The sequence below is a fragment of the Coptis chinensis genome, chromosome 5 (assembly GCF_015680905.1).
Source record: "Coptis chinensis isolate HL-2020 chromosome 5, ASM1568090v1, whole genome shotgun sequence".
Taxonomy (NCBI): domain Eukaryota; kingdom Viridiplantae; phylum Streptophyta; class Magnoliopsida; order Ranunculales; family Ranunculaceae; genus Coptis; species Coptis chinensis.
Window position 1 is genome coordinate 18,758,422 of NC_141460.1, and position 72,089 is coordinate 18,830,510.

Below are 72,089 nucleotides of genomic sequence, written 5' to 3' on the forward strand. Positions count from 1 at the left end.
ACTCTTGAAAATGCACCTATAGTTGGTTTTGATGGTACCGCTACTCATTGTGTTGGGAAAGTTTCTCTCACGGTCACTTTTATGAAGAAGGAAGTCAATATTGATTTCCTATTGGTGGATTATAAATCCCCTTACAATGTCATCCTTGGTCACGATTGGATTCATTATATGGAAGTTGTCGTCTCAACATATCATCAAGCAATCAAGTTCCCATTCAATGGTAAAGTTTGTAAAGTATGCGAATCAACTTGCATCTCTAATTTGCCATGACAATGTTCTCGATGATTATAAGAATTCTGAAGTTGTTGGACGAATTATTCTTAGTTCCAATGACGTCAAATAGCAATTACAACATTCGGGACCTTCAGTTTACTCTGCCAATAGAAATGTTGGAGGACCCCCGACCGTCGATCCACTTTTAGAAGTTCAAATTGGCCAACTCTCTGAAAAGACAACTTTTATTTCAGCCGAACTTCCAGAAGCGGAGAGACAATCAAGAACTTATTTTGTTATTGAGGAAGAATATTCATGTTTTTGCTTGGCGAATAGAGCAAATGCCTGGTATAGATCCTTTTATGGCTTGTCATAAACTCGACATTGATCCCAATGCAAAGCCGGTTAGACAAAAGCCTCGAAGGATGGGCCCCAATAGAAAGATGAAGGTGAAAGAAGAAATCGACCGTCTTTTGTCTGTTAATTTTATAAGGCCTGAGACTTATCCAACATGGCTGTCAAATGTAGTCGCAGTGCCTAAAAAGAACTGCAAATTACGTGTTTGTATCGATTTCACGAATCTCAATAAAGCATGTCTGATTCATCCTTATCCGTTGTCTCGTATATCTGAAATGGTCGATGCAACATATGGTTTTCAGCGTTTGTCTTTTTTGGATGCTTATTCTGGTTATCATCATATTCTGTTATTCATTGAGGACCAAGAGTTCATTGCATTCATTACAGACCAAGGAATTTACTGTTACCAGGTAATGCCTTTCGGTCTAAAAAATGCTGGAGCCACATATCAGAAGCTAGTCAACACCATTTTTTATGATCTACTTGGAAAGACATTCGAAACATACATCGATGACATGGTTGTAAAGTCTATAGAAGCACCTGATTATCTTACTGATTTGTAAGCTGTTTTTGACAGACTCTCCAATGTCAACATATGTTTGAATCCGGCGAAGTGTTCTTTCGGTTTGTCGTCTGATAAATTCTTTGGATACACGATGACTAGATGCGGAATTGAAGCAAATCCGGATCAGATTTGATCTATCCTTGAAATACCTTCTCCGACGTCAAAGAAAGAGATTCAACGACTTATAAGATGCTTGGCTACCCTAAATCGCTTTATCTCTCGGTATTCTGATCGATGTCTTCATTTTTTCCAAACATTAAAAGACGCATCAATTTGGACAGAGGACTGTGAACTTGCATTTTGTCACTTGAAAGCGTACTTAGTTAAACCTCCAGTTCTCGCCAGTCCAGCAACGGGGCAGCCTATTGGTCTGTATTTAGCCGCTACTGATCATGTTGTAAGCGCCGTCTTATTTGTCGACGGTGACGATGGTCGTCCTATATTATTTGTTAGCAAGACTCTTGCAATGGCTGAAACAAGGTATTCTCGAGTGGAGAAAATTACATTGGCCTTGGTTCATGCTGCCCAACGTCTTAAGCCTTATTTCCAGGGACGAGTTGTCAAAGTTTATACCGAATATCCACTGCGAAAGTTTTTTTATAATGCCCAGGAATCAAGTCACCTCGCAGAATGGGAAAGTTACCTTAGCGATTATATCATTGTTTTTGCAACTCGCACAGCTGAGAAAGGACAAGCTTTGGCTTCGCTAATGGTCGATTTTCCTATTGATGATAATCCTATGTCTGACGCATTACTGGACGAAGAAAATGTCATCGACAACACGCCATTACCTCTTGGGGGCGATGACTTGCCACACTTATCAGATGTATCTGCCGATTGCTGGATTGTTTATACTGATGGTTCGTATAATAAGTCTGGCTCCAATATTGGGTGTGTAATCTTGCAGCCGAATGGAGACAAAATTGAAAAGTCAGTGCGTTTGGGTTTTGACGCTTCAAATAATGAGGCCAAGTACAAAGCTGTCATTTGCGGCTTGTGCATTGCTTTTCACCTTGAGGCGACTAAGTTAAGATTATTCACAGATTTTAAGTTAGTCGCTAGCCAGTTTAGAGGATCGTATGCGGCTCGTGACGAGAGAATGGCGACTTATTTGGATTTAATTCATCGGATTGCTTGAAATTTTGAATTTATCAAGTATTGTGTAGCGTCCGCGTCATGATGTGCGACATGCTGATTGTCTCGCAGATTTATCCACGGTAGTTAAGTCGGATGAGCCTCGTCAGATTACCATTGAATTTCAAAAGGAGCTGAGTATCGATCTGTCCATCAAGGACTTGCGAGATATGTACATCACTCAGAGTTGTTTTTTCGTCCAAACATTTTCTGACGAATCATGTCATGCCAATTTGATATCTCCTATGCTGACTCGGAAGCGCAAGCGTGATCTTGATAATCAAGCTGTTGTTGCAGAGAAAACACTTGATCCACAACTTATGCTATCAGATGACCCAATGATCCTATCAATGATATTGTCTCGGTCCATACCGACGATGATCATGAAATTGACAATGCTCCGGAAGTTCATGATGTAAAGCTAAGTTTTCCACTTACGCCTTGTGACGAGGATGATTGGCGCCTTCCTGATATCACATATTTACTTGATCACATCTTTCCTCAAGATCATAAAGTTGGTGATCATGTCAAACACGATGCTTGGAAATATTGTATCATCTCGACTTCGGACGGTCTTTTGCAACTTTATCGCAAAGGCACAAGTCTTAACCCTATGCTTCATTGTCTCAGCAGAGCGGAAGATTTACTCATCCTCACGGAAATTCATTCAGGCCTATGTGGGAACCACTCCCGGGGGTGAAGTCTCGCTCATAGAGCGATGACATAAGGGTACGGCCATACATGCAAAAGGATGCTAAACGTTTGTCTGAGAAGTGTGTTCCTTGTCAGAAATATGATAATATAGGAACACTTCCAGCGATGGAACTTCATCCAATCTTGAGCCCTTGGCCATTTGAGAAGTGGGGTCTTGACATTGTCAGTCCACTTCCGAAAGCTCCTGGCAGTGTTCATTTCTTACTCGGTCGCAACTAATTATTTTACCAAGTGGGCTGAAGTTGTGCCCTTAGCCCAGATCCATGCTTCAGATGTTAAAAAGTTCTTACGGCGTGACCTTGTTTGTTGTTTCGGTATTCCAACATCATTGACTTTCGACAATGGCAAACAATTTGACGCTGAAGAAATTCGACAATTTTGTTCTGACTTGAAGATTAGTCACAATTTCTCGACACCGTACCATCATCAAGCTAATGGACAAGCTGAAGCTACTAACAAATCCATTCTTGCAATGCTCAAGCGGCGACTTCAACAGGCCAAAGGCAATTGGGTTAAGGAACTTCATGCGGTTATATGGGCTTATCGAACCACGCCTAAGCATTCAACAGGATTTTCTCCGTTTAATCTTGCTTACGGTACGGAAGCGTTCTTACCTACAGAATTGATGACTCCAGCCACACAAACTTCTGCCATGGAATTGGAGTCGAATGATCAAGCACTTGCTCAAGCCAAAGCCTTGATAGATGAGACGAGAGATGTTGGTCTTCAATAGTTAATTCGTTATCAGGCTGATATGAAACGAAAATATAATAAGAAAGTTCGACTTAAAGTGTTTGAGAAAGATGATTTCATAATTTTCCACAATTTGAGAAAGATGATTTCATAATTTTCCACATTGTCATCATTTTTTTAATGATTTCACATCCATATAGTATATATGTTATACAAAATAAATTTTCACGATCAACAATACTTTTCAGGCAATATTTCTTATAACACACTCTCAAGAGCGACAGTTTGCACAAGCTCAATCAATTACCATGTTTATATTCAAATAAACCAAGGTTACACTTTTTATGTAAATATACTAATTTCAGTCAGTAGCAAATCATGCACAATGATCATAAACAACAATTCATTCAATAGATTAACCATTTTCCATTCATTCACAACTTTATCCAAAATCAATAGTCTCGTATTTCAATGCCTCGACTGACATCCCACCGTCGGATTGCCCTACAATATTAATGGGTATGACTACTGTGTGTTATAAATATGAAGATCAAATTTGAGGAAGATCCAATATATGGTAATCCTTCATCTATGCCTAAACTTATGCCTGCGCAGTGCAGTTTTCTAGCGTAGTATATACTATGGCCAGTCACGCTTATGCGTGCCTCGACAAAAACTCCACCGTTGGATCTGTCTAAACTGTGTATATGTCAAAGTTCAATGTATCAGGTAACTAAGGATTAAAGTTAAGAGACATCCGAGTAAGAGAAGATCTCCATCTGAACAGAATTAAAAGACTGCGCAGACAAGTTTTCTGGAATGATGTTTACTGTTCATCTTCTTCACAAAACTCTATACATTTAATTAATGGCATTATACTCCCAATATACAATCCATATGATCACACATAACAAACAACATATCCTATTTTTATGGAAACAAAAAGAAATAAAGAAATATAACTCACCTTATTAAATCTACAAGATGTAAACAGCTATGAATATCAATAGTGCGGTGAGCCCAATACTTTGTATTCCCCTTTCTTTTTTCTTCTTCTCTTTTATTTTCATCTTCTTTTTCAATAGGGGGTTTCTTTTGTTTTGAAAACGTGGGAGAGAAAGAAAAAGTTAGTTATGTGAGTTATCCTTGATAACTATCCCACGTTTCTCTCCTAATTTTGCTAAACCAAAATTTATATTTTCTATATTTTTGAAATTTTCAAAAAATTATATCAATAAATAATAATACCACAATTAATTAGATAAATAAAAATGGGGTTTTACAGTTCTTATCTTTGCAATTTTCAAGACTCGGTAATCAATAAAGAAGTAGTTCTTTCACTAATTCAGTTCCAATGATATTATTATGGTTCTAGCGAACCTTATTATCGCTACGACAAAATCTGACAAAGTTACCACGTTTAGCTTCGTCAATCTAAGTTTGAATGATTTTACACTCGTTTAGTTTATTACTATTGCTACGACACAATCTGACGAAGTTACCACGTTTAATTTCGTCAGTCTAAATTTGAACGCTTTTACGCTTGCTTAGTTCGTTACTATCACTATGACAAAATCTGACGAAGTTACCATGTTTAGCTTCTCCAGTCTAAGTTTGAACACTTTTACGCTCGCTTAATTCGTTACTATCGCTACGATACAATCTGACAAAGTTACCACGTTTAGCTTCGTCAGTCTAAGTTTGAACGTTTTTTCATCTTTAGTTCTTTACATTCATTTTTTATGTCATTACTTTCATCCCAACACCACGCTAATTTTTCATTTCACACCATTGTTTGTCCACCGCTTTACAAATCATTCTGTTTATCTATTGCTTTGCAAATCATTGTGTTCGTTCTTTTTTCTTACGATTTTTCTTTACATTTTTATTTTCTTAGCCATATGGACTTCGTTCACATGCCAAAGAGGGGGCGGTGTTTCGACCCCTACCTACGTGGCAAACGTCCATTGGTAGGGGTCTCCACTTTATTCGTTTAATCGACAGAACTAAAACCCAATTTGCAATATCATGAATCAATGTACATACCCATTAACTCATGTGTCTAGGGCTAAACCCTAGCCACATGGCTTGCTACTTACGTACATTAATTTATGTCCAGATTCATTTATTATCATTAATTAAGAGTCATGTTCAATTACAATTACTTGTGTTTCTACATATATAAATACTAAATTATTTTTCATAAAGAACTACGTTCTTCAGACTTGATCTCATCGATAATTTGGGTACATAGGCAACCGAAAGGTACAATCTCATTATTTTCTCAATCACCATAACTTTTCTCACTACTTTTCTACGTTATTCATCTCATTCGTCACTACTTAGTATTTTGATCATATTTGGTCAAAACAATAATCATAACTAACAATGACTTTTAAAATCTTTTAATAAGTATTTATTATAATATTCAAAGTACCAATTATGAAATTTTGTGTATTTTGAATGCTAAAATTCAGCATTTATAACTTTTCTATCTGGTGTAAAATTCATTATAACTTAAAATTCATTTATGAAGTTGTAGCTTGTAGGGGACTCCCTAGATTTCTATTTATATATACCACGTGGTATCTAGTGTTAAGAGATCCTTATTTCATCTATTGTTTGATCTGTACGTATTACATCTTGACTAATATACAGCACAGTTCTAGAGACTGAATGTCATTAAGATTGAAGAAGAGAAACCTGATAAGGAGTTCTCAAAGACAAACTTCTTCCTATAATTAGGGCTGGTTATCGAGCTACTCGTGTCGAGTTCAAGTACTAGGGTGCTCAAGCTCGGCTCGTGTATCTCTCGAGTCGAGCACGAGTTGAGCTCAAATTTTGTTCGAGTTTTATTTCGTGCTCAAACTCGACTCATCGAGTATTCAAGTAGCTTAATGAGTTTATATTCCTATTCTTCTAGACTACAAATTTGAATTTGATCATAAACTCTAGAGTTTGATTTGACTTGTATTATGTATAGGCTCGACTTCAACTATAAACTAGAGATAATTGAGCATAAATAGACTCTAAATTTTACCTCAAGACCAAACTAACTTGCTAAATTCATCTAAATAAAATATTAAAATGCAACTACAATTCACTAATACCATAATAACCACTATCAAACAACTATTGCAAGGTGTGCACATTATAAATACAATTAATATGTGTTGAGTAATTATAATCCAACACACTAACATAAATAATTATCCCAAATAATTGTTAACATAACTATATAAAGTACGAACTGTGAGTAGCTTGCGAGCGTCTCAAGTTCGAGCTCGAGTTTTAAAATGTGCTCAAATTCGACTCATATTATTGAATGAGCGAGTTTGAGTTGAGCCTTCGACGAGCCGAGCTCGAGTTACTCACGAACAACTCGACTCGATGACCAGCCTACCTATAATGGGTTTTTTAAAGTTTATTGTGACTTCTCCATCAGAAGTCAAAATTATTTGTTCTAAGTCATTATTAATGATTGGTTGTGGTTGAACAACATTCATTACTGTCCATGATTTTGGGAATTGAATTTCATCCTAAGAAATCATCCATAGGCAATTGTGCCTTCCCAATGACCAATATGAATTGGGCAGGGACTTGGATGTACCGTGAATTGGCATAGCTTAGGCATTGCCAGTCTTCATCTGACTTGCTTCTTTGAGTTGCAGTTTAAGACCAATGCATCTTGCCTCTGGCTCGGCAATAAAGTTGTGTGAAACACCAGTTTCAAATTTCAATCATGACTTTAGTAGTAGTCCCTTGAATAACCATGTCTACATACATGAGTCCTTTGTTCAAATAGGCACTCTGTTCCTTTGGGCTATCACTAAGATGTTGAGAAACTGCATCGTGATCTTGTCTTGCTCAATTTCGGGCTTGACTACCCCCGGAAGTATTGTTCAATGTCAAAGATGAAGTTATCCAATTAATTGGCATCACGGGCACCTTTGTATGCTCAAGGTTAATTCTGTTTTGGGTGAGGCAGTAATCGTTTACAATCGTTCACATTTGTACGTTGTAAGCAGAATTTTTTTTTTTGAATAAAGTTTTTTGGGTTTTGGCTGACCCTAACCTGTATTAAGATCGACAATATACTTTTCCACTTCTGTCCTCCTCAACATAACATGATAGTGTTGAACTCAAAGGAGGTACAAAATAAAAACATCCATTACAAGATTCCAACCCTGCTAGATGGTCTGCTACTCTATTAGTTTCCCGGAACACATGAGAGAAGACGACACTAGTAAAACTAGTAGTTAGATGAAGGATAGATTTGGCCACGCGTTCCTACAAAGCATACCAAGGAGCTCTCTCTTTTCCTTGTAGGATCCGTGATAGCACTCGAGAGAGTCCGGCTACTATGACCCGCAAGTCGAAAGCATCACGGCATCCTTCTAAACCTTGTAATATCGCCCGTCGGTTCGAAAAGGACTGATTTCAAACCTCCGAGAACCTAAGTATCCAAAAATCACTTCTCCATATGCATCTCGAACCACTCCTCCAGGTTCCCCATCTTATCTCTCAAACCGCTGCTCCATCTCGTATTGGGTTTAAAGACTCCTCTTTCAGGTTTTGCCCAAATGCAATTGAATTCTCTCCTTCCTTTTGTAATTGACTTCCAACCCAAGTCCGTCCACCAAGACTCTATCTTGAATGATTTGCCCCTCATAATGTAACTTTTACATCATTGATCAATCTGTTCTTCACATTTTCCCAAGGTTGTGTGGTGTTTTTAAATCTTCGATTGTTCCTTTCCCGCCATATATAACTCATCGATGCACAAAGGAAAACTTTGGTGATCTCTTTGTCAACGCGTTTTGTTTCGACACATCCTCATGAGTTCCAACCACTCACTATTCGAATCCGATGATCTTGTGTGTAGGCCCAAAACCCGCTTCACGCTTTTTCCATATTGCTTGACTGCACGAGCATTCAAAGAACAAATGCGGTGAGTATTTCAGGAGGATTGTTGAAGCACCTTCTTTCCGGACCCGCCTATCTTGCGTTGGTATATTGTTGGACAAGAATTGCCATGTTGTGAAAGAGTGTTTGGGTAGCACATACTTCCCCAAACCGACTATACCATCTTACCCTTTTCGTGGAACTCGAGGGCATCATAAGTCGCCTTGGGCGTAAATCGCCGAAGTGGGTGGGTGTCCAAACCACATCATCTTTTGATAAGTAACAGTTGATCTCAGTTTGAAGGATAGCACTTTTCAGTGGAGATATAGGTAGATCATGTACCATGTGGTTCCATTCGCCATTAGTGATCAAGGCACTAACCTTTGCGGTGAGGGGTATTTGGAGATTAGCTTTCGCAAAACTGTCTTCTATTAGAGGAATCTCACCACACCACAGGTCATACCATAAAAAGGTGTCATCCCCTGTAGCAATAGTGTATCGAATAAACCTCCTTGCTGTTTTCCTTGCGTCCAACAAATTTCGCCACACCCACGAGCAGTCTTTTGGAGTAACCATAACCCAGAAAAACTTGTCCTTGATGTGATGAATCCAAACCCACTTTACCCACAGGCTGTTTTCTCTTGCAACAATCTTGTACACTAGGCCACAGTATGATGCTTGGTTCCATAGCTTTAGATTCAAGATTCCCAGACCTCCCTCTTGCTTGAGGAGTGCAGTGCGACCCCTACTAGCATGATGCATTTTATCTCCCATGTTTGACCCATTCCAGAGGAATTTGTTACATATTTTTGTCACTTGTTCCAACACAGTGAGTGGAAGCACAAAAGTTCTAGCCCAATATACATGAAAAGAAGATTTGAATGGATGAGTCAGTAGAGTTCCCGCATGTGACAAGCATCTATTTTTCCAATTCTGGATCCTTGCAGTAATTTTTTCTATTAGAGGTTGACAATCTCTAATCCCAAGTCTTGTGGACGTAAGTGGCAGTCCCAAATAGGTTATAGGAAGAATAGCCAGTTGAACTGCTAATGTATCTGCTATAAGAATACTTTCATCTTCACTCAGTCCTCCTGTAATGAGGGTAGACTTTTGAGTATTGATCTTCAGCCCAGTACCTTCAGAGAATTTGTCTAGGACCTTCATGATCTCTATGGCTGATTGCATTTCACCTTTGAAGAAGAGCATAAGGTCATCAGCAAAACATAGATTGATAACTTTAGATTTCTTGCACTTTGGGTGAGCTTTGATGGTGTTGTTATTCAATTCCTTTCTGAACAGACAACTCAAGGCTTCCATGACCAGGACAAACAAGTATGGTGATAGGGGTCCCCTTGCTCGAGGCCCTTTGAGCATGAAAGTAACTCTCGGGCTTACCATTTATCAGAATAGAGAATAGAGTAGTTGAGTAACATAGCTTAATCCATCTCATTGCATCTTGGGGAAACTTCCGGTTTGCTCAAAGATAGCTTCCACTGCCAACCAACTGATGGTATCATAAGCTTTACTTATATCCACCTTTAGGGTACACCTAGGGGAGATATACTTCCTATTGTAGCACCTGAGAAGTTCATGGGACAAGAGTAGATTATCTTGAATAGACCTTCCTTTAATGAAAGCAGATTGGTTTATGTCCACCAGTGATGGCATGATAGGCTGTAATCTATTCGAGATGATCTTAGCAACACACTTGTAAGTGGTGTTACACAAGGCGATAGATGGAAATCTGAAATCTTTGTCGGATTTTGGATTTTGGGGATTAAGCAGATAAAGGTGGAGTTGAATCCGGGTGGTAAAGTGTTTGTGGAGAACACATGGCTTATCGCCTTTACAAAATCAGCCCCAACTATCGACCAGCATGACTTAAAGAAGAATGGGTTAAACCCATCTGGTCGGGGGCTTTCAAGTTATCCATGGCTTAACAAGGCTTCTTTAATTTCTTCGTGGTTACATCATCATCCGGAAGAGTTGCATTGGGCTGTTTTCGATAGTTCCTCCGGCTTGCACTTCCTCAAAGATGTCTATGTTTACATCGGTCCATTTGTCCCACTGCTTTTCTTTGTAGTGGGTAACGATGAACTCTACCACTACGCACCAGGTGATTTTATCACCATTGCTATCATTAATGGACCATATCTTATTCTTCATTCTTCTTTCCTTTATGAATCCGCTTGTAAAGCCCATTGGCAACTTGCTCTTTGCTTTATGTCCTCATACTCCATTCTCAACAGATCTGAATAATCCTTTTCGGCTAGTTTTTCTTGCGTAAAACAGATTAGAATCCCTTGATTTGCATTCAATTCTTTTTGTATTGCAAAGAGTTTGATTCTTGCCGCCTCTCGTTCTCGCCAATATCGAAAAGTTCTCGCTTAGACCAACTCTTCAACGCCCCTTTTAAGTTCTTCATCTTCGGCTAAGATGTAAAGAGGGTTGCCCGCTATCAAAATATCCCAAAATGCTTTCGTATCGTAAAAGTTGGATGTAGAACCCAAGCATTGCGAGAATCTAAAAGGATGACCATACCGCACTGGAGTGTACCACGTCACTATCATGGGGGTGTGGTCTGACACTCCTTGAGGCAAGAACTCAGCTTCAGATGCGGGAAACAGTGATCCCCAATGCACATTTACTAAGCATCTATCGATTTTTGAGCATTTCCTTCCTGTTCCCTCCGAATTATTTGTCCATGTGAAAAAGCTCCCTGTAAAAGTCAAGTCCACTAGCCCAATGGAGTTTGCACAGTCAGAGAAGTCCCTCAGTTCTCTAGGATGCGCTGGTTCACTTCCAATTCTTTCATGTGAAAATAGGATGCTATTGAAATCTCCACTCACACTCCATGGAGTATTAATACTGTTACTCAGAGAGATCAAATCATACCACAGAGTCTGCCTTTCCCTGGGAGAATTACTGCCATATACCACAGTCAAAAGAAAACTATGGTTCGTAGGGAGGATTGTAACCTCACAATGGATCATCTGGGATGATTCTTTAATAGGAGTCACTTGTATGAATCCTGGATCCCAGCAAAACCAAATCCTTCCAAAGCCAGATCCTTATTATAGTTGTTCGAGAGAAGACCAAAAGGGCAAGTATCTCTAATCGTCGTATTTGTCACTCGACTTTTGTCTCCAAGAACCCCATCATACCCAACTTATTCTCAAGCCTAACTTTATTAATTTCCCTTGCTTTTTGCTATATCATTGATGCCTCTAACATTCCATATTCCTAACTTCGACATTGTTAAAGAAAAAAAAAACCCTACTTATTTCCCCTCAACCCCTTTGTAAGAGAGAGGTTACTTCCTTCCGTGGCCTTTTGATTTCCCTCTCCCCTTCCCTTGTTGAACTTTGAAGGATTTCTTTCGCTCACTCGCTTACCCTTTTGTCCCGATTAATGCGGCCTTATCCGCTTGTTGTTTCGTTGGTTTCTAGTAATGGGTGATGCTATAGCTCTTGGGTGGTTCGTATGCTTTTTTCAAGAATGTGATCATTGAACACTTGCTTAGGAGCATTGTTGAGTTCTTCATTGAACCGGGGTTCCATGTCTTTGTAAACCGCACATTCCTCGACAAAGCGAATTCACTTGTTAGATGGGTTGTCAAGAGCATCAAATTTTGCAATTTGGTTCTACATAGGGAACCGGTTCAAGATTTGTACTCATTATATGAATGTCCTGCTCCTCCCTTTATATCTCCGCTTTGGAACATTATCGAGAGGTTGTTTTCGGTTTCTTGATTGTCCGCCTCATCCAACACCGAGAATGGGTTGTGCACCACTACATTACTCGTGGTAGTATTCCAAGTTTATGACCCCATTATTGTTTTCCCCCTCCGGTGCATCCACCGATTGCTCCACAATATTTTCCTTCTCTTGTAGTATATTCTTGCTCCATCCTCATTTCTCATACAACTAGTTCTGTCCACAAATTTGTTTGGGTGGTTGTGTTTTGGAACCCACGCTAGAGCTTACTCTATTTGGGCATTTGTTGGTGTTATGCCCAAATCTCTTGCATATCGCGGCACGTGGGAGGGGTCCAAGGATACTCAACTCCTACAAGAGCAATTCTATCTTCACCCAAAATTTTAAATCGTAAAGATTTTGGGTACTTGCGGTGTACATTTACCTCAACGCGATAGAAAGTTGAGTCTTTGCCTATTCTTAGTTCTTTGCATCCCGGCTCAAAGGTTTCCCAATTCTGCTCGCTATCATACTAATAAGGTCCACAGCTTGCTTAGGCAACTAGAGAATTTAACCCATATAGGGATAGTATTAATGAGGCTTCTTTGATATTCCAATTCCTCAGACCATTGTCTGATCATGAAAATTCTGCCCGCCACAAAGACTGGTCCCCCTTCAAGCACTCTCTTCCTATCCTCATCATTTGAGAACTTGAAATAAAAGAGGTCATCATCTGTTGAGATCTCATATGATGCTGTTGTTTTCCAGGTTTTCTCCAAAATTCTTTTCACTAGAGGAAAAGGTAGTCTTTTATCAATGAAAAACCCCACCACATAATCATACCAAATATTACAACCCTCTTGCATTATTGAGTTTGGAACTTCAACAACTCCATCTTCTTCAGAGGTCTCTAACCATTCTAAAGTATCCTCCATAGCATTATTACCTTGGTTTGCAAACAGGGAGCTCCAGCTCAAAGGTGCCTCACCTCGAGAAATGGTTGGGGTTCCTGGATGATTAGCCATTTCTCACAGACCTTTCTTCGTCTACTTCCTGTGGCTTGTTTTGAAACGTTGAAGGAAACCAAGATTGTTGGTTGTCTTGAGTGAACTCGCACTGTAGCTCAGTGTAGGATTTTACCACTACTGCACGGATGATAATGAATTAGTCTTTCCCGAACTCACACTCTTCAGGCAGTGTAGGATTTCACCGGGAAAGACCAAAAGAAACGTAATCTAAGGGAGAAGAGCTTGATTTCCTTGACAAGCTCAACACTGATGACAATGGAGTTTTTGCCTGAAATGGAAGGAAATCAAGATGTTGATAGGATAAGTTCTGTTCACCAACTAAAATTTGCTAAAGGCGGTAAAAAAATGGAGCACTGGATCACCAAAATAGGTTAAGTTATCTCACTCCCGTTCACCCCTATTTTGGTCCCCATTAGATCCGGACTCTGTTGTAAGCAGAATTAATACATAAAATGTGATTGTATTTTATTAAGAACGCAACAATACCAAGTGTGGCCTGTAGAGACAGACAATAGGAGAATAGAAGATGTTTGGTATTCCCTACATATTTTTTCCACTATATAAAACATTATTTTTCTCATTTTTCTTTTATACAAGAAAACAATAAGTAAAAGAATCCAGTTTTGGTTCTCCGTCTCTCTTTCTCTTTCTCTTTCTCTTTCTCTACCTAGTACCTTCCTTCCCAGCCGAGCCCACGAGAGAGAGAGAGGAACAAACAAAGCCGAACCCAATCTGACACAAACAACAGCCCGAAAAAGAAGAGCCGTCGATGATTGTTAATTACAATTCTACCCCTTGATTGAGAAAAAAAAATGAAATTTGACGAGGCATCTCTTACTAAATACCTCGTCGAGAATCTCCAACCTTTGTAAGTCTTCTCCTTTTTATTGCTTACGTGTTGAATCTTATTTTAACTTCATTGATGGAAATGGGGTACCAGAACTTAGGTACTTTGTAGTAATGGATTTATATTAGGACGAGGAATGAACACAGATTGTATTGATCAAAACAAAATTATAAACTGATAAGCCGGTCATAGATAGTGAGTATTGTGGGTTGCATCTTTATCACAATCCTTTTTTCTTTTAAGTTTTTCTTTTGAGAGCTCAGTTGCCAGGGTGCCTGTTGTTAATTGATAGTTGCACTACTTACATAATGAAGTTGTACGAAGATGGTGAGCTATTAGAAAACAGTGAATCAACACAGGGTGATTTTAGTGTTCCCATGGAAACTGTTTAGGTGTTTTTGCCTAAGAAATTCGGAGTGTGATGGGAATAATGGTTTTGACTCGTCATTATTTGGTTTTATTGTAATACATTGTTATGGAGAAGGTTTCTTGTTCATTACTTGTACTAGGTTAGTACAGACTACAGACTGCCTTTGCCGCAGTGATTGTTAGTGGACTTATATGTATCAGTATTAGTGTGATGAAAGTTTTTAACATTTTGCAGGACAGAGGCTGACCCCGTGATTCTTGCAGAATATGTGGCAGCCTTGTTAAAGAAGGACAAACCAGTTAAAGAGTTACAGAATCTGTGTTCAGAGAAATTAGTTGAGTTTCTGGGTCAAGGTAACTGTTGTCTTCCTAGATGACAAGTTTTCGTATTTGTTATTCTTTCTTATTTACTACTCCGAATTAGTTTCTTTTGGTCATAAGTACCAAGCATCTCATATATCCAGAAGACACTAGTTTCAAAAGGTAAATTTCAATTCTTGTTTATCTTGTCATGACTTACAAGTATACAAACCGTGCTACATAGCGGTTTTTCTAAATCTTAAAACCCGTCCCTTGAGATCGATAGGTAGCCTGGTTTTTTTGGATTCTTATTCAAGAAGTGATATAAAAATGTTAGGGAGGCTAATTATATAATTTCAGTGACATAAGGGAGGTTCTAAATTTTGTAAAAATGAGGGATAATTATATAATTTTAGTGACCTGAGGGAGGTTCTTCTAAATTATTAAAAAAAGAGGGAGCTCATTCTAATTTCAGTGATGTGTTGGAGGAGCTTCTAAATTGTACAAATTGGGAAATCAAAAAATGCCTATTCGATAGTTAGGTGTGTGTGTGTGTGTGTTCCGGGAAGTCCGGCTTTCATATAGTGTAGAGATGACTATGGGAAGTACTAATTTGCTTTACTGGAAATGCTAGGACATGAAAGTTTATAGACATTTTGTGTTTGATTGATGGGAAAATGGTTTATAATTGTTATATTGTACACAGGGAAAACTATCACCAAATGCACTTTTCTGCAGAAAATTTGCTAGAGATAGTTTACTCCACTCAAACACACCACATCATTTTGCTTCTTTTTCTTTTAAGCTTTGAGGAGTTGGAGTTTCTGTGCTTAAGGGCTAACAGTCTGGGTTTCATTTTTCCTTTTGCAATTCTTATATTGGTTGTGTTGGAAAAATAGTTTTTGGAAAGTTATTACTGTTGGCTGTTAATTAGTTTCTGTATATATATATTCTCAGTGCTGCTTCAAACCATTTTATTTTTTGCAGGTACAAAGTCCTTCATCAAAAAGTTGTTCCAGGCTTTGGAGGATGGTACTGTTGTGGCACCTGCCAAGACTTTAGATTCTACTGGGAAAGTTGAACCATCTTCATCTCTCATTACAGAGGATCAAATTGAACCAAAAAGTTCAGCTTTGAATCAGGGGGCGCTTTCTCCTGTTGGTGGGAGTGATCCAGATGAGAAGGAAGTCAGTGATGATGACGATGATGATCGCAATCATAAGCATAGGAGGCGGGAGACACGGTCCCAGTCTTTTGACAAAGATGCACCAGGACAACCTTTTAGGCAGACAAACAGGAAGCGGAACAAACCTTCTGAAAATGGGCAGGGGTTCTTTAGGAATGATCCACAGACAAGTGAAATTCAGAGAGAGGGTAATCCTACTTCTTTGGGGCGAGACCTTTCTGCTAGGGTTGGTAAGAAGCGTGCTGGTTTGGGCCCATTTGTGCGGACCGGATTTGATTTAGGTCTGAGGGCTGGGTTAAATCAAGCATTTCACGGTGATCCTGTTACTCATTTTGATGTTTCCACAGCATTGGGTCGTCTCCCTACAGGCAGAGGAAGAGGAAGGGCTTCTGGCCCCTGGAACCAACATGATTTGAAGTTTAGTTCCGCTGAAACACTTGATTTTGCATCACAAATGCCTCTACTGTGTCCTCCACCTTCTAGCCTTTTTACTGGAAGGGGGTTACACCCTTTTGGGATGATTCCAGGAATGCCTAATGGGGTTCTAGATTCCCTCCATCCACTTGGATCGCAGATGAACCATTCAGTTGGTATTTGCATCCCCCACCAACGCTGTAGAGATTTTGAGGAGCGTGGATTTTGCCTGAGAGGAGATATGTGTCCAATGGAGCATGGAGTAAATCGAATTGTTGTTGAAGATGTCCAGGTTTGTTGTATTATGTATTTTTTTATAAGTTCTTTTCATGGTTGTGTGTAGATGTGACTCTTTGATAAGCAATGTGTAGTGTTGCGTGTTTTGTTGTTTTCATTGGTTTCTTCTTTCTTGCATTATTTTTCTCTCGACCCTTTTGTTTCTGTCTCGTAGTAAGATATTTCGTCGCACAACTTTTTGCCCTTTGGGCTGAATAATATATCTCTACTTTACCGACAAAAGAAGAATAAATAATTCTTTTATTGTTTCACGAACATTATTCTCGATATGGACACTGCGTTAATAGAAGTTGCATAGAAAGTTTGACAGTTTGAAAAGAAGACTCAGCATGGTGTCTCTGAGTCTCTGTGCATGTAAGCCGATGGAAAGTAGTTGGGGTTGATGGTTCTTATCTAGGGAATCTACTATGCTTATAGCTGATTGAATCAGTTAACCTTTACATGTAACCAACCAGTCCTGAGAACTCCTCTCATCAGTTGGATTTTGAATTTAGACTCCTGCATTTTGAACTGCTTCGCTAGTGGCTTTCTAGTTTCTTCCGTTCGATTCCTGATCAGAGGCATACATGAATAGTATCAGACATTAATCCATATATACATATACAATAATTCTCAAAAAAGTAGCTACTTAAGTTAACTTAAAATAAGTATGTAAGTAAAACTTCACTTAGAAAATGAATTCAACCCTAATTTTTTGTGGATATGATATATTCAACATTAAGATCATCTCTACAAAATTTCAGCTCATTTGGAAACATTTAATATTGACAAAAAATGATTGCAAAAACTCGACATTTCTGGACCATTATATTTCTTTTTAAAGATAACAAATTTTATCTATATTAGAGGTTTCCAAATGCATTGAAATTTTGTGGAGATAATCTTTATAATGAATGCTTCATAACCACAAAATATTAGGGTTGAATTCATTTTCTAGGTGAAGTTTTATTTATGTACTTATTTTAAGTTAACTTAAGTAGCTACTTTTTAGAGAAGGACTATATATATATATATATATATATATATATATATATACATATATTTTCCATATATTTTATTTTATTTTATATTGTATTATTTTTTTTTGGATTGCGTAGAAAGCTTGCGCCTCATCTAAATTTTTTGATTGGCTGTTATCTGGTGCTTTATTAATTAAATGTATAAAAATTCAATGCCACATTGGCACATATGGTGGTTCCAAATAATACTTTGTAAATGTCCTTATGATGTGCAAATCCCAACTAGCTGCTGCAATGGTTTGGTGCCATAATCTGACTGTTGCCCTTCCTCCCTGAGTTTGAAGGAATCTATCACGAGGCGGAATGGGATTTATCACTCGTGGTTATTAAAATACGTGTTCATGGATTATGATCCATCCGGTTAATAACTTGGTTGGTTGGTTACATTGAGAACTCATACAGTCTTCATATTCCATTTCAGCCTTTCAGTTACTTGAATGAACTTATTTTTCGTTATTTTTTTATGTAAATATAAGTTCACATACTTCCTAGAAGCAGCTTATTGTCTAAAGACACTGTTTTGGTGACTTATAAGTGTTTATGTGTGGCTACTCCAATTGGTTTACTGTTTGGCCATGCTGTGGTGTACCCAAACATACAGGAATTGAACAATAGCGTATGTTCGAGTTTGTTAAAGCTCTCAATAACTTGTTGTTGGTTTTGCAAATGCCAGAGTCTCTCGCAATTCAATCTCCCTGTTTCAATTCCAAGTTCACATCAAGGAGGAGCTGGAGCAGTTTCTGCACACACTGGGGGTGGTCCCTCAAGCCTCCAAGGGAACGGCAAGTTTTCTCTCAGTAAGAATAGCAAGCATGGAATAGGTGACGATGGTTTTTGCATAAACAGAGGGTCTTCTGCCTCTGCTGGTGCAGGTGAAGCCGACTTGTATGATCCTGATCAGCCTCTGTGGAATAATGACCATCCTGAAAGGTCGAGTGCACTATCAGGGCTCTCTTCAGCGAAGGTTGATGATGCTGAACCCATATGGAATGGCGATTTATCTGATCGTCACAGTTTTATATTATCTGATGGCTTTGATGTTGAACAATCTGGAAGGAGCATTGTATCAGCTGTTGTTTCACAGAATGCCAGTTCATCTGTTTGGGGAAGGATTAGGGATGGTGGAAGTAAGTTAAACGCAAAAGGAAACTTTGATACTAACATAGGTTCTATGGGATACCACAAAAATGAAACTAAGCAAGAGAAGGTATTGTCCAGTGTTCTTGGTGCTACCCGTCAAAAGAAACAGTTTGCTTCTGAAGAGAATGGTCCAAAAGCTATGAATTTGTCCAGCAACCACAGGCTGCGAACTGAACCTACACATAGTAATGGAAGAACCTCCCAGAAAGCTTTGCGCACTCTATTTGTTAATGGTATTCCCCTAAAAGAAAACAAGAGGGAGGCCTTACTCTCGCATTTTCAAAAATTTGGTGAGATTATCGACATTTATATACCACTGAACAGTGAAAAAGCTTTTGTCCAGTTCTCTAAAAGAGACGAGGCAGAGTCTGCTCTTAAGGCACCTGATGCTGTGATGGGTAACCGCTTTGTCAAGCTGTGGTGGGCTAACAGGGACAGCATTCCTGACAATGGTTTAAGCATTAATAATACCATCTCTGCAGCAACTCAGGTTGTAGCAGCATCCATTTTGCCTCAATCATCAGTTGTTGATAGGGAAAAAGAAAGTCGATTGGCAGCAGTTCCAAAGTTTAATGCTGCACCATTGTCTGATGTTCCTGCGTCCACAGCTGTTGCATCTCTGTTGGTGACAAATGCTCCGAAGGTTACACTTTCTCAGAAGAAGCTGGACAACTTGGAGTTGTTAAAGGAAGAGTTGCGTATAAAACAGGAAATGCTGGATAAGAAACGTAACGACTTCCGCCGTCAGTTGAATAGGCTTGAGAAGCAAGTGAGTCAGAAGTCCCTTATATTGCTTATTTATCTTTGCTTATCCTATAAGTATTACCTTGTTAGTTTTGAAATATCTCTTTTTGACTACGTTGATAGCACTAGCCTTTGGATAGGATGCAGTATCTGGAATTTTACAGACTCCAATGCATCCTTTTTGGCTCTTTAATCTTCTAGTGTCTCACACTGGGTGGAATTTGCAATTTATAAACAATGATTCATATTGTTTGGTTGGTGTGATCAGCTTTTTTTTTATTGACTGGGAGGGGTTGGGGGGAGTTTGTATAAAACGGCTGACATTGGCGAACTCCTACGTAAACCATCAGCACACTCTAATTGAAAACTGAAAGAACTAGAAGTAATACATGACATGAATGATTGCCGCAGTTTCCATTGTTAAACAATGAAAATGTAATTATAAACATGTCCCATTAGGAACTGCTTGGTCTTCTTCAACATTGTCCAGGTATAATGCTTATGTATAGGACTACTGAAACTTTTTACGAGTGGCACGCATTACCACACAGTCCAAATGATCAACCAACACCACTATGCTTAATTTTATTTGTTGGTTGTCCCAAAAAAGACATTCTTTTATCTTTTAATTTGTCATCTTTATTGTTTTTCTTCTATATTTTGGCAGGCTTTTACAGTTCAGAGTGAGCCAACAACTGAGCAAGCTGCCAAGAGACATAAAGTTGGAATGGGAACAGATATTGTGAAAACTGCAACCCCCAGCCCCATTAATTCTATTACTGCTGAGTGTCAGCCAGGTTCTGTAAAAACAGTTGAAAAAGAACTTTCTGAAGAGAGTATTGTGTCTCCCAGTTCAAAAACGGGCGCAACACTGGTACTACAGTCACCTAGTAGTTTGAAGCACCCCACTCGTCCATCAGTGCCAATAGGGACTGTTCCTGTGGTAAGTAGATTTAAGTTGGATAATCGTCCTACTACATTTAGAATTCTTCCTCCTTGACCAGCTGACTTTACAAATGTAAGTTGTAAGCCTTTCCTTTCCCTAATGACTGTATTTTATCATTTCTTTTTGTGTGAACAGAATTATTCAACTTGACTATACTTTGTACTGAATGCATACTGTGCGTAGGGCATAATGAATATCAAAATAAAATGTATGCGTATGTATTAAATTATCAATCTCTATGTTTAGGCGTCATTTTTGTAACCTGTAGTTAAATGCATTAATGAGCTTATAACGTTTACTCTGAATATGCTTAGCTGGCAGCATGTGGTGTAAGATGTGAATTTTCTTTTTCCGTTTTTCTTTAGATACTGCCAATAGTTGTAGTTGGTCACTTGCTGCATATGTAGATCTTTAATTCTCTATCTATGAAATTAAGCACTAATACCTACTCCGGGGTTCTTGTAGGGTGTATGTTGTTGAATGTGCTACACAGAAAATTATTTGTTTACTTTATACTTGATACTTAATACAATCAAAAGTATGACATAGAATGGGGAAAAGATTCCGGCGGATATATTTGTTGAGAATATTTTTCCTACTTACTACGATAATCCGTTTTATGTTAGCCGTATTCTATATGCATCTCTGCCCTACATCAAAATAAATCTTCGAGCCTGTGGATAATTTAGGGGTGTTTGGATCCTATTTATTTATTGCCAAAAAGTGTTTATTAGTGAAAAAATATTTTTTGAAAAATAAAGTTTCTATTTTAAAAAAAATAGTTTTTCATCCAAAAACACTTTTTGGTCCCAAAACTTATTTTATGTTGTATCCTGAACTCCTGGGATGTTTTGTCGCCAAAATATATCGAGAAACAATGGGGCTTTTAAGAAAAGTCACAACCAAAAATGTTTATTGAAAAACTGGGAAGAAAAATAATTTTTAAAAAATAATTTATTACTGTTGTATCCTTTATTCGACAGTTCCATTTATTCGTCCTTTATTATCCCTTATCCCTTATTTCAAGATTTAACCGGATTGACTTTGGGGGAATTTACGTCCAGATGGGTTCCTTGCTCGGCCATGCATCACCACATCATTTTCTTTTAGTTTTCTCACAGTTGTAACTTTTTCTAATATTGGTTTTGTATTTGCCTCTGTTTGTTGTATCTTAGTGGGATATCTCATCTTATGAAGTTTGACTTCTATATCTTAATATTAAAACTCCACAAGGAGTATTTTTGAGCTTTATTAAAATTTCACGTCATCTCCTATTAAAACGAAAATTTCTCTCCTATTTGAAAAATAAGAATTTTTTTTTATTATTATAATTTTAACACTTCTAATTAAAGCGGGAATCATTTTTCTATTAAAATGGGAAGTCCATTCCTATTGAAAAGAGAAAATATAGCATATCTAATTAAAACGAGAATTATTCTCCTATTAAAACAAGATTTCTCTCCCAATTGAAAAAATGGGTTTTTAAAATTTAATTAAAACTTCATTTAAAACAATTTGTTAGAAAATTAAAACGGGTTAGCGACTAAAACGGTAATCCCAATTTTTTTTTAAAAATCTAAATATTTTCAAAAGAGTCGGTGCGTATGCACGAGCCTACAAGCTAGTCTTAATATTAAAGCTCCCACAAAAGATATTTTTCGAGCTCTATTAAAATTCCATATCATCATCTCCTATTAAAACGGGAATTTCTTTCCTATTTATTAGACACTTCTAATTAAAACGGGAATCAATTTCCTATTAAAACAAAAATTCCTTTTCTATTAGAAAAAAGAAATTCTAACACTTCTAATTAAAACGGGATTTTTTTTCCTATTGAAAAGGAAAAATATAACATATCTAATTAAAACGAAAATCATATTTCTAAATTAAGTCAACTATTAAAACGGGGTTAAAAAATGGGTTTATAAAACTTAATTAAAACAATTTGTTAGAAAATTAAAACGGGTTTTTAAAACTTAATTAAAACGATTTGTTATGAAATTACAACAGGTTAGCGACTAAAACGGAAATCACGATTTGTTAGAAAATTTCTATATGTATATAGTTATGATTATTGAACATGTTTTCAAAAGAACCGGTGCGTATGCACGGGCCTACTTTCTAGTTATGATTATATATGTATGTATATAACATATTTTACCGATAAAAAAATGAAGAGAAAAAGATTTAACCAAATTAACTAGTGGAAAGAGGGGTTTTATAAAGATTGATAAGTTTCTAATAACGGTGTCATGAATATTCCACCAGCGTCCGTGTCAACTTATTTTCAATTGGATAATTAAGATTCGCAGTATTTTGGGTAGTGATCATCTGTACGCTATGTTTTTTTATTTTTTTGCGTACCACATGTGTATCGTGATCTATGTTCAACGTATGCTGCAATTTTATCACCTCATTGAAAGCTCAAGAAAATAGTCAAGCGGATCAATTTCGGGCCAAAATCACTCTCTAGGACAATTTTTTTTTCAAAATCACTAGCCAAGGACAATTTTCGGGTTAAAATAACCCGGAAAACCAATTTTTTGGGTGAAAATAACTCATAAGAACAAATAACCCGGATTTGAAATAAATATTTTTTGATTTTACCTTTTATGTCATTTTGGTATGAACAATGATTGTTCATATCTAAATAGGTGAACATATCTCGCACACTATGTTATGTATGAATAATGATTGTTCATAGTTCTTGTTGAGGTATGAACAATGATTATTCATACATCAACATAGTGTATGGATAATGATATGTATGAACAACGATTGCTCATACTCTAATAGGTGTTTTTATTGTTCATACATTATGTTGAGGTATGAACAGTGATCAATGATTGTTTATACGAGCAGTGATTGTTCATAGCTCATGTTGAGATAATGAACCGATGATACCTTTGCATTGTCAACTGATTATCACTTGAATTCCATCGACTAAGTTTGTTTGGATCTGGTCTAAAAAACCCATAAAAGAGCATCACCCACTTCCTTTGTTCTTTTCATAGTTCCACACTTCTACCATGGCTACAATGCAATACTTATTTTACTTGTTCAATGTATAGGACATATTCATGACATGTGGAGTCATAGGTGGCAAAGGGGTCGTATGCAGAGTAGCGAAGAGGAGACATGATGCAGCGGATCAGGTCCGCGGTAACCTAACTGCCGAGAACTGCCATATAGAGAGTGGGACAGGTGGGGAGATGAGGAGCGCGAGATGGGGGAGAGATGAACGAACCTGATGAAAAGAGAAGTTAGAAAAAAGAGATAGTATATAAAGAATAGAGAGAGAAAAAGAAGAGGGTGAAGAAAAAAGAGAGAGAGGGATACCCTAATACAAGTGAGTTCATAGGTTGTAATATTTGAGTATACATTTTGGCGCCGTCTGTGGGGAGAGCGAAATAAAATGGCCACCGTAACAAAAAAGGGAGTAGGATGACCTAGGAAAGAAGTTGTTCGAGAGGCAGTAGAGGAGGTTGTGAGCGAAGAAAGGGAGGTGGGCGGAGAGGAAGAGATATCTGATGTGGCGGCATATGCCACCAAACTTCTGCAAGAGGAAATAGTTAGGTTGAAGAACGAGAATGTCGAGTTGAGAAAGGAAAGGGAGACCACACAGGAGGAAATGGAGCGTGGGGATCATCGAGGCAGTGAGGTGGAAGGGGAAAATGAAGAGTACCAGCCCCGGGGAGTATATCCAGTAGAGGGCATCACGCTGGAGGTAGTACAGGCGATGATTGAGAAGTGAACCATGCGGCTGAAAAAGTGAACCAAAGTGCCGCTCAAAAGGAAGTTGCTAACCTCAATAAGAATCCGTTGGCAGATTCGATATGGAATTCGGAGGTGTCTAAGAGATTCAGTCAACCAAGATTTGAAAGGTATGATGGGAAGGGCGACCCAACAGATCATTTGCATCACTTTAGGCAACAGATGCCGTTGTGGCAGGAAAGTAAGTATGATGGACTGCGCTGCATGATGTTCCCTGCTAGCCTTAAGGGGGGAGCCTTGGATTGGTATTACCGCTTGTCTTCGCGGAGCATTAGTAGATTTGAAGAGCTAGAGCGCGCCTTTGTGGATCATTTCATCCACCAGAAAAAGAGGGTTGTGGATATTGCGGCCCTATTCAACATCAAGCAGAGGTCAGCGGAATCGTTAAGGGAATTTCTATGTAGATTCAAAGAAGAGACCCTAAGAGTGGAGAATCTGGATGAGCATACAGCGGTCATTGCCTTTCAGCACGGCTTGAGACAGGGAACTAGAGTCCACGAGTTAGTGTCTAAAATAGAAATCACCACTTTGCACGCTCTATACCCAAAGGTAGAAAAATATATTCGGTACGAGGACATAATGCAAAGAAATGCGAGGGAACAAAAGAGATCCGGGAAGGCAGTACAGGCTGTGGATAAGGATGATCAAAAAGATAAAGGCAAGAGAGAAGAAAGAGAAGGGGGATCCTACAGAGGGGAGAATCGTGGACCCGAAAGAACTGGAGATCGGGTTAGGAGAGATATTCGCGAAAGAAAGCCATACCGTGAGATAGAACATACACCTCTTAATAGGCCATTAGAGGAAATCTTGCCACTGATCAAGGGGTTGCAATATTATGAAGGACCGCGGAATACACCTGGAGAGATAGAGGGGAAACCCTTTTGTGCCTATCATCAGATTAGGAACCATGCCACTAATGAGTGTTATGCTTTGAAGTGGCTGGTGGAAAGAATGATTGAGAAGGGGATGCTCAAAGAATTTGTCGTGGAGGTTCGTCATGCTGAGAAAGTGCAGGCTCCTGCTAGGATCTTAGGAACTATAAATGTCATTTTCAGTGGAGAGACACTTGGAAGAAATGCACATCGAGACAAGATAAGAAAGACGGCGAGCTTACAGTAGGTAAATGAGGTGGCGAGCATGCCGTGGTTAGTTTTGGGAACCACGATGGGTGAGGGAAACATAATGTTCACCCCGAAAGACTTGGAATCAGTGATTTTGCCGCATGAGGATGCTTTGGTGATTACCATAACAATGGGTAATTATCTAGTGAAGCGGGTGTTAATAGACTGTGGAAGTTCGGTGGATCTGTTATTTAAAGGGGCCATGGAAGAGATGAACATCGATAGAGATCAGTCAAAGGCTCCTCAGACCAATTTGTATGGCTTCAATGGTAGCATGACAGAGCCCATGGGGGAGTTAACACTACCAGTAACAGCAGGTCCGACGACGGTATTCACAAGGTTTATGGTGGTAGATACTGGGTCCCAATATAATGCCATTCTGGGGAAAAGATGGATTCATGAAATGAAGGCCATTCTGTCGACATATTATCAGATGATCCGCTTCCCCACGAAGGGGGGGATGTACGAAATAAGGAGGGATCAAGTGGCCGCGCAGAACATATATCAGGTGACTGTAAAAAATATGGTCCGCGGAACAGGAGGGGAGAAGTTGACACGCGAGAGAGGAGAAGTATAGCAATTACAGGAGGTAGATTCGACTGAAGGATACAAACCTCCTCAGGGACCGAAAACTTTGGATGAGATTGAGGTCGTGAACCTGGGGGTGGGAGAGGAAGAGAAGTTTACATCGGTCAGGTCGGACTTGCCGGAGGAATGGAAAATCAAGCTAGTACAATTGTTAACAGAGAATGCAGATATATTTGCATGGGCGATTGAAGATATCACAGGGATAGACCCAGAGTTTACTTGTCATCACTTGCATATGAAGGAAGATGCGAAGCCTGTAAGACAAAAGATGAGAAGCGTAAGACCCAAATACGCAGAGGGGATTCGCGAGGAGGTTATACGGCTGAAGTGTGCGGGGATAATCAGGGATGTGGAATGCACGAAATGGCTGTCCAATGTTGTCGCTGTTCCAAAAAAGAACGACAAGGTCAGAATGTGTGTTGACTTCACAGACGTGAATAAAGAGTGTCCAAAAGACTGTTATCCTATGCCGCGAGTGGATGAGTTAGTAGACAGAACTGCTGGTTTCAAGGTGTTTTCTTTCATGGATGCGTCCATGGGATATAATCAGGTCGCGATGTTAGGCCCAGATCAGGAAAAGACAACCTTCGTGGTGGAAGGAGGTACTTACTGTTATACAAGAATGCCTTTTGGTTTAAAGAACGCGGGGGCTATATTTCAGCGGTTAGGGGAAAAAATGTTTGAAGACAAGATTATGAAGGGCATGGAGATATATATTGATGATATGGTGGAAAAAAGCATGTCAGAGGAGGAACACTTGAGGGGTCTCAAATAAACTTTTCACATACTATGGAGGCATAAACTGAAACTCAACCTTGAGAAATGCACCTTCGGGGTAACTTCAGGAAAGTTCTTGGGTTACATAGTCACTTACCGTGGAATAGAGGCAAATCTTGAGTAGATTAGATCATTGGTTGAGATGTCGTCGCCTCAGAGTGTGAAAGAGGTGCAGCGGTTGGCGGGAAGAGTCGCGGCATTGAACAGATTTATTTCTAAATCATCGGACAAATGTAGACCGATGTATCGTTTGTTGAGGAAAACGCCAGATTTCCAATGGACCGCCGAGTGTGAAGAAGCCTTTCAGGAGTTGAAGGTTTATTTAGGACAAGCACCTTTACTGTCGCGACCGGAACAGGGAGAGAAATTGTATCTGTATTTGGGGGTTTTAGATTATGCGATAAGCTCACTCCTGGTGCGAATTGTAGAAAAAGTAGAGAAGCCAGTTTACTTTCAGAGTAAAACCATGCTAGACGCGGGGACGCGATACAGTAGAATTGAGAAGTACGCATTGACTTTGATATTCTATGCGTTAAAGTTGAAGCCCTATTTCGAGGCTCATTCAGTGGTGGTGATAACAAATCTGCCCCTCAAGCAAGCGTTGAAGGCAAAAAGTCAGAATGCTAAAATGGGCAGTGTTGCTTAGTTGTTATGAAATCCAATATCGGATCGAACGGAGAAAAGCGCTGAAGCCATGGCGAAGTTCTGGCAGAATTCCCCGAGAGAATCCAACTTGGGGAGAGGAAATGGTCATGGACCAGGAGGGAGAACCTAACCATGATCCCTTGGATCCTTGGGATATGCGGAATGGATGGAGAGTATTTGCGGATGGATCTGCTACAGATACGGGGAATGGAATTGGCGTTGTTTTGGTGACTCCTGAGAACACAAGGCTGGATTTGTCAATGAAACTGGGGTTCGCGGCTTCTAATAATGAGTTTGAATATGAAGCAGTGATAGCAGGTTTAGATTTGGCACAAGATCTGGGAGTAAGCGAGTTATCGGTGTACTCTGACTCTAACTTGGTTATTTGTCAGATGAATGGGGGGTTCGTGGCGTGCTGTCCAAGGATGGCGTGATATCTGGAGGTCCTACAAAGAAAAGCAAGCAAGTTAAAAAAGATTTAGTTCGCCTATTTGGGCCACGGTGAAAATAGACATGCTGACGCTTTAACATATGTGGCTGCTGTGCTTCCAGGAACAGATGGTCGTTCGATTGAAGTGAGGGTGTTGACCAAACCAAGTACATCAGAAGAGGAAGGTGTATGGCTCACCATTGAGAGGGAGTCAGGTTGGATGACGCCTATAAAAACTTTTCTGATGGGAGTGGAGATAGAGAATAAATAGGAGAGACGAAGGATGGAGCAAGTAAGTCAGAGATACGTTCTATTAGATGGGGATTTGTACAGGAAAAGTTTCAGTGGACCACTGTTAAGGTGCATAGGGCCTCAGCAGGTGCAAGAAGTCCTAACCAAGGTACACGAAGGTGATTGCGAAAGTCACTCAGCTGGGCGAACAACAACCCACAGATTGATATATATCTCAGGGGTATTTTTGGCCCCATATGAAGAGGGATGCGACAGAGTATGCAACATCATGTGAGAAATGCCAGAGGTTTGCACAACTCATACATTCCCCAGTTGAGCCGCTGCATAATGTGTTTAGTTCGTGGCCATTCGCCATGTGGGCACTGGATATAGTTGGGCCCTTACCCATGGCAAGCGGCAAAAGAAGATTTATGTTGGCCACTACTGATTATTTTACCAAGTGGGTGGAGGGAGTGGCATTACAACAAGTCGAAGAAGAGAATGTGAAGAAGTTCCTTTGGGAGAACATCATATGTAGATTTGGATTGCCATACACAATCATCGCAGATAATGGAACAAAATTTACTGGGGGAAAGGTGCACCAATTCCTTCAAGCCTACAAAGTGAAACAAGGGTTCTCGGTGCCATACAATCCGGAGGGTAATGGTCAAGCGGAATCATCAAACAAAATCATCATGGACAATTTAAAGAGAAAGTTGGAGGACCGGAAGGGAGCGTGGGCCGATGAATTGAATCATGTTTTATGGGCTTATTGTACCACACTGCGAACCTCCACAAATGAATCGCCATTCGCAATGGCATATGGGGTAGAGGCAGTTATACCTGTGGAAATGATAGAGAAAACGACAAAAACCAGGGCTGTGGAAATGGGACTAAATGAGAAGATATTAGCCACTGAGTTGAATGTCATTGAGGAAAAAAGAGATATAACTCACATGCGACTGGAGGAGGACCATCGAAAGCTACAGAGATAGTATGATAGACGAGTAAAGCCGCGAGCATTCAGGGTTGGGGATTTGGTGTTGCGAAGAGTTACCCCAGCCACCAAGAAGGAGAATGACGACAAACTGGGACCCAACTGGGAAGGACCGTATGTCGTGACAGAGAAGGGAACTTCTGGAACATACAAGATTGAGATGCCAGCAGGGGCAAAGATTGAGAAACCATGGAACATCAGAATGCTGAAGAAATTCCATGAAAAAAGCATTGTTTAACTTTCCAGTAGGATAAGAAAAGTCTTTATATATATAGAGTGATCAAAAAATGTATTGCGTTTCGAATTCTAAATCAATGAAATAAAGAATGCATTTTTTCCAAACATGGCATGAATACTGGTTGATCAAAGACAGCGGGGGGGATGAGCCCTTCGCGGACTAATGGTCCAAATCAAAATGGGGGCAAAATGAGCTGCCCTATTAGGCTTCACAACTGATCAAAGACAGCTGGGTGAGCCCTTCGCGGACTAACGGTCCAAATCAAACTGGGGGCAAAATGAGCTGCCCTATCAGCTTCACGGTGATTAAAAGACAAAGGGGGGGATGAGCCCTTCGCGGACTAGCGGTCCAAATCAAACTGGGGGCAAAATGAGCTGCCCCCATCAAGCTTCACAGCTGATCAAAGACAGTGGGGGGGGATGAGCCTTCGCGGACTAAACGTCCAAATCAACTAGGAAGCAAAATTAGTTGAGACAGAAATAGGCTCCAAAGCTAAAGATGGATATCAGAAGTAGGGGTGTGCATGGGTACCCAATTGCCCGAATCGGAACCGGAACCGAAACCATTTATAGCGGTTATGGGTCCTAAAATGTTAGACCTATTTAAAGTGGGTCTTCAAGAACTGACCCGATAAAGAACCGAAACCGTTAGAACCGAATAGTAAAAAACCGATGGGTACCGGAACCGAAACCGAAACCAATTAGTTTGATTTTGATATATAGAATTTAGTATTATATTACAATAAATAAAGACAAACCCAAACATTATTATTATATATAGTCTATATTTGTTAGGTGTAAAATTATACTAACTATATATATAACATTTAGCATAATAGTGAATGTGTGTTATTAAATGCACTTTTTATAATATTGCATTAAATATGTGTATTATAAATATTAATAATAATGTCTATGTGTCTATGTCGTCGTATACTATGAATTAACTAATGCACTGTCTATATTAACTAATGCATGAACGTGTACGTGCTTGATATATTACATGTATATATATTAGATAATGAATACGTGCAATGCTAACTAACAATTGTGGTACATGTGGTATTTATTCTATATATGACGCATTATGTATAGTATAATATACATAAGTTCGATTTAAAATATACACATGCGTATAATGTATGAGAATGTATTTAAAATTTTTAGATAACTTTCAAATATTATTATTGAATTTAGGACCATTACTTCTTATGAGAGGACAAAAATATCGATGACAAGTGTTATAGTCGCCGTAAACCAACTTTTATATCGGTTATATAACTAAATAATTTTAGCAATAAAATGTATAACCCAATAAGGAACCGAAATCGGAACCGGAACTGACTTAATTAATGGGTATGGGTCTGGGTTTTCAAAATATAAGAAAAAACCTGAAAGAACCGAACCCGATAGGAACTGCTAAAAATAGACCCAGAACCGAAACCGATAAGAACTAACCCAGAACCGACCCATGAACACCCCTAATCAGAAGTACATTCAATGGGAATTATGCTTGCTAATAAAGAACTCTAGAATGCAAAACAATTGACATTGAAGACCTGCTGGGCATACCCAAAAAACCAGGCAAAAGATATAATACAAAAAGTCCAATCAGTCAAAGTATGTGAATTACAAACACACAAAAGTACAAAAACACAAGTTTCATTGAGACAAAGACACAAATTCCACTGAATTACTGCTGCCCTTCGGTCGCGTCCTTCTGAGAGGACGCCAACTCCCCTTCACCAGAGGAAGGAGGATCGTTATCCAAGTCAATGGGAGAGGCGACCGCATTGGGTATGGATAGAGGCATCACTTGAGTAGCAGCTTCAGTTGGGGAGGTGACCGGAGAGGGAGCGGAAATTGGAGCAGAGGTTGGAGTATCCGCTACTGGAGGGGGAACGGGAAGAAGGCAGACAGCCGCAGCAAGTTCTTCGAGCTGTTGTTTAAGTTCACGGCCAATCTTCTTCTCAGCTAGGCTACGAAAACGCTCCGTGGCCTCCTTCACGGCTTTATCTACAGCGGCTTAAGTGGCGATCTTACCTGCCTCTTTTTGGCCCTCCAGTTTGGATGTCACACCTGCAACATTATCGCGATGCTTGTCTTCAGCCAGCTGGAGCGCCTTTTGAGCCTTCACGGCTACAATTCGAAGATCATCACGGTCCTTCTCCACCTTGGCATATTTAGCTTTCCAGCCATCAGGACCTTCAATCTCTTGCTTCATGGTCTCCAACGATTCTAGCATGTTGGTTAAGCCGCGCACCACATAGCCGATGTCCAAACTCAGCTGAAAGGAATGATTGATTACCAAACTATCCAAAGAAAAAGATAGGATATAAAGGGAAAAATTTAAACCTTTTCCCAGCCGTGGTAAATGGATGCTCTATGTGAGGCGAACGTGCCAGAGTCTCCATACGCTTGATCTTTGGGAAGATGCGAGCTGAAGAAAAGAGAAGCCGCGACAGCGGTGTTATCTAGGGCCGAGTCGTGAATCGTTATATCATGATCTCTGGCCTTGAATTGAGGGCTCCATATGTCAATTGCACCAGAGGACAAGGGCCCAGATGGGTAAGGGTCTTTCCCAGGATGGCGCGTGGGAGCAATAGGCCGCGTCGGTAGTTCGGTACAGCAATGGTTTCAGTGGGGGGCTGGAGCTGCGGTCCTAGCCTTTTTGGTTGGGGGACTCTTGGCTGCAACTTCGGTGGGCTCATCCCCATCCGAGTCACTTTCCCAAAGTTTGAGCTTGTTAGTGGCCATGGCAGCTTCAGTTACAGTAAAGGAGGGTTGAGCAAAGTCATCTTCCCAATCCGCTACAGCAGAGTAGGAAGAGGGGGCGGTATCTGGAGTAGTGGTATGGGATTGGGCGGCAGCCCGTTGGGCAACGACTTTGGAGTGGTATATCTTGTTGGTGTACTTGAAGGACTTGTAGGCCTTTCTTTTAGGACGAGGGGAGGGTTTGGGGAGTCTTTCTTTGGGTGGTGCTGGGCGATAGAGTGGACCTTGATATTTACCAATGTATTTCAACGAAGGATCAAGGAGAAGAGGGTTGCCTTTTTCTGGATCTATGCCGAGAAATTCACACTGGGCACTTCCTAAATCGTGGAGTCTTTGAAAAGTTGCTAATAAGACGCCGGTGTAAATTTTAGATCGCGAATCAGGGATCCAACCTGTGTCACAAAAGAAAGACAAGTTAAAAGCAAGTTAGGAAGGAGCACTGCGAACCAAAAGATTTTACGTACCACTAGTAAGGAAACTGAGATGCCTTAGAGAAACTTTAGATGAAAGATCCGTGGATAGAAAACTACCGGACACATATAACGGATAATAATGCCACACTTTGTCAGAGGTAGTAATGTGGAGGACAAAGGACTTCTTCTGCGGACGTGTACAAAAGGACTGATATCCTACACTACCAAATTTGGTGCTCTTCTTTATATAATAATGAGCTATTATATCGCATAGTTGGATTTTGGGAGAATTGGTTTCGTTGTAATGATTCGCGACATATAGGATACGCCAAAAGTTACCAATGCCTTGGCATGGGGGGATGATGAAGTGGTTACATACCTCGACGTCAAGAGGAGTTAAAGGAAACCGCAAGCCTGCCGCTATCTGACCTACAGTAGCGATGAGACAACCGGGCCGCGATTTGACTAGATGTGGGAAATGGGTGACGCCAGGCACGTGCTCAAGGATCACATTGGTTGGGATGCCGTAAGCAGCTTTAACTGCATCTAAGTTGGATCTACAGTGGTATGAAAGGGGAGGAGGAAGAGTGGCTTTCCTTCCTGAAGCCGTTGAATCAAATTGTTTCGTGGTATGACCGCTAGATCTGGGAGTGGAGGACTCCGATCCATCGGATCGAGTAGCTGAGGTACTCATCGATTCGGACTCCAACATGACAGAATAAAACAAATTGGAGAGCCCCAACTGAGTTAACAAGGGGGAAAATAAACTACGAAGGGAAAGGAAGGGGAACAGTAACACGAATGAGAATAACCAGAAACAAATGACAGGAACAAAGGGGATGAAGACAACCCTGAGTTACAAAGCAGCAAAGAGCAACGAAAAGAAAAACTCGAACCTTGAGCGACCAAAGATCCACCGGAAACGAAGAACAGTGAGAAGGGTTGAAGAGGCTGGAAGAGAAAAGTGAGAAGGTTTAGATAAAGGAGTGGGGGTTTTGAAGAAAGAGAAATGTTTGAGCGGGATACTAAGCGATAGGGACAAAAATGTAATCTCAGAAGAAAACGACAACGGGACCGAGAGGGGCATCTGTATAGGACGTATTCATGACATGTGGAGTCATAGGTGGCAAAGGGGTCATATGCAGAGTAGTGAAGAGGAGACATGATGCAGCGGATCAGGTCCGCGGTAACCTAACTGCCTAGAACTGCCATATAGAGAGTGGGACAGGTGGGGAGATGAGGAGCGTGAGATGGGGGAGAGATGAACGAACCTGATGAAAAGAGAAGTTAGAAAAAAGAGATAGTATATAAAGAATAGAGAGAGAAAAAGAAGAGGGTGAAGAAAAAAGAGAGAGAGGGATACCCTAATACAAGTGAGTTCATAGGTTGTAATACAAGTCGAGCATGAGCCCTGTGTCTCTGGACCAAGCCCTTTTAAACAATGGCATATGGGAGATTACTTTAGCTTTGAGTTCTTCAGCCCAAACACAACCAAGTATGACCCTGGCTACAATTACAGATCCTTCATCGGGAAATGGCAAGATTATCTCCAATAATGAAGCACCTACCCGCTCCCAACCACCTCCTTCCTTTCCCAATGATAACCCCCCTTCACTTGAAACTCCCTTTGTCTCATGTTCTTTGATTCCACCACCATGCATCTGAACCCATTCAGGTTTATAGATTCCTTAGCCTACCTACACGTGGAAGAGGTTTTAAGACCTTGGCTTCTCGATGTCTAAAAAGAAATTTAAATAAATTTGGAGGAAGCTCATCTATTAGAAATCCAAACAAGGCTTTGATTCAAGTAGGGGAAAAATGGAAGACTTTTTCTGGAGAAGAAGAACATATGGCTAATAATGGCAACAATGGTTGGGTTCGCAGGAGTGTATGAGTGATTGAGCATAGATCAAAGAAAGCTAGACAGACACAAACGAGATGAGAGCTAGAGGGGAAGGAGATCTGCTGATTCCCCCTCATGCTACCATTATCCCATTATCTAGTGATTTAGTTGAGTCTGGAAATGCTATGGGTTTACATGGACCTATTAGTTCAAGTGAACCTTCGTCAACTGATTCAACAGTGCTAGATGAAACCTTTACGAAATCAAATGTCTCTGATGATCTGGAGGCTGATCTTGTTCTCCCTTTGGTGATTTTTAACCCTCCTGGACAAGAAGTTATACAAGCAAATCAAGAACTGGATATGATACCACAAGGCAACCAGGAATTAATAGGGTATGAATCGGATGTGGAAGAGTATGCTGCTCAACCTTTGGCCATTGATGCATCCTCAGTGGCTCACAAACTTCATTTTCATAGCTGTCAAGGTGAAACTGGGGAAAGCTCTGGCACTCAGCAAGGTGTTGTTTCTGGCTTTGGACAATTGGGTTATGGGAATGATGTGTTGAGTCTTGCAAACAGTGGAGGTATGTACTCTCCTCCAGGGTTCGCGGTGGCTGTCCCTAAACAGCCACCTCCAAAACAATGATACACGTATGGAATTGCTGGAAAATCAGTTCCTCCACAACAATTCAAGATCAAAAGGACCCTATAGGTAGATATGATCCAGTTATTGTTTGTCTCTTGGAAACAAAAGTTAGTAGTGAAAGGATTAGTAGTATTAGTAGGACAATTAAGTATGGGGGTTGCTTCAGTGTCCCAGCTGTAGTTCTGAGTGGTGGTCTTGCTGTGCTCTAGCAAGATGGTGTTGACTTAGAAATCTTGGGGGCTAGACACAACTAGGTGACAGGTAAACTTACAAATTTCAATAATAATGAACCATGTTTTTTTTAGTATGTGGTGAACCTTCAACATGCAATAGAAGTAAAGTTTGGGATGAATTAAAAGATGTGGCATTTCTGATAATGGGTCCTTGGTGTCCTTTTGGGGATTTTAATGCTATATCCTCCTTAGATGAGAAAATAGAAGGGGGAGAAGTGTGTTTAATAAAAACTTGCTTGAGTTCAATGAACTCATTGATGACTTAGGTCTTATTGACCTTGGGTTTAAGTTCACTTGGAGTAATAATAGGGCTCCTGATGATCATATTATTGAAAGGCTAGATAGAGCTATGGCTACAGATGCTTGGCTCCTGGCTTTTCCTAGAATGTAAGTTAAAACTTTGGTAAATGCTTCTTCTGACCATCTGTCAATTATGATTACTCTTGATAATTATATTAAGGATAATGTTGAGCTTCCTAAACCTTTTCGTTTCTATGACATGTGGTTTTTAGATAGTTCTTGTATTCCTGTTATTGACATTGCTTGGAAGTTTATTATGCATGATTTACCTGACTGGAATGTGTTACATAAGCTGAAGCTTATATAACAGCATCTCACTTTGTGGAATAAAAAATTTCTTGGAAACAGTTTTACATACAAACATAAAATAGGTTAAAAACAAGTTAGAAAATGTGTTAATACAACAATTTAATCCTACTAACTATGAAAAAGCAAAAGTTTTAAAATCTCAATTGTTTGATTGGTTAGAAAAAGAAGAATTTTTTTGGAAACAAAAGTCTACTAACCACTCGCTAAAGGATGGAGGTAGGAATACTAGATTTTTTCACCTCTCCACCATTTATAGAAGATAGAAGAACAAAATCGAGAACCTTAAAAAAAATGAGGGAAATTGGAGCATAGGTAGAGATGATGTAGGAGCTAATATCAATGCCTACTTCAAAGATATGATCAGCTACTCTTATAACCCTCAAGAAAATGAGAGTATATATTCTTGAACTCTTCCAACCTTGTATAACTGACAGAGAGAATGAGATCTTAATGCTATTCCTACTGAGGATATTATTTGGAAGGTGGTTCAGAAGATGGGTAATCTGAAGGCCCCTGTGTCACGGACACAGAGATGGACCCATGGTATAGTGAGGGTATTCAGTTGAATATACCATCAAGTTTCCTAAAAAAAACTACTACTTTTGCTTAACAGTTCATAACTTAACTTGCCCAGTAGTCTTTCTCACTCCACTACTTATATACATCAAACATGTTTGATAACTAGTCGACTAGTCCACCACACATCACTCCTTTAAAATTAAAACAAACTAAACACTAGGTCTTCAATTCTCTTCCTTTCTTCGATCAATTTCACGAGTTTCTTCATATATTTATACTTCATTTCTAATCTCCCCTCTTCTTTCAGCAGTTGATGTATTCATGTACGTGTATAATTACAGAAAACTTGTATGTTTATAGTGGTATCGTCTATCCTTATCTATCAATGAAGTTCAATATTTTGATGCGCTAGTTGTTGATTGTTTTTGTCTATGACATCATTTTACTAAACAACATTTAACTAGTTTGTCTGGTTATTGATTTCGACGTGAATACCCTAGTTGAAAACTTTGGGTCCATCCCTGCATGAACACGTGACCAGTCTTCAAATATGCGTTTTTATCATCTTATAATGTTTCAATTTAATCGAATTATATGATCAATAATGTAGAAAACTCATGTTCTTATTGCTTTTTCAGGATACAAGGCTATTCTGGACCAAATACCTCAAAAGACGTGTTTTAGAGCCAAAAGGAGCCTAAAAGGGACCTTATAGGACAATTGAGAAAAAGTGCCAAAAAGTCAACGGTTAAGGTCAAAGTCAACTTAAAGGGTTCAAAAACTCAAAAGCTCAGGAAACACTCCAAGGTTTCAAAGACCAAGGGCTCAACCTTTTGCAAGACAATGACTAAGCACCTAAAGCTTTAAAAAACCAAAGGCTAAAATTCCCAAAGACATGGGCTTAGGCCCAAAAGGGCTTGGTCCTATCCACTCAAATCTAGAAGGCCCAAGAAGGTTCTAGATTAGGTTGCTTGATGGATAAGATATGAGAGGGGAAAACTTGTACATCTCTACATATATATAAGTGTAGAGATGCCACAAAAGAAAGGAGCTAGTTAACTAATAGCTAGACTCTAGTAGGAGTAGGAGATAATAATTAGTTAATTGTTTTTATTTAGTTTTATTATTATTATTTTTCATTTTCATTGTTTTAAAGCTTCAAACTTTTTTGAATCAAGTTAGTTTTCTTCCATTCAAAGTGTTTAATCTTGTGTCTTTCATCAAAATAGTTTTTCAAAATATCTTCTTATTCATTCATTCAACACACCAAAGTTATTTATACTCATTTGAATCGATCAAATGAGTATAACTTGCTAACCAAGCTACCTTTACTTATCAATATCTACATGTTTTACACTTAAACAACTCAAGTATTCTTGTTTTAATCCTCAAAACCTTAATAACTAGTTGTTGTCTACATCTTCATACACCAAAAACTTACTAAGAACAAAAGAAAAGTTACAAAAATGTTTAGTTTTTCTCCATCATACTTCTATTCTTCAAAGATCTAAGATGAACAACTTTAAAACCCAATACCCAACCACTGCACTAATTATACTTCAAATGGTGCCGCTGTCATGGATCTGATGATATGAGAAGAAGGGTGAATCAAAAGGGGAGTAACTTTCTCTTTTCTTAATACTTTTCAACTTGTTTTTCTTATTTTCAAGTTTTATTTTCTGTTTGAATCTTACTAATCCAGTTTCTTGATGATTTAAGGTATCACTCTGGGTTAAAAACAACTTCATGAAGCGACAAAAGAAAGCCGGTCAAAAGCTACTTGAACGAGACGGGCGACCGCTGATCAACTCCCAAATGTGTATTTTATTACTTATACATTACTGCATTACAGCTCTTCATACGCATAATAAATAGACAACTCATAGCTTTTACTGCCTTTTGCAGGTTACAGGTCATTTCAGACCACTTATCATAAAAGCTGTATTTTAGTGCCGAAAGGAGCCTTATTAACGCTTATTATGAAGACTGAAGCTACTATGAAAAAGTGCTGAAAAAGTCAAAGTCAAAGGTTAAAGACTCAAAATCAGAGGACTGAAAGTCATGTCCTTAACTTAGAAGACTGGAGATGGATGGTCTTACTATAAAAGAAGACTTGCTCAAAACCTATCTTGCTCAAGAAGATAGAGGAAAAGCAAAATCATAAAGGAAAAACAAAAAACAACATTGTGAGGTATCTTGATTGTAGGGGGGAGAGAGCAAATCAGTCATTGGAAAAAAGGTGTAATATAAAAGCCAAAAAGTAGGAGGAGAGAAGGAACCTAGACTTAATATATGGTAATGTTGGAGTATAGTAGATTTTAATTTCAAGTCATTTACATTTTCAAGTTTTTATTGCTTTATTTATTTTTGTTCTTCAATACAATTTTTCAATTCAAGTTTGTTTTTCAAGTTTCAATCCAAGTTATTCTTCAATATAAGTTTCCATTCAAGTTGTTATTCAAGTTTCAATCCAAGTTTCCATTGTTCAATACAAGTATTTCCATTCAAGTTTTTAGTCAAGTTTCAATACAAGTTTGCATTCTTTCAAAAACAAGTTATGAGCTTTAAGAACTACTACCTTCCCACCTTCATAAATTTCCATCAATCCATCTCTAAAAATTTATGGTGAACCTCAACACAAACTTTCACAATACAACTACTTCAAATGGCACGATTGGAAGAAATGGATTCATGGTTGAGCTCTAAGGAGGGAAGCAACATTCTTTCATCTCCATTTCTTGTTTTTCAAATTTTTAGTCATTTTATTTCGTTTATTTTTAGTAATGATCTATTTTGCTTCAAATCCAGGTAAGTGGTTGAACAACTGGAGAGGAGCTGGAGCCATTAATGGAAATTGGGATAACTTCGCCGGAACCAGAGGGGCGACCGCTTGTTGACCGGCCAGCGACTGCCCACCCATCTCCAACAATAGTTCGATAGTTTTTTGACAGCTTGATCTACATTTTCTTGTGGTTTCGACTACGGATATGGATTTTGTAATAGAGTAGTATAAATCGGTGAACTTTTTTTTGATAAATATAAAAAGAAAAAAAAAGAACGAAAATATAAAAAAAAATTACTTAATATTAGTTATGTTATATTAGGATGAGTTGATCACTTGGTTGAAGTTGTGCAACTTACCAAGAATTAGAGTTTTCATTGCCTTGGGAAGTTCGAGTGTCTAAGGCGAGTCATGAATCATACGCTCACACACTTTGAACCAACTTGGTAATCAACACTCTAATTACGATTAACTCTAGTTAATCTATTAGTAGATTAGTATTAGTTTTACTTTTATGTTTTGGGCCTTTGAAGGCAAAGTTGTATAATTATTAAAACCCAGACTGTGGGCTTTTTAAATAGGTTTTTTTGTAACATAAAACAGAGAATGCTCAAACGGTTGGGCCCAATTCTCAGATCATGCGCCAACCAACGTCGCCTTCACCTCAAGCAGCGTGTAAGCACGGCTTGAGAGGTAAGCTCTAAACAACCTTGAAGCCCTGTAAGAGGAGACCTTGAGTGTTACGAGCATGCTTATATGATTGTTTGAGTTAAATTTTTGCACTGTAATTTCAATTAATGTATAAGGCTGAACCCGAGCCAAATAACAACCATTGGGAGGTCATTACCCAATGTAGATGGAGATAAACCGGACGTTGCTTGTTACTTGAGGCCTAGTCAAACAAACAAATTAAAATCAATCAACTAGAGCCTAAAGTAGTCACACTCCTCTAGAAAAGGACAAAAATATAGCCATGAGGATTTAGAGTAATCAATTACCAGATTCTGGTGGATCAACTACTTTCCTCACTCCCTTCCCCCAGATTCACCATGAGTGAGTTTCTTGGTAGCACGCCACTTGGTAAAGTGATTGCTTACTCTTCTGAGCCATGTAGTAGATACATTATACTTTCGTGCCCAACTGTTCGTTTCGAACAAGGCATAGTAATCTAAAGACCAAGCAAACATATTCAAAAATCCAAAAAAATGAATTTCTGCTGTTTGTGCATCATCCTTGTTTGAGCATTCATGGATTATCAATATGCATCGCAACCATCATGGAATTACAATACAAACGCTGAACTTTGTTCTTTTTATGGTAGTCCTTATCACTGGTTATCTCATTGTCCATCATATACTGAATTCGAGTATACTATAGGAAATCCTTACAAATATGATCCTCAATTTTCAAATTTCCCTAGTACCCCATACACTCAAGAGTTTTCTAGTCCTGCAAATAATTCATGGAGTTCCACCACAAATAGTCAACCACCATTCATGTATCCACCTGGTCAGTCAGTGTGCAGTTTCACCCAAAATCCATTACCATTCACATCACCATCCATGTCAAATTCATATCCCACTCAACCTTCTGTTGCAGACCAACTTTACCAGGAAATGACCAAGCAAATAATACTAACTCAACAAATAGCAACTACCTTATGTTTTCTCCAATCCTATTCAAAAGATTCCACATTTGAGACTAATATTCTTTCTACTAGTCTAGAACCCATCCAACAAGAGGAACAAGGTGTTACTATAACAAAACAAATTGCTAAAGCCCATCCTGATATTTATGACCAATTAAAACCACATCACCATCCACCTGACTATCGTATGAATCCCAGATCTTATGATGATGACTATATGCCTGAAGTCACAATTTCTCTTACATGCCTTAATGCATCATCCTCACCCATAAATGAGAAAACTATGGTAGAAGAAACTGAAGAACCTGTGTTGGAAATTAACTCGACAAACTTGGACAATGACATTGAGAAAGTTTATGAAAATATAGGAAGAGAGGAAAAAGAAAATCAAGTGCCCAAAAAAGAGGATATAAAATCTATGGTGGAACGAAGATCTCAATTTACTTTGGTCATTCAAGACTTAACAATGGAACAAATTTGTGACATCCTTATAATTTCTGAAATGAACCACAATTCTATGGATACGCCTGATAAACACCCAAAAGTGTAGTTTAAACTGCTTAATAGTACTCTATTTAGGCTAATTATATTTATAATAAATAAGAGTTAATAATGTTTACGTGTTTTTGTGCATTTTAGGACTTGAAGTTGATTAGGTGACTAAAATCACCACTTTTGCATGGAAAATGAGTCAAGATGATTGCCAAGGAAGTTATACATTTAAAGCCCAAGAATCATGGAGAAAAACCTTTTCCAAGCCTAGTCAAAGCTGGGAGGTCAAAGTCAATCCTGGTAGAAAAATGACAGAAAAGTTAGTAGAACTTCAACAGGCCGTATCATTGGACTTGGGCCTTGGAATTGGTCCTACTTTATGTTAAAACGACCAGCTTGGAATCAGCCTTCTAATGGACCCAGACTTGTCCCTATCAGAACTATAAAAGTAGACGAAAAGAGTACTGAAGTAATTTCCAGCAACTTTGACCCTTTTAGACTTAACCTAATGGACTTTGAGCTCACTTTAGAGGCACAAAGTCCCCATTTTTGGCCCATGCATGAAAATGTAAACCTAACCCTCTCATATATAAAAAGGTTTAAGGCTAAACATCATATATCTTCCTCTCTTTAGTTAATAAGTAGTTTAGTTTAATTTAGTTTTAATTTTTTATTTTTATTAGGGGCTTAAATACATAAATATGCAACATACTTAGGTCCTATTAACACTTGTATCAATATAGATTTTTTTTTTCACAAACGTATCAATGTATTATGCTTGATTTCACAAAAATAGCAATCTGTTAGCATCCGTAAGTTAAGTGATGATGTATCCGTTTTTTTCCAATTTCGTTTTATTTGTATTTTCCACTCGGCATACCACCTCAGCATTTCTACCACCTCAGCCGAAACTGACCCATATAACCCATTTTCATCATCTCTTTCACCCATTTTCAAACCCATTTACATATAGACCCATTTACCAAAAAAAAACTAAACCGTCATCTTTTATTTACAAATTAAAAACCTTGATTAAGGCTTAAATTAAATTCAAGATGGACATGCGACTGTTTTAGGCTGCTTTGACAGGAAATGTGGAGTACTTAGTTAAATTGCTCGAAGAAGACCCCCTTATGCTCCATTCTGTTGCACCGGAAACTACCGAAACTCCTTTAAATGACAAGTAGAATAAATGTAATATGCACAAGTTTAAATTATATTTAAGCTCAAGGAGGAAGAAATACCATACCTCCAAAGCAGCACACTTACGGAATCTAGCATCGACATACTCTTTAAAGCAATGTGCAAGGCTTGGAACTAATGACAAAACCCACATATGAAGTTTTTGTGCAGGGAGTTGAACATCCAAACCAGAAACACAACAATCCCATACATTCAATTCCTTGACATCATCAGTACAAGATGTAATAGCTGATAATGCAAGAGGGTTCATGTCTAGAATTTCTAGTTTTTCTTCCCACAAAGATAGCTTTTTCATTATAGCATTTTGTGACATAGCCCAACGGATCCACAGAAACATGACTACATCAATTGATGTGAAATATCCACTAACCTTATCAGTATCATCAGATTCAAATTCCAATTCCAATTTTGAAGCAAGGCCTGCTTTGGAACATGTAGCAACGTATAGCTTGTATAACTTATTAAGGGACATCAATGCTGGCATCCTTCCACAACACTTAATGTAGCCCCTCAAGAACTGAATCCAATCAACTCCTTCTTTATCACCCATAAAAAATACATCAACTATTGATGGACCTAGATGAGGCAATAATATAGAAAATGTTTCACTTATCGGGTCTCTCAAGTCTAAAGACAAGCATTCCTGAAACAATTGAGAAAAAAATATACATATATAAGAAACAAGTATGAATATATTAGAGGTAGAGTATTAAATAAGACATTACTACCCTGCTATTAGAGGTAGAGTAGATGTCGTAAGTGATTTGATTTCTAGTTATCGTGATTCTAGTTGTGGTGAAACTACTCTTCACCTTGATGTTAAGAACAACCAGTTCGAAGCATTTGAAGTCATGATCAAAAAGTTGAAGTAGCTCAACAAAGAATATATTATAAATTTGAAAGATGAAAGAGGAAACACAGTCTTACACCTTGCAACCTATATGAAGCAGTGACAGGCAAGTAACACTTTATACCAGACTCAAGTCGCCTCAAATTAGGTTATGAATTTGTGTATGATTATTCCTCACTTCATTGTGAACCATAAAGGAAAAGGTGGAAGGTTTATGCAAAAAGAAACGGTATAAGAATTTTTTTTGGTAAATGGGTTCGAAAATGGGTGAAAGAGATGATGAAAACGGGTTATATGGGCCAGTTTTGGCTGAGGTGGTAGAAATGGTGAGGTGGTATGCCGAGTGGAAAATACATATAAAACGAAATTGAAAAAAAATAGACACATCATCACTTAACTGACGGATGCTAATAGATTGCTATTTTTGTGAAATCGGGCAAAGTACATTGATACGTTTGTGAAAAAAAGTTCTATGTTGATACAAGTGTTAATCGGACCTAAGTACGTTGCATATTTATGTATTTAGCCCTTTATTAGGGTTAGCATTGTAGCCTCCATTAGAACCTATCAATAAAAAGTTTAGTTCTTTAATATTCAATTCAATTCTCCTTACATTATGTCTTCTTATTATTGCCTTTATGTAATGATTCATATGACACTAGGCTAAACCTCCATTAGAGGAGATTTTTGAAGCCATGTGAGGATGATTAATCTTTAGGATTTATTGTTTTGCAAATAAGAACTTCAAGTTCTTCGTTATGAGTAACTAGAGATAGAGTTCATAACGGAGAACTAGAGTATAGAGCCACCCCCAAAGAGATTTGTGGTGGAGCTATACTCTCTTGCTAATGAAACCTCGATCCAAGAGGACTTGGTATTCACTAGGGATTAACAAAACGATTCGATACTAACCAATAGTAAATCGAATCGCATGGCGGATTAAACCCCTTCTAATTCCTTTATTCATTCTCTAAATTTACTGTTTTCACATCATATGTACTGTTTTGACTTTTATTAGTGAAGCATAATTGCAATCTTGATTTGCATCCAAGTAGTATACGAATTAGAGTTTGGCGAACATGACTACTCTCCTCTTTATCACTTGATTTTGATGAGTTTTATCTACTATTTTTCCACCATAATTTACTGTTCATGACATCATATATACACCATGCAAGAATAAAATTTAAATTATTTCTTATCAATGGTGCCACTTGCCATTTAGTTTGTTTACATTATGTGTGTTTAAATTACAAAACACTATTTTCACTATTCACAAATCACACACTAAAACACTGTTCGTACTTTTCGCCAATTTTTCTTCTACTGTAAGAGAGGATACGAGTTGCTCAGCTAACTCCCTGCCCTCCTGTGACCTGACCCTAAAAAAAATCAAGTCACTGTTTTCACTCACGAGTGCGCGCGCCTCATTTTTGCCTGCACTAAGTGCGACCTGCCTTCTACATCTTAAGCGCGACACTCGCCCAAATTGTCCTACTCCTAAGCGCGCACGTGCCCTAGGTTAATTAGCTTAAATTAATTTTTAAATATTAATTGCAATCTTATCTCAAGAGTACAGTACAGTACTTGTATGCTAAAAATTACTAAATTTTAAAAATTATTTTTCTTCATTCTAAACGGTGTCTAGCAAACTAAAAGAATTTGGGGTTATTTAATTAAGGAACGTGCACGCATGGACAACCTCCCTCAAATTCCTAAGTGACTTGGCCGTTGGTTTAATTAAAAATACAAAAAAAATTAATTAATTAAATATTAATTAGAAAGCCCACCCACTACTAAAAGACCATTTTTAACAGGCCTAACATAAAGGCCCAACACGAAGCCCATAGTAAAAAGCCTTTTCCTAATTCTTAAATTTAAAAACTAATAAGGTTAAACTTTTTACAGGACTTCACAATCCACACCGTGTACTAGGACCAGTACTCGTATAATTGTTCAAGTAACGTAGACGTGCTTCAAGGCTATTGAAGACACTATTTATACGTGTAGCAATGATGCTCCAAGTACACCTCTATACATTCTCGAATTACTGTCAGAGGATTCTATTTCTAGTAATAATTAGGCTATTTTTGCATGTTCGTTAGGACTTGCCTATTAGACATAAAACTTGCATGAGATTAAGATCTGGTACGCATAAACCTGCTATATTTTATCATAGATGTAGAAATAATCGCCTATCTAGAAATTCACCAATCACAACACACACACCACATACACCCACCACAACTACATTTGTAGCAATGGGTGAAGAAATAGCAGAGAGACCTCTCTCTGATTTCTGTAAGACTTTAAACGATGAACCTAAGTTCTGCATAATTCTTGCATATACCACGGAGATTTTAGAATCCCCATAATATATTTAATATGCTACCTGTTTTCCATGGATTAGACCATGAGAAGCCTTATCAACACTTATGTAGGATACAACAAGTTCTTACTACATTCCATGATCCTAACGTAAGACCAGAACAAATAAAGCTCAGGGTGCTTTCTTTCACCCTAGCTGACAAAGCGGCTGCTTGGCTAACAGCACAAAAGCCAAACTCTATCGACACATGAGAAAAACTAGTATAATTATTTATGGAACAATTTTACCCGCCACAGAAGACTGATGAGATGCTATAAAATATTCATTTCTTTCGTCAAAAGCCTCAAGAATCCTTTTCTAAGGCTTGGAATCATTTCACTGATCTTCTAGTGGAATGTCCACATCATAATCTTAGTAAAGACACACTAGTTCGTGCCTTCTTTAAAGGCCTATCTCAACATCATAAAGAGACTTTAGAAAAAATGAATGGAGGTAATTTCTTAAGTAAAGGAGCCACAAATACTTATAACTTTCTAGATAATCAATCCAAGAAAAGTAACAACTGGGGAGGTAACGATTACTCCCGCTCCATTCCTTCTTCTACAGCTAAGGCAGCTAGTATGTTTGAGATTAAACAAGATCTTGAACTTAAAACTTTAATTGAATCCCTCACTAGTAAGGTATATACCCTTTCTGTTAAAAAACAAGAAGAAAAACCAACTCCCGTCATGAATATAAACTATCTTCGCTATAATTTCTGTTATAGTCTTGAGCATTCAGATCATTATTGTCCTCTTGCTTATGAACAATCACAATCACAGCCAGAAGATGTTTATGCTTTTAATTATATGCCTAACGCACCTTGGAAACAGAATCCTAATTTTAGTTGGGGTAATAATCACCAACAAGCAACACATCCAGGTTTTAATAATCAAAACGTTAGGCCCACCAATAACTATAATCAATATCAACTAAGGCAAGGACAAGGTCAAGGTAACTATAACAATAATAATAGAATTTTAGTCCCGGTAAATAACAACTATCAAAATCCACCCATTAATAATCAACGTGAGATAGTTCCTTTTACACAACCCGTGGCAACTCAACCTTCCCAGACTGATAGATTTGATGCATACATGCAAGCTCAACAATAGATATTACTAGCAATCCAACAATCCATCCAACAGTTAGCCTAAGAAAAACCACAACAGAAAGGCGTGTTTCCATGTCAACCTGTACCTAATCCAAAATCAACAACCATAGCCTTTGAATTAAATGGTAGTTCTAGTAATGAAAATATAATACAAGGAGAATTAAAGGCCGTAACTACTTCCCGTTAAGGGAAATTAAGTGGTTGACAACAAAGTAATAATGCCTGAGGATTCCTCACAACAAGATAAAAAAGACTTACTAGACACCATAGTTGAAACTGAAGATCCTACCACTATAGAAGTACCAGTTAAACCTCAACCTAAGGGAAAACCGACAACAATTAAAGATAAGGGAAATACTTATATTGACCCTTATGCTAAATATAGAGAAAAACCTCCATTTCCCCAGAGACTAGCTATGTTAAAGAAGGATGATAATTTTGACGAGATTAGGGAAGTTTTTAAAAATTTACCTATAAACCTACCTTTCCTCGAAGCTATAAAACGTCTTCCAACATATGCTAAGTTTCTTAAAGATTTGTGCACCACAAAGAGGAAAACAAACATACCTAAAGAAGCATTCTTAACAAAATAGTTTCCCTCTTTATCTGAGCACAGTGGAATCGTTAAGTACAAGGACTCTAGTTGATAAGCACCTAAAACTGTAATATGAAACCCCATTGAGACATATAAATTTGGTTAATTATGTATTTAATAATTATGACATAAATATATTTTCGTACTTTTGCAGGTATTCGCAGTAAACATGAAAATATTGGTTAAACCTGCGTTAAAGCACGGGGAATGACGTATATATGAATTCTTCCAAATCAGCCATGTAAAGCCTAACAAATCCGCACAGAAGCATCAAACTTCCGAAGCTCTTACCTCTTGAACTAGGATTCCGAATGCGACAAGTGAGCTGCTCAGACAATCAGGGTGATGAACTCTCTGCATAGGCCGGAAGTTGTAAAATTGCCAAAAGACCGGACCGCCACTGGACTGCACGTGCACCCACTATACGGGCCCGCAAGATTTGACGAGTCATCAATCATGGAGCATGTCAAGACAAAAATGCCAAATTCTTGGTGCAAAGTTGACACCTTGCATGTAATTAATTAGATTAGGTGTTAATAGTGAAAAAAAGGCAAGGTGTCACTTTGTTTTAATGTGATAGATAAAAAGGAAGTAAATGTGGTTTGATGTTTCACGTGGGAGGAAATGAGATTTCTCTCAAATGGAGAAGAAAACAAAACAAAGGGGGGACACTCCATTTACTCCCTTGACTTATTTTCCTTTACCATGTATTATTTTAGTTCCTTAGTTTTTATATAGTTTAAGTTTTTGGTTTTGGAAAAAAAAGCTTGTAATAGTTTTAATGGAGGAAACCTTGTGTTCCTCTTGAAAAATTCTCACTTCTTCATGCAAGTGAGTTTATAAATATATATTTTCTTCTTCTTTTAGTTCTCTCTCTTTTTACATTCCACACTTGTTTTAGTTTTAGCCCAAGGATCATGAGCTAAACCTTCTCTTTGTGGGGAGTTAATAACACTCATGTGAAGGAAAAGTCTTGTTATTTGGTTTAGTAAGTGTTAGGAAGAACAACTAGGCCTACATCCTATTCCAAAATGATAGTTGGTGTAGAGTCTAGTTAGGGATCAAGTGATGAGCTTAGAGATAAGTCATTGCTTGGTTCCACATGCTAGCATGTATGAGCTTAGAGATGAGTCATATTTGTTAGGGATCAAGTTTTCTTTTAGTAAAACTTGTCTATGAGTTCTAGGAAGATTTTAATGCACTTACTAAAATCAAATAACAAAAGTAATCTTCACATGAGGAGAATTAACTCTCCACTTTTGTTTTAGTAAAATTTTATTGTGTTTTAGTTGCATGATTTTGTAACTTAATGTTTTTTTAATTTTTGTGTAGTAAAGAAACCAAATATATAGTATTAATATAATCATATTTAAACTTACTCACTAGTTCCCTAAAAGAGTAAAAACCAAGTTGTAAGAGGTCCTAGAATTTAGGTTGGTTCGAATCCTTACTCCAAATTATATGAACACGAAGATCGTGAGTAAGGAAAATCTTTGAATTCGCATTTTTGCCAAAGAAAGATTCAAATCTCTAACGTAACAAAAGGTGAATATCACTGGTCATCCCACTATACAATGCACCTTAGGTGATTCTTTTACAATAACTACTTTTCTAGATCTAAGGACGAGTGTTAACTTACTCCCGTATTACCTTTAGAAACAACTAGGTATACACGATCTAGAACCGACTAAAATGACTTTGCAGTTATTGTTGTTAAAGTACAAGACTTCTATTATCCAGCCGATTTTGTCATTCTAGACACAAAAGTCGCCCATGACTCTATTCCTATCATCTTAGGGCATCCCTTCTTGGCAACTGCCAATGCCCTCATTAATTGCCGTGATGGTTCGATATCCATTTCCTTTGGAGATCTTGCTGTTGAGGTAAATGTTTTTAAAATAATGCAATAGACACCAGACACGACTATAGATGGCAAAATTAGCATGATAGAGAGCCTAGCTCAAGATTATTTTAACAAAACTTTTCTAGATAATAAGATGCACCAATTTCTTTCCTTTGGCAGTACTGAGGATTCTTACATCTAAGAAGTACATTACCTCTTAGAATCTACTCCTATCCACGATATAGCTCCTGATTTTGAAGAGCTCCTTTATGAACAAATCTACATTTTAGAGGAGGAAAACCCTCCTGATCCCCTCATTCCAACTCCTGCCATCCCTAAGCTTAAACCTCTTCCCGTTGAGTTAAAGTACATTCATCTTGATCCGGATGGTACTCATCCAATTATTATATCATCTCAGTTATCTGCTATTGAAGAGGTAAATTTGACTAGGGTTATTCGTGAACATCGTTCTGCGATTGGTTGGTCTTTAGACGATATTAAGGGTATTGACCCAAGTGTATGAAAACATCGCATATATTTGGAGGATAATGCGAAAACCTCCCATGGCCACAACATTTTTTGAACCCTACCATGAAAGAGGTAGTTAGAGTGGAAGTTTTGAGATTACTCATTGTTGGAATTATATACCCCATTTTAGATAGTGAATGGGTGAGCCCAGTTCATGTAGTCCCTAAGAAATTAGGTATTATGCTCATACGTAATGCCGATGGAGAGTTAGTTTCCACTCGAATTCCTATAACGTGGTAGATTTGTATTGATTATAGGAGCTTAATGCTATGACACGTAAGGCTCACTTTACTTTACCCTTTGTCAACCAAATGCTTGAACGTTTAGCCAGACATGCTTACTATTATTTTTTAGATGACTACTCTGGCTATTTCCAGATTATTATTGACCCTGATGACCAAGATAAGACTACATTCACATGTCCCTTCGGTACGTATGCATATAAAAGAATGCCCTTCGGCCTGTGTAATGCGCCTAGTACTTTCTAGCGTTGCATGCTGCATATTTTTAGTGACATGGTGGAGAAATTCATAGAAGTGTTTATGGATGATTTTTCCATTTATGGTCATTCTTTTGAAGATTGTCTTTCAAATCTTTCTAAAGTTTTGAAACGGTGTCAGGAAAAAAATTTAGTCTTAAACTGGAAAAAATGTCATTTTATGGTCACTAAAGGCATAGTTTTGGGTCATATTACTTCTAAAAATGGAATATAAGTATATAAAGCTAAAATAGATAAAATATTGTCTCTGCCTATACCATGGACTGTCCATGAGATTAGGGCCTTTATATGCCATGCAGGTTTCTATAAACATTTCATAATAGATTTTTCAAAAATAGCTAAGCTTTTAACACAATTGCTTTTAAAAGATGCCATTTTTGATTTTAATCATGACTGCAAACTGTCTTTTGAAATTTTAAAAGATGCTTTAACCTCTGCACCTATCATACAACCAACAGACTGATCAAAACTTTTTGAACTTATGTGTGATGTTAGTGATTATGCTGTTGGTGCTGTGTTAGGACAAAAGTTAGATAATAAATCTATTGTTATTTTTTATGCTAGTAAAACCTTAAATGATGCTCAATGTAATTAAACTACTACTGAAAAGGAATTTCTAGCCGTTATCTGTGCCTTAGATAAGTTCTGTCCCTACTTAGTTGGTTCCACGACCATCGTTTATACAGACCATGCCGCGCTTAGGTACCTTCTCGCAAAGAAGGATGCTAAGCAGAGATTGATCCGTTGGATTCTTCTCTTAACTGAATTTACCTTAGAAATTAAGGATAAAAAAGGAGCTAAAAACGTAGTTGCAGATCACTTATCTAGGTTAACTAATGAGGATGATAGTGATTTTGAATCGATATTTGACTCTTTTATATTAATATATTCACATTTTGCCTGCAAAAAAAAAAAAATCGATATTTGACTCTTTTCCGGATGAGCATCTTTATTTAATTTTTTCTGCACCTTGGTATGCAGACATAGTAAATTTCTTAGTGTCCAAGATCATTCCTGACATATGGACTAGGAATGAACGCAAGAGATTTTTGGCAAAAGTAAAATTTTAATACTCGGATGGCCCTACCTTTTGAAGTATTGTGCGGATCAGATAATACAATGTTGTATTCCCCATTGGGAGCATAATGAAGTCTTATCTTTCTACCATGAACAATCATGCGGGGGTCATTTTAGTGGAAAGAAAACTAGCGCCAAAGTTCTTCAATGCGGTTTTTATTGGCCGACCCTGTTTCAAGATGCCCATGCACACTGTAAAGTGTGTATTAGATGTCAACAACTTGCCCGTATTACTCAATGCAATATGATGCCCTTAAATCTCATCCTTATAATGGAGATTTTTGATGTCTGGGGTATAGATTTTATGGGCCCGTTTTCTATTTCGCATGGTTTTATTTATATTTTTGTAGCTGTCGACTATGATTCTAAATGGATTGAAGCCATGATTTGTCGTAATAATGATCATAAAACTGTAGTTTTGTTTATGAAGGAGTATATTTTCTCACGTTTCGGCTTACCTAAGGCCATCATTAGTGATGGAGGAAAATATTTTTGTAATAGAGTTATTGAAGCTTTAGTCAAGAAATATGGAGTTACCCATAAGGTGGTGACTCCGTATCACCCACAAACTAGTGGTCAAGTAGAGGTGTCCAATAGAGAATTTTTTTTTTTTTTAGAAACGATAGTTAATCCTGATAGGAAAGACTGGTCTAGACGCCTAACAAATACTTTATGGGCATATAGAACGACTTTTAAAACACCTATTGGTATGTCCCCTTACCGCTTAGGTTTTGGTAAACCTTGTCACTTGCCTGTTGAGTTGGAATACCATGCCCCATGGGCTATTAAAAGTCTTAATATCAACATTAACGCTGCTGGTGTCAAGCGTAAATTACAATTAAATGAGCTTGAATAAATCTATAGTAATTCTTATGATTTAGCGAAGAATTATAAAGCTAACATGAAACGTGTTCATGATAAACATATTTTGCGTAAAGAGTTTTGGTCAAAAAGTTTTGCTATATAACTCACGTTTGCATATTTTTCCTGGTAAATTAAAAACACGTTGGTTGGGACATTTTCTGGTTACTGATGTCACTCCTCAAGGGGTAATTACTTTGGTAAATCCCAAAGACAACAATACCTTTCAAATAAATAGCCAACGCTTAAAACATTTCCACAAATTATGTTCGCCAGCTGTAGAAGAAACCTTTCTACAAGCCCCTGTTTATGAGGATTGACCTCTATGCTTGGTGTACTTCCTATCTTAATTCTATATTTTGGGAGTACTCTATTAAGATAACCGGACCCTCCTTTTGGAGTGTGTTGTTGTAAGTGCCGGATCCTTAGTCCACATTCATGTAATTCATGCATTCCTTTCTTGCACTTTTTCTCAATTCTTTCGAGTAGTGTTTCTCTATAGAGTGTTTTACATTTTTACTTGCTTTATTCTTGTATTTTTCAAAAATTATTTTCATAAAAATTAGAAAATACAAAACCCATAAATATTAGATAGATTAGAAAGTCTAGGGTATCTGACTTTAAAAGACTTTCTTTTTCACCACAACATTTTTTTTTCATCCTATTCTAATTTTTTTTTGGGGTGGGTAATCACCCCACCTTGTTATCTCAACTTCTTATCTTTGTTTATGCTGCTTTACGCCTTATAGATTTGTGTGACACACTCTAATTTTCTAGATTTTCCTTCGCCTTCATAACTTATGTTGTTTACGCATTTCGAGGCGTTCTTCCACCATTTCATATGTCACCCACAGTTAGATTTGAGTTTTTCCTAGATTATTAGATAGTATTTTTCATGCTAATCATTTTCATAGCTCATTCGCAAAAATCGAATCGCTAACGAATCAGAAATCTTAGTTTTAAGTTTAAGAGGCAGCATGACAGAATGTGTATTATAGAAACGATTTGGGCTTGGGCCAAAATTCATTTTTCCACCCAACCCACGTTATTTACACCCCACCAACCACCCCATTTAAGATCTAACACCGGCTCATTCACTTCATCTTCTCAAACAAAATTCAACCTAACCTAAATCTATCCCAGCGCGCATCGCACCTACTCAACACTAAATTTAAGTGCGCCCTGCGCCTCCATTGAAACAGACCTTCTCCAAATTTTTATAGCACCTTTTCCTAATCATCCCCTATTTAAACCCTTACCCGTATTCAAAATCCAACCAAAAAATGGCCCGACCAGTAAAAATCTTACCGGAATTCGCATTTAACGCGGAGATATTCCAGCCATTATACGGTACGGAGATGCGTGCTAGAGGGTGGGATAGAATGTGGTATTCTACTAAGGAGTACTACCATGAGGATTTGGTGTTAAAGTTTTATCGGAATAAGAGGATACTTCCTTCAGGGAGGATGTTTGTGGATTTGGACGGAGTTCATCACGATGTGACTCATGATTTGCTTGCTACCATCACTGGGATACCCGCTAAACAGGTCACCTTGACTGTACAATGATCCCAATTTGATGGAGTGCATCAGCTGATGTTGGAGACGCTGCTTGAGGGTCGATACAATGATCGTTCTCACTGTGCTAGGCAGCAGTCGCTTACAATTAACCAGTTGGCTGTGTTGCAATGGCTAGGCAAGAACGTCTGTAGCACTTCAAAGCCGAGTGACATCAGCCTGTCTTTCTTCCACGTTCTTTGGGTTTTGTAGAATAGGAGGTATGGTTTTTGCCTCATTGATTTTCTGTATGATGAGCTTATGGCTGTAGGCCTTACTACTGCACCCCTCCCTGTTTTAATTACTAAGATTATGTTATTTTGGGGTTGCGTGTCTGAGTCACCTAGGACCCATCTTAAGATTCACTCAAACGCAAAGGCGTATAGTGACTGTGTCCAAAGGAATTGGACATTGCCTGAAGAGAGAGCTGATAGTCTAGATCAGGATGAGGATGAAGATGTATATCCTATTTGTTTTGCTGATAATGCTATGGATCGTGCTTCTTTTGATTTTGCACGTTTTTAACTACTCCATAGCGGGATGCATACGCTTTATGATCATCATCAAAACCTAACTATGCTCTGTGAATCGATACAGAGGCGTAAGGATTCCATTCAACGTGATCACCGCAGCCTAGATCATAACATTCGCACCATATAGCTCATAACCACGCCGACATGCTTAATTCTATAGAGAATATAGAAGGGTGTAGGCAGCTTTTTAGGCCGAGGTCTTGAGACATTTTCCATAGCCAGGAGGTTTGCCTTCTTCTTCTGACTCTAGACGTGAGCATTGTCGTCGTCGTCCGTCTGATGGTTCAGGACCATCTTCTTCCCAGGGATAGCTGCTTTATATTTGAATTGATGTGATGAATTTGATTTAGAATTATTCTTGTTTTGTAATAACTATTTAAATTCCATATTTATTTTAGTACTTTATTTTAATTAATTGTTAATTTCATTTTTAGTTAAGTAGTTAATATTTACTTGTTTATGTGATTATTTATATATGCAAGTATTGTTAAATTTAATGCATGATTAATCACATATTCTTTACCATATAGTTTTTCTGTCGATATTCAGCATGTTTATGAAATATAATTGATCAATGTCATGAAGCCCCCCTTTCAAATTATTTGGGGGTGGTATATTTTAATATCTGTGAATGTAAAAAATTACATGCCTTGACCACATTTATATAAGTTTTGGGCCAAAATATAACCACCCTTGGGCCTTGCTTAATCAATTGGGACCACAATGTAATTAGGTACCTGATATTTCGAGAAATTTCAAAGTTTTGCAGAATTTCAGAAGCTAATTGATAAGAGCCCAAAACTGTAGTTTTAGCCCCTTAATAATATTACATTTAGACCAATTATGTTTATAATAAATAAGAGTTAGTACTGTCTACGTACTTTTGTGTATTTCAGGTTTTGGAGTCAACTATGTGAAGAAATATGTAACTTTTACAAGAAAAATGAGCAAATGTTGGTTGCTAAGAAGTTCTATGGTTAAAGCTCAAGTTTCAAGGAGAAAAAACCTTTTTAAAGCCCAGTCAAAGCTGAAAAGTCAAAGTTAACGCGGGCAGAAATAAATCATAAAAGTTAATAGAATTTCCGCAGGCCGTATCTTTGAACTTAGACCTCGGAATTGGGCCTATTATATGTCAAAACGACCAGCTCGGAAAGTCATTTCTAATGGTCTAGACCTTGATCCAATCAGAAGAGAAAAAGTGGATGAAAAGGCTGTTACAGTAATTTCCAATAGAGAAACCCTTTTTAGACTTAAGTAATTAGGTTTTGGGCTTGATTTAGTGGCCCAAAACATAGCTCCAAAGCCCATGCACGAAATTGTGAACCTAGCCATCTCCTATACAAAGAGAACTAAGGCAAAACTCTAACTCTCACTCTCCCATTTAGTTTTAGTTTAATTATGGTTTAATATTAGCTTTTTACCTCTTCTCTTTAGTTTAAACATAGTTTATGTTTTACTAGCCTAGCCACCATTAATACAATTCAAGTTATTTTCAATACAAGTATTCCTTTAATTATGTTTTCTTCTTCTTATAATTTATTCCATGATAGTCTAATGAACCATAGCTAAATCTCCATTAGAGGGGTTTGATTGAAGCTTTGATGAAGACTTGATGTGTCAGTATAGAATAGTTGTATTTAAGAGCTTCAAGTCTAGAGGGTAGTTCATTCACCATGAGAATGGGTTTCAACTTCCTCTCATGCTAATTATTAGTTGGCTAGAGATACCATGAATAATTAGGGATAAAAAGACCTAACCTTTATGTTGAACCTTGTGTGAAAACATAAAGATAAGGGTTGCGACAAACTTTATACTAGCATATTAGGGATTAATCTAGGTGAATTTCAAATCTCCCTAAGTCTTTCTTCATATTCACATATTATTATTTAATTGTCATAGTTTAATTTAGAATATATTCAATAGTAATTTTCACCATATTAGAATCATTACTCTCATGCTGTTGATTGTTAATCATTAAGTGAATTAGTTATTTTCTAAGCAACTAGCTGGAGTGGAATCAATTCTTAATCTAGTCTTGTTGCATGATAATTGAGAGTAGAAATTTGATATCAAAAGAATGAAAGTATAGTTTACTTCCTCCTAGCTTTTTAAGCGTAAGTCGGATAAAAAAAAAAGTTAATTTCCATATTATCAAATGGCGCCGCTGCCATCTTAGTTGTCTTTAGAATTTAATTCTCTTAGTTTTTTCAATTCTACAAATAGCCCAATTCACCCACCCACCCTATTGTTCGAAAGTGCTGTGTTCTGACTGTGTTTTCTATTTCTTGAGAAAAGGATTTTGCTCCTGGAAGTCTACTGGAATTTTTCGAAGTTGTACTTGGAGCGCGCCCGCGCCCTTATTTACACTATACCTGAGCGCGCACACGCCCTTCCTTCCAGTAACCTTATTTTGTGTTTCTTTCTAATTTTCAGGCCCAACCAATTAAGAAACCGCTCGAAAGCCTGTTTCTAAATAAAATTCACAGAACGCGCATGCGCCGTTGTTGCTTTATAATTGAGCACACCCGCACCCCTCTGAAGTAAGCCCGATATACTCATGTTAGTTATAGAACATCGTTTTGTTGGAAATAATTATTGATTTAGTGTTCCAAGCTTCCACAGGATATTGAGGTTCGTATTAAAGACGCTATTCATAAGCGTAGCAAGGAGACATTCAGGTTCTCCTTCTTTCACTCCTCGTCTCTTCTGTTAGAGGAGTTTAAATTCTAGTATATCAAGTTGTTGTTTGCCTGCTATTATGTTTCTTTCATATTGGACTTAGCCTTGCATGAGATTAAGGTTTGGTAATAGAAAACCATCTAACATTATCTATCGTAAATATCAACGTACACGCCTATCTAGAATATCACGTACTACACCTGCATCAATGGCTGAAGAAGCAAAGACTCCTCTCTCTGATTTTTGCAAAGTCCTAAACGATGGCCCTAAGTCATGCATCATTCTTGCAGACCTAGTGGGGGATTTTCGAATTCCCCCTAATATTATTAATTTGTTACCCATTTTTCATGGTTTAGACCACGAAAAACCTTCTCAGCATATGTGTAGGATAGAACAAATTCTCACTACATTCCATCATCCTAACGTAGGTTCTGAACAAATTAAGCTGAGGGTGTTTCCTTTCACCCTAGTCGATAAGGCGGCGTCTTGGTGAACTGCGCAAACACCTAATTCTATGGACTCATGGGCCAAACTTGTTCAATTATTTATGGAACAGTTTTACCCACCACTGAAGACAGATGAAATGATTCAAAAGATTCATTTCTTCTGCCAGAACCCTTATGAATCCTTTTCAGAGGCCTGGAACCGGTACACTGATCTTCTTATAGAATGTCCAAATCATAACCTTGTGCAAGACATGCTTGTTCGTGCCTTTTTCAAGGGGCTTTCACATCATCATAAGGAGGTTCTTGATATAATGAATGGGGGTAGTTTCCTTAGTAAAGAGCCTTAGAGGCTTATAGGTTTTTAGAAGATCAATCCAAGCGTAATAATAACTAGGGGGTAATGAGATCCCCCGCTCCGCTACTTCTTCTTCCACAGCCAAGGCTGCCATTATGTTTGAGGTTAAACCTGATCCCGAGCTTAGAACTCCAATCGAATCCCTCACAAGAAAGGTAGAAGCCATTTCTATTCAACATAAGCCTACTCCTATCATGAACATCAACTCCCTTCCATGTAATTTCTATTTTAGTCTTGAGCATACCGACTCCTATTGTCCTTTGTCTATGAACAACCACCCGCACAGTTGGAAAATGTCTACTCCTTTAATAACATTCCTAACGCACCTTGGAGACAAAATCCCAACTTCAGTTGGCGTAATAATCAACCAGTTACGCCTCCAGGGTTTAATAATCAAAATGTTAGGCCAGCCAACAACTACAACCCAGCTCTACCAAGACAAGTACAAGGACTATGTAATAATAATAATAATAATAATAGTAGAGGTATCGTCCCGATTAATAACAACTATCACAACCCCCCGTTAATAATCAACGTGAGATAGTTCTTGTCACACCACCGATGGCCACTACACCTTCACAACCAGATCATTTCGATGCCTACATGCAAGCTCAACAACAGATTCTACAATCCTTATAACAATTAATCAAGATAAAGCCCAACCAAAAGGTGTGTTTCCAGGTTAAGCTATACCAAATCCTAAAACGCCAAACACAGCCTTTGAAGTAACCGGTAATACTAGTATACGTAACAAAAATTTAAACGTAGGTGAGTTAAATGCCATCACCACTCTCCGTTCTGACAGAGCGGTTGATAACGCTGTAACTATGCCCGTTGATACACCACCAGTGGGCATTGAAAATGAAACTTTACTAGATGCCGAAATAGAAACTGAAGATCCTATCCCTGTAGAGGTACCAGTTAAACCACAACCCAAGAAACAAATGGCCAAGGATAAACATCCTATTGACCCATGTGCTAATATATAGAGAAACCACCATTTCCCCAGAGACTAGCCATGTTAAAAAAGGATACAAATTTTGATGAGATTAGGGAAGTTGTTAAAAATCTAACGATAAACCTACCTTTTCTTGAAGTTATTAAAAATTTACCACAACATGCTAAGTTTCTAAAAGAGTTGTGCACTACTAGGCGGAAAACAAACATTCTAAAAGACGCCTTTTTAACTGAACAGTTTCCAACTCTATCTGAACATAATGAAATTGTTAAGTACAATGACCCTTGTTGTTCTACTGTATAATGCACCTTAGGGGATACCCACACACGACAACTGCTCTATTAGACCTGGGGGCAAGTGTTAATTTACTCTCTTATTATTTATATAAACAAATAGGTTTACAAGAGATGCAACCAACTAAAATGATGTTGCAATTAGCTGACCGTTCTATTAAGTATCCTAAGGGTGTTATTGAAAACATGCTTGTTAAAGTTCAAGATTTTTACTACCTAACCGACTTCGTTATCCTAGACACAAAAGTCGCTAACGACTCTATTCCTATCATCTTAAGGCGACCCTTCTTGGCAACTGCCAACGCACTCATAAACTGCCGCGATGGTTCGATGTCCATGTCCTTTGGACACTTTTTTGTTGAGGTGAATGTTTTTAAAATGATGCAACAGTTACCCGATACGACTATCGATGGAGAAGTTAGCATGATCGAGAGCTTAGCTCAAGATTATTTCAACAACACATTTCCTGAGAATCAAATGCACCAATTTTTTTCCTTTAGAAGTTCCAACTTTTACAATGACTCCCTGGACGTAGATGAAATCGAGGAAGATTTCCTTCTACTCGTTTGCAACTATTCTTTCCCACCTTGCGAGTCCCCCCTTATCAACATCAATTCATCCCTTGACGCTATGACAGAAGAATAACTTTTCACCCACTATTCTAGTGATTCTTCTAACCCACCTATTAAGGAATGTCTTGCATATCTAAAAGCTTCTGATGATCTAGAATTGAGAGCACTAGCTGAGCACCATTTACCCATCTCACATCATCCTGTCACTCATTCACCTTCCATCAATGTTCTCCGCCCTCCACCTGTTCAAAGGAACCTTGAGTTTGCACTTGATCCTCTTGCTTTTCCTGTGTTTTATGATTTTCTAAACTTTTCTAATAAGAAAATACTACCCTAGGACAAGCCACCCGACTCTTTCATTTTCAGATGTGTGATTATACCAGCTTGCGCCACCAATGAGTTTTGTGCTAAACCCACATTCTCATTTTTTCCATTCCTTCCTTCTAAAATTTATCCATATTCCACATATCTTCCACAACCATCCATTTTTTCAGGATCATTCACTTGGCCACCCTTTTGTTGGAGAAAAAAAGAAGAAATTGCATGCTAGGTTAGGTTCTAGATCTATCAGTATTCACTCTCATTCTGCTACGCCACGTCATAGGAAATCTTGGTGCCTAATTCTATTTGGGTTTGTAGTCTGTGTTAATTATTTAAGGACAGACCCGCAACTCTTTAGATTGTTGATATATGGTAAATTGCATGTTAATACATGTTTTAGATAAATTCTCGAGTATCTGACTATAAAAGACTCATTTTATTCTTCGGTGTACTTCATTCCAATCTTATATTATGGGAGTGCACCATTAAGCTAACCGGACCCTCCTTTTGGAGTGAGTGGTTGTAAGTGCCGGATCCTTAGTCCACGGTTCATGTAATTCATGTTTTATACTCTTGCATGTTTTCTCATTTTTGAGTCGTGTTTCTCTATGGAGTGAATTACGTCCTTATTGTTTTATTGTTTTCTGTTATATGAAACCTTATACATAAAAAGTACAAAAATATTTAAATCCGATAAACATTAGTCTAGTAAGTCTCGGGAATCTTTAAAACAAATTTTCTAAACCATGTTTTCAAAAATTTGTTTGGGGGTGGGGTGTTTGGTCTTTCCATTCTTGATCACTCAATTTCCTATTCTTATCCCTTTCTTCTCTCGTGGCTAGTTCATTTATATTATTTTTAAGAAAATTTCCTTATTTTAGTAGAATTATTATTTCCAGTTGTTAGTTTTAGTAGTTAATATTGGATTATGTAAGTGGTTGTTATTTGAATTTCAAGTTGGTTTAATTTTTGTCCACGAATGCCATCTATTTTTCATGAATCCCACCCTTCCGACTTGTTTGGGGGTGGCATTATTTGCTTAGAATTGTATTTTACCATATCCACATGTTTTTGGAATTAATATTAAATTGCAATGCTTAAGGAATATAGTTTATGTGAGCATCCTACTAATATAGTGTAGCTAGAATTAGCTACTGTTGTTTGGTACAACCTCAAGGGTTAGAAGCATTAAGTTTGCTGTTTTGATTCCATGCTTAAAACCGTATAGAATTGGTGCTGAGTATGCTTTTGGCTGTTTTTATTTTGGTTTTAGAAGCCCTTTTCTTATTCCATCTCTTTCCTTATCAATTTTGGAACCTTGGAAACCTTTGTTTAAAAAACTAGTGCTCTATAAATACATGGCACGCCATGTACTTCACTCTGCACCTCTCACATTCATAACACAGGTCTTGCTCAGAGCGCGCACACCCTTATATTACATTAACACAGAGCGCGCCCGTGCTGTAATTCCAGTATCGCAGAAATTTCTTTTGTCAGAAGAGAGCACGCTCACCCTCTGCCATATGCCATTCTGAGCACGGCCACGCCCTTACTTCAACATACCCCCAGTTTTTTTTTTTTTTTTTTCTGGGGGTTTTCTACAGTCACTTCCAGGAGTTCATTAGTGTGTTTGTTTGCTATGAAATATCCTCAAATCATACTGGAGCAGTCTTTTGAAGAATTGCTCGAGAGTGACACCTATAGGTTCTAGTTCCGCAACATGAAATTCTCCTGCACTTACTGTTTATTTCTATGATAATTGTAGGTTCTTTTATCGACCAGATGGGGAACAAGTGTTCTCTGTCACCATTGATGATGAAATAAGGGATTTAAGCAAGTTTTTGTTAGCCTTTGATATTGGACTTTCTATACCTACTGCCCAAAATTCATGGGGATATATGACTGATAGTATGTACATCTACAACTATGAGTATTTCCATGAGACCTATGGGGAGGGGATTTTTCATGTAGAGGACCAAGGGCAATATAACGTAGCCTTTGGTAGCCTGTCCCTTAACATAGGCACTATTATGTTTTTTATTATGCTAAATATCTTAGGGAAATGGCGTTTTTCTTATGCGAATAACGCCGCTTGTGACGTCTTCCTTGGTCTAGCTGAGGGACGTATGCTGTATGACCTTCCCCAGACCTTAGTGTCTAGTTTAGCACGAGCTCATAGTTTGAAGCATAAGTACCTTCTTATGTCTGTCTTGGTTTGCCGCACAATGCTATCTTTCTTTCCTGAGTTTTGTACCCGTTTTACGGATTGGGTTGGGGTTGACATTATGCGACCCACCAATTACATTGTACGCTCTTTCTGTGCTATGATTTGGCCAGGGTGGCGGCTACAACCTAATTGGGTTGCCCCTTACACCTCATCCGACCAAGTGGTGCTTAACAGGTTAGAAAAGGTAGATGATAAATGGTGTGAGGCCTGGCAGATTATCATGGCTTGGCAGGACGCAAATGAACCTCACTTCTTTATAGAAGGGGAGGACAACACTTAGTGCTCGATATAAGATAAGTTTTACTTCTGTTAGTGTCTGCTTATGTCCCAAGCAATTTAATTCTTGTTATTCCCATAAGGGGTGGAACTCATATAAGAGTTGCGTATGTTTTTCTTTACCTATATTAGTATGTTCTAAATTTGTTTTGCAGGTACTCTAAAATTTTCATGCGCTTCCAAGATATTTTCTATCCTTCTTATTTCTATACTTTGAGGACAAAGCATGTTTTTGTTTGGGGATGACATAGAAACACGTGTAATTTAAGGCACCTAGTAGGATGTATATATATGTATAATATGCACTTTGCTTTCTAGTAAAAAATTTAAAAAATAATAAAAATATAAATAAAAAGTATTTAAACTATCACTACACCATAACAACATTTTTGTAACACTGAGTTTTTTTGGTTTGTGACGCCAAATTGGCGTTAGGACTCTTGTGATGGCATATAGGCCTCACTAAAATGCTAAAACCGTCACCAATATTTTAGTTTGTTATAAAATGTAGGCATATAGGCATATAGGGTTATTCAGCTTTTGGTAAGTTTAGTTTGTTTTCTGACATATGCGTAGTTATATTTTCATAGCATATATCACCTCACATGATAAAAGAGAATATGCATTTGCATATGCATGTGTCAGATGTCAAATGTCATATGTTGGTAATATAATAACATGTCTGTTTTCGTATGTAATTTTGTTTTCACATATGCATAGTCATGTTTTCATAGTCTATATCACAACCTTATAGGGATGTTTTCTGGATTGGTCCTTCAAATTTGTAGATGAAATCTAAAATTTTTGTCACCTAACTGGGTCTGTATTCCTGAAAATCTAGTTTGTACAACTCCAGTTATAAACTTATCATTGATTAGTCAATCAGTGTTTTTGGTGGAGATCTAGTTTTACCTTTAGCATAACATTATTTCTGATAGAATTCATGTTAGTTGGGTAATTAGAGAGTTAGTAAGGGATGACCGACCACATTACTAGTTGCAATTAGGTGTATGAAAATATGAAAACATTTTTACATATGTCAGGTGTATGAAAATATATTTACATATGTCAGGTGTATGAAAATATATATATGAAACTATAATTTTACATATGAAAATAGAAATTTACATATGAAAATATATATTTGCATATGAAAATTGAAATTTACATATCCAATGCAGATGTCGTATGTCATATGTTGGAAAAAGAATTATATGAAAATGTTGCTAATACAAATTCACATGTTATGTGCAGTACTTTTTGTGTGAGCATGTGAAACTTTGTGAGCCAGTCCGCGAGACTTGCTTCCCATGGATTGCAAAGTGGTCGATGGAACGACTAGCGGATGAAGTACCAAAAACTTTCAAGCTAGAAAATGTTCCTAATTGCAACATCAAAGTAAAATTAGAACTGGCCGAGGAAGAGAAAGAGGCATTATACCCTGAACACCACAAAAGTGAAGCTGAAAGCTTGAGGAGGTAAAATGCTGAGTTGAAGAGGGAGAATGAAGAGTTGAGGAAACTTAGTAAAGATTTAAGGGGTGAAATTGGTAGACTGACGAGAATAGTTTGTGAAGAGAGTCTAGAAGATATGTTTGAAAATCACGAACATAGAGATGTAGATATGGTTGAAGGGGTAGAGAACAGAGATGTGGATTTGGCTGGAAAGGAAGAATCCGAGAAAGAGTTGGCTGAAAAGGAAGAGTTGTCTGAGAAAGAGACATGTGCAGAGTTGGCTGAAAAGGAAGAATCTGAGTTGTCCGAGAAAGAGTTGGCTGAAAAGGAAGAGTTGTCTGAGAAAGAGACATGTGGAAAGTTGGCTGAGTTGGCTGAAAGGAAAGAATCCGAGTTGGATGGAGAAGAGGAAAGCAGCGAGACAAAGTCAGATGAGGAGGAGGAGGAAAAAGGTGAGGGAAAACCTAACTCGATGGTTAAGAAAGTGAAAGAAAGGGAGCGGATGAAGAAAACATCAACAATATATGAGTTCGGAAATATTAAGAAGCAAAAAAGGAATACTAAAGTTGCTGAATTGGATGATGAACCAGTGATTGATGCAAATGATTTCAAGACTCCACCACCCCTGCCCGTAGGAAAGCTTATGTCAAAACCACATTCAACCAAGCTGTGGAGTCTACTTGGTAAAAAGAAGTTGTCGTTGGTGGAAAGTTTTTTCAGAAAAGCAAACCAGAAGTAAAATTTACTTTTCATAAATATTTGTAAGTTTTTCTTATCGTCTATGTAATTGCACAAATTGTTTTGATTGTGTATGCATATTGCAGTACAATTGCGTGGATGGACATTCAAATGCACTTGAAAATACCGGGGGAACACGTGAACCACCTGATGTTGAACTTCTTTATCAGTGACAAGGTAAATCTTTTGATTACTCAAATCTTTTGAAATGAAAAAATTTGCAATTTAGTAATTTTTCGTACTGTTTATGGTAGATCATTGATTGGTACGTGCACTTCCAACTCTCTAAGGAAGTGAAAAAGCTAATTAGATCTTCTCCACCAAAGTGTCTCCATTTCTCATCATTTGCATGGGTAAGCATCTTCCATGTAATTTAATTACTGAAGTTGAATATGTAAATTCAACTGAATATGCATACAAGGCATGAAGATGTTGTTGTTCTTATTTGTTGTAGTTGGCTTTAAGAGATAACTAGAAACAAGGCATGAAAGTCTATGTCACAGATGTCCTAAAACAGTTGGACAACAAGGTCGCTCATCTATTTTTCATCATAAATAGTCCCAAGTTAAGAAAAATTCAAAAAATGGTTATCACGGACTTTGCTTCATGTTGATACTTTGAATTGGGAATGGGCGCACTATGACTCTTTAAGGCCAAGGAACTACGAGAAGAAGAAATACATTCCATTAGAAGATGCTGAAATGTTGGTAAGTGAAATTTTATTTTAAGTTACTATGTAAATCTATATTTACATAGGTCAATTACTATATAAATCTATATTTACATAGGTCAGTTTACAATATATTTACAATGGGACTATTGTAATGCATTTAGCAATCTGCAGAAGCATTAACAACAGCAAAGTAAGTTTTTGGAACCATGCTTGATATAAATTACTGGTTAGGTGATTTTGGATTGTCGGTGAGAGGTGAGCCTTTGGGTTAATGATGTTTTTTGCAGGAAGCTTGTTCTTGTATAAAATCTAATTAGCAGTAATTTCTCTCCTGTTATATGCTTGACATTTGTATACCGGAGGAGTTTTGCATAGACATCGGGCAGACAAAGGAATAGCTTCACTCACTAGCGTCACTCACTCTTAGGTTCGATAAAATGAGTAGTTTTGAGATTATCTGGCCTAGGAATTTTGTTAGAAATTTTAGTAGTGGTCTCGTTTGTTTCAGATAGAGTGCTCTGTACGTTCCATATATAAAGTCACTACATACATGCATGATGTTTGACTTAGGTGCATGCCGCAAGTTGTTGTTGTTGACTCTTTCTAGTTTCTAGTATTAAGATCGAGTTTAAGAGCCTCTAATCACCGGAGGGCACGGACTGAAGAAGCAGCTGTTTACATATTTAACACGACAAGGGGGAAATTGACCCATCACAAATCACAATGTCAATTTTTCTATAGTACTGAAATAATACAAAAATGTTAGAAAAGATACTTTACTTGTCTGGCATATTTCGTACCTTAACTGTAGATACTCATTTTAGAAAATCTAAGCTTGAGAGAAAATATTGGTCTAGCTTTATGTCAAATGTTCAATGGATAATTTAAGTTTACATAGGTCAGTTACTATGTAAATATAGATTTGCATATATATATTTACATAGTTTTGGTAATTTTTTGTTCAATTTAATGCAGCAAGAGAGGGTGGTGGAAGCTATTAGATGTAGGCGTCAGGAGCCAAGGTTGCCAGATGTGGATTTGATGAAAGATATCACAGTTGGAGCATGCCCACAACAAGGAGAATCGTAAGAACTTAACTTCCCAAACTTAAATGTCTTTTTAATCTCTTATCTCTTATCTTAAATTTATTTTTTTTGCATTTTCAGTTCAGATTGTGGTTTCTTTGTCATTTTGTTTGTGAAGGCTATAATATGTGGAAAAGCTATCCAAGATATAACGCTAGAAGCCGCGAAACAATTGAGGGTTAACCTGACATATGAGATCGTATCAAGCCAACAAGAAAAATGGGATCCAAAAGAAGAATGCAAGAAATGAAGAACTGATTTTCCGTATTTCTAGTTGATTACGTTGTGTTTATTTGTGTTAAAACATTAGAACCATTCTAACTCGGGAGTGTTCGATTATGATGTAATGTTACTGTTAATGTGTTGGAGTTGTTTAGTAATGTTCTGCATATTCGCAACTAGCCGGATATGGCGTTTATATATAATGTGGTTCTTTATGCATTTATATTTCTTGTCAATTTCATTTTAATATGTTTTTCAACTCTTTAGGTCGTTATGCTCTTTTAAATGTAATATGTGCTTCTTGATCTTTTAATGTGCAACTGAAAGTAGGTTATGCATTTAGCAAACTGCACAAAGCATTAACAACAGCAAATTAAGTTTCTGGAACCATGCTTGCTATAAATTACTGGTTAGGTGATTTTGGATTGTAGGTGACAGGTGAGCCTTTAGGTTAATGATGTTTTTTGTAGAAAGCTTGTTCTTGTATGAAACTCATCCAGATCAGGCAACTGTTACAATGTAACATTTTTCAGTTTTTGACCCAACAAAGAAAATCTAATTACCAGTAAATTCTCTCCTGTTATATGCTTGACATTTGCATACCGGAGGAGTTTTGCATAGACATCGGGCAGACCCCAAAAGGAATAGCTTCACTCACTCTTGGGTTCGATAAAATGAGTAGTATAGCTTCAATCACTCTTCGCTCTTGTTCATAACCTCCCTTCGATATAACAGCCTCTTGTCCATTTCATTATTTATTACCTTTGTATATGTCCATTTTATGATAAAACCAAGAGTTATCATGCATGCACAAGTTTTGCTCTTTTGTTGTCGTCCAAGGTTGTGCAAATTGGGAAGATGACAAACTAAACTCCTGCAGTGGACAGATTTAGTATATATGAATCCAACTGATCACCATTTCATCTCAAATATTTACTAAATTGGATAGCAAAGCTAGCTCAAACATCTACTAAATTGCAAAGCAAAGCTTTAATGTCTATGTAAATATAGATTTACATATATAATGACTATGTAAATCTAGATTTACATATATTTGGTCTCTCTGGAACTTTTCAATCCCAAAAGGTATTATGTAAATATATATTTACATATATAATGACTATGTAAAAGTACATTTACATAAAGTTGTTAGGTGTCAGGTTAATTTCATCCCCAAAAGTTACTATGTAAAACTATCTTTTCATTCTCCAACTAAAAAACATAACATATAAAATCCAACAAGTTCATCGACATCTTGTTTTTCATATATGAGCAACATCAAAGAATAGATGAAAAATTCATTGAACCGGTACAGAGCATGTTATAGGAGTGGAGCCCACTCTTGGGTTGCGATGGCCATAACAAGGGCCCTTGTTCTTCTTCCTACCTCTTGTAGCACCCGTGCTGTGTTTCCGTTTCTTGTCTGGTCTCCCCATCTTCTTTTTCAGATCCGGAGGTAGTAAATCAGGCACACTTGGTATCTTAGCAGGCAATTTACTGTTCTCCACAGGTACTATAGCTCTTGAATAACTATCACAGAATGTCTGAGAATAGAAAAATTTATCACAGTAGGTATACACATTCAATCCATTAGCCAAAATGGAGCGTAGTGCGTGTGCACAAGGGAATCCTTCGATTCTCCACCAATTACAAGAGCAGTGACTTCTATTCAAGTCAACCAAGTGAGTATGAGTAGCACACACATCAAAAATACCCTCCCTTGACTTGAGAACCACCCAACTTCTCCCCACCTCAATCCTCTCAGCCAATAAAGTTTCCATAGATGGACATAAGATAGTAGTCCAGCTCCTAGCTAACTCCCGCCGATCAGACATCATTTTCATAATTTTTCCACGGATCTTGTCCACCATTGCAGTGATAGGCAAGTGCCGTTCTAGTAGGATCCAAGAGTTGAAGCTTTCCGCAATATTGGAACACATATCGCCATATCTATTTCCTTGAAAATAAGCATTACACCAATGCTCATAACCTATGGTGGACAAAAATGTTTTCACTTGACTGCCGCAAACATCTCGAAAAACAGCCATCACTTTCTCAAACTCATGGTGCATCCCAACATAGGCAAGGTCTGAAAAAGATCAAGGGTATGCAAGCGGAAGCAATGGTTGCTGGGCATAGCTGAATTAAGATTATTTTTAAGGTGCCACAAACAATAACCATGATGAGAATCAGGAAAAACGTGAGGGACACCCACGAGTAGACCATGGTTTCTGTCAGATATAAAAGTTAGCCTATGATCTTTGGAGACCACCAACCTAAGTTGCTTCAAGAACCAATCCCAATTATCATCAATTTAAGAAAGTACAACCGCCATAGCTACTGGAAAAATACATGGAACACAAATAAACATCAATTACTGATTTGGTTTTGCATACCATACTCATTATGAAAACTTAACTCATATATATATAAATAAATTTTCATATGCTAAATTATTATGTAAATATTAAAATGCATAGGCTAAACATCTGATGTGAACGTAAATTTTTATAGTTTATGCTTGTTCAGTTTTACAAACTACTATGAACTACTATGTAAAAATTCACAAACTCAAAAAGACATACCCCCATTTGCATTTTTGGCAGTAGCTGACAAGACACACCCCTTGTATTTTGTTTTCACGAAAGTTCCATCCAAACAAAGCATAGGACGACAGAAGTTAAAGCCGTGAATACAAGCACCAAATGCAACAAATAATCTCTTGAACTTTCCTGTTGTTGATTCCTTTTCCAAAACAACATGACTTCCTAGATTGGTTTCTTTCAGCTTTCCAACATACCAATGTAACTGATGATAAGATAAAGCATAGTCCCCATGTATCTCCTTCAATGCAAGATCTATGCCGGTATGCGCAAAGTAATAATTCAAGTTCACACCATATACCCTTAGAAAATAGTCAATGATTTCATCTGGCTTAATCAAAGGCTTGTCTCTCACCATATCTAAAACAATACTCTTTGCAAGTTTACTATTCAATGGGGGATTGTTAACGTCAGCAAATCCAGCTCCACATGTGTGCTTTGCTTCCATTATCTTTATTTCAAAGAACTTCGGCATCTTATACTTCTTGGATGCGTGAACTCTCCATAGACATCCGGTTTCAGTCTTCAAATAACACTCAGCCGTGACTCTATCAGGATCATTCTTCTTAATAAGAACTCTGTAATTATTAACAAGACAATGGCGTAAAAGCTCAACACGAAAATTGGCAGCATCGCCAGGAAATTTCTGTCCCACACCAGTCAAAATAGGCAACGAAGCGATATTAACATATTTTTCATCGTGTGTAGCAGAAGACATAGAATAACTAGAAGTACAAGAACTAGAAGCCTGAAGAGAGACTTTGGAACTAGAACCAGCGTCACACAAAGCAAAAAATCCTCTTGACGATGTTGTTATAAAAAATGTATCAAGACTTTTAACCAAATTGAAGCAAACAAGGGATTGAAGCTCCGAGTCAGTATCTATCACAATACGCTTTGAATCCCTTACAAAAGACAGTTCTATAGATAATGGAGTAAGGTCTGGCCACTTTTCAGAAATTGTATACTTCAAATCAGAAATCATACCGTTAGTCCCGACATGGACACTCATAATTTGCGTCTCGTACATAATAGCAAAAAGAGCAGTCCCATCCATGTCTGCATTTGCAAAAAACAACAAAATCAAATTGATGAACATATGTAAATGTATTTTTACATAGTCAATATCACTACCGAAACAGTATGTTCAGCAATTTAACTTTTAAATTTTCATGGCCAAATCATGTTATCCAAGCAATTTAACTCAGAAATTCATCGCAAAGAAGATGGAAAAGAGGTGAATCTTTTCAGCGTCTAACCTTTTTTCGTCAATTGAGAATCGTGTTTTCGTCAAGCAGATGAATCGGTGTTCTTCTGGGTAGAAATTATGATGAATATGGAAAAAAGGTAAAAAAGGTAATAAAATAAAATAGGAAATAGAAATCGGACTGGAATTTCGCTGATATTGGAAAGCAGGGAGTTTTTGTGATATGGGACGATAAATAGGGAGGTTATGTGGTATGGCCGATAGGAAGGGGTTTACACTCATCCGGATTCAACCCAAGGGGCTGAGCCCCATTTCTTGGTTTTCTCTCTCGCCCAACTATCTCATCTCCTCTACCGCTCTTCCTCTCAACTTCACACCAATGCTCTGAAAAAGATAATTTGCCGAAGCCTAGAAATGAAAGTTGCTTGAAGGCAAAGACGCTGATCGAAGAAGGAGATGTGTGTGGAAAACAGTCTTAAATTTTACAGATTTAACGGAGAAACTGAGAAAGATATTAACTTTCCACTATTTCAGTGTGGCCATAATGTTGAAATAAGGTTAGGGTTTTCAAATTTCTATTTTACTTAGTTTGAATTTACTAATGTTTTGTGTGAAAAATTGTAACTTGACTGTCAGGCATGATTGATTGAATTGGTCAATTTATGTTTAATTTCTTGTTATGGAAGGTTGGGTGGAGTTATTGTTTTCTTCTTGTGTGGAAAAGATTGAACCAGTTTTGTAGTTGATTTATTTCTTCATATTTGTTTATAAAAATTGTTTCTTTTTTGGTGTGGTTGGGTATCTTGAGTGGTGTTTGTTTAGTTTTGATCGATTTGGTTTTGGTTTTTCTTGGATTCATGGTAGGAGTACCTTTGTTTCTCTGGGTAGGAGAACAAGTCTCGGAGTTCTTGAGTTTTTCAAATAATTTGTCCCCTGTAACAATATTTTTTGATTTATTATGTTGAAATTTAGTTTTATTCTTTAACTCTTGTTTCTCTGTGTTGAAGACTTGAAATGAAATAGCCTTTCAAATTGCTTTTGGCCAAATGGCCAGTGTCTTGACTGATTTAAAGATAATTGCATCATTTCGGAATGGGATTCGACAATAAGTGTATGTTAAACATTTAATCCTTTGTTGGAGAATACTTTGTCATGGTTTATGGTTGTGCGCTCGTATAGCGTATTAAGCATTACAGTCACAGTGAACTAATATGTACTGCAAGCCTTGTTTAACTTATATTGTGAGCACGAATTGAGCTTGTCAATTTTTGAATTAGTATTTGTATAACCTTTTGCAGCATCTTATTTAATCAAACCAAACACTTGTTGAAACCATAGGCTAGGTAGTTGTTACCCAACTATTGGCGCCACTCCAAATCCAACCAAACCAAGCGACTGCTCAAGTAGGTCCTGTCGGAATTCATTGGTTTACGCTACTCATGGTTGGGTAGTAAGGGAAGGAAAAACTTTGTTGTTTTAGCATCTTGATGGTCATTTTAACTGTAAGAATTCTTGAGCGAGCTAGTTATATATTGGTTTGAGTTCAAATCAGTTTGAATTGTTATGGGTTGCTGAACTAATGACGTTCATTAGATTAGCTTTGGGATCTGGTTTTTAATTTACTTG

The 72,089-nt window shown here is 37.8% G+C and overlaps 4 protein-coding genes and 1 long non-coding RNA gene across 5 annotated transcripts; 4 read left to right on the forward strand and 1 right to left on the reverse strand.

Annotated features, from left to right (window-relative positions):
- Window positions 1-1,601: 1,601 nt before the first annotated feature.
- On the forward strand, window positions 1,602-2,273 carry LOC147496984 (uncharacterized). The gene has a single exon (XM_086562718.1). It carries the CDS (start codon window positions 1,602-1,604, stop codon window positions 2,271-2,273), a length of 672 nt encoding a protein of 223 aa, XP_086418844.1.
- An 11,620-nt stretch (window positions 2,274-13,893) lies between these two features.
- LOC147496985 (zinc finger (CCCH-type) family protein / RNA recognition motif (RRM)-containing protein) lies at window positions 13,894-20,818 on the forward strand. Its single transcript, XM_086559785.1, has 5 exons — window positions 13,894-14,172; window positions 14,756-14,874; window positions 15,808-16,712; window positions 18,410-19,645; window positions 20,288-20,818. The coding sequence occupies exons 1-5, from the start codon at window positions 14,117-14,119 to the stop codon at window positions 20,618-20,620; spliced, it is 2,649 nt and encodes an 882-aa protein (XP_086415911.1). The 5' UTR covers window positions 13,894-14,116; the 3' UTR covers window positions 20,621-20,818.
- Window positions 20,819-24,502: 3,684 nt separating this feature from the next.
- LOC147496986 (uncharacterized) lies at window positions 24,503-25,459 on the forward strand. Its single transcript, XM_086562719.1, has one exon. The coding sequence runs from the start codon at window positions 24,503-24,505 to the stop codon at window positions 25,457-25,459; it is 957 nt and encodes a 318-aa protein (XP_086418845.1).
- Window positions 25,460-65,273: 39,814 nt separating this feature from the next.
- LOC147496987 (uncharacterized) lies at window positions 65,274-66,780 on the forward strand. The gene is made up of 3 exons (XR_015194584.1): window positions 65,274-65,380; window positions 66,322-66,431; window positions 66,513-66,780. It is a non-coding gene; the product is annotated as an uncharacterized LOC147496987 (long non-coding RNA).
- A 1,171-nt stretch (window positions 66,781-67,951) lies between these two features.
- On the reverse strand, window positions 67,952-70,313 carry LOC147496988 (uncharacterized). Its single transcript, XM_086562720.1, has 2 exons — window positions 69,230-70,313; window positions 67,952-68,742 (listed from the first exon to the last, which is right to left on the reverse strand). The coding sequence occupies exons 1-2, from the start codon at window positions 70,311-70,313 to the stop codon at window positions 67,952-67,954; spliced, it is 1,875 nt and encodes a 624-aa protein (XP_086418846.1).
- Window positions 70,314-72,089: the final 1,776 nt, after the last annotated feature.

Bases quoted from the DNA above. Each gene is read 5' to 3' on its own strand.
- LOC147496984 (XM_086562718.1), top strand. From the start codon at position 1,602: ATGGCTGAAACAAGGTATTCTCGAGTGGAGAAAATTACATTGGCCTTG.
- LOC147496985 (XM_086559785.1), top strand. From the start codon at position 14,117: ATGAAATTTGACGAGGCATCTCTTACTAAATACCTCGTCGAGAATCTC. The intron at 14,173-14,755 runs GTAAGTCTTCTC...AACATTTTGCAG, and splicing joins GTCGAGAATCTCCAACCTTT to GACAGAGGCTGACCCCGTGA. The intron at 16,713-18,409 runs GTTTGTTGTATT...TGCAAATGCCAG, and splicing joins TTGTTGTTGAAGATGTCCAG to AGTCTCTCGCAATTCAATCT.
- LOC147496986 (XM_086562719.1), top strand. From the start codon at position 24,503: ATGCCGTTGTGGCAGGAAAGTAAGTATGATGGACTGCGCTGCATGATG.
- LOC147496988 (XM_086562720.1), bottom strand. From the start codon at position 70,313: ATGGATGGGACTGCTCTTTTTGCTATTATGTACGAGACGCAAATTATG. The intron at 68,743-69,229 runs TTTGAGTTTGTG...GATCTTTTTCAG, and splicing joins TGCAAATGGGGGTATGTCTT to ACCTTGCCTATGTTGGGATG.